A 72,089-nucleotide genomic window follows, 5' to 3' on the forward strand; every position below is an offset into this window, starting at 1 on the left:
AAGCTTACTGCTATTATTAGCGATAAACTGTATTGTTTGTTATCCCAAGTAATGTTTAAAGAGTTCGAATAATTTTTATTTAGTTTTCTTTTATTATATGCTACGAATATGAGATAGAGAGACAGAATAAAGTAGTATTAAAAAAACAATGTAAATAAAACCTATTCAATAGATCAATTGAAAGCTCAGCTCACACGAAAAGTTCCATCATGTTTCGTTATTTTGTTCAAGGGGCCAGTGAGCACTATCTGTTTATCGCCCAATAACATTGGGTTTAAATATCACGTGACACGTATTACTCGGATATTTTCAAACATACTTTATATGATGAACATGTATAATAAAACGATAATTTTTATTTATTTGCCAAACTGTTCTTTATTTAACCGATTTTGTAATTTTATAGCGCTCTTACTCTCCAATATAACAACTAGTGAAAACAAAAAAAATCTAAACATATTTTTGAAAAGTAATAATTTTAAGTTTAAACTTTTATGAAACACAAATCTTTTTAAATTTTATTCTCTAGTTTTAAAAATTTAGGCTATAAAATAACATTTTTTTACCAAAGTTTAATATCAAAATTTAATTAACGTTAAAATAGTTTTAATATTAAAGATAAAATTGTTATAATACATGTGTGTGTTTTTTTCTTATAGAAAAGCCACATCGGGCTATCTGCTCAGTCCACCGAGGGGAATCGAACCCTAATTTCAGCGTTGTAAATCCGGAGACATACCGTTGTACAAACGGGGGGCTATTATAATATAATATACAGATATCACAGATATCAGATATTACATTTGAAAAATATTTTTCTTACATAGTCCTAAATAACTTTAATATTGCTTTGGAGCTATTCACAGTATACTTAAGGTACATCTAAAGAGGGCCCGGCATGGCCAGGTGATGAAGGCGCTCGAATTGTAATCTGAGGGTCACGGGTTCAAATCTCCGTTACGCTAAACATGCTCGCCATTTCAGCCGTGGGGGCGTTATAATGTTACGGCCAATCTCACTATTCGTTGGTAAAAAAAAAATAACCCAAGAGTCTTAAACTGCTAAATTAGGGACGGCTAGCGTAAATAGCCCTCATGTTGCCTTGCACGAAATTATAAAACAAACAAACATCTAAAAAGTGTATTCAAAGTACGTATCAGACATATATGACATTTTATGCGTTTTATATAAATTTTAAATCTAAATGTATTAGTTTTACAAAAAAGTGTTACTTTTATTTCTTTTCTGGTTTCTATGCTGAACTGTAACCTGTGACGCTACGAAACCGGTTAAATAAAAATTTTGATAAAAAATAACGGTTTGGTATGAAAAGAGACTTACTTACATGTATCTTTATCAGACATGTTCGGTTAACCGTCATTACGTGTGTATTGCTCATATTATTTCTTTATTTTTCACATCAAAAATTAATTAATTTTTTTTTTAAAACTCTCCATCTGAATAACTTATTAACTACATTATATCATTTCTATCACGTATTTCTCCCTTTCTTCTGTTTCTTAATTAAACCAAAAGTTGTCTTTCAATCAGCAACAACAGTTATCTAAGCCTATAACACATTTATACGAAACTTTGTAAATACGGTTGACTCAAGCGGGGGGCCGTTGTTAGGATACAGTTGTTGACTAAGTCTCTCATGTCAGGCAACGAGAATAACGTCTGCAGGTACAAAACACCACCATGTCTGAAAAAATAAAACAAAAAGAATCGAGTTGGTTCATCTATTTATCTTTCCGACACAGTTTAGTAGGTTAATATTTATATTGATGTGTTTCTGAGTAACTTAGAACTAACTATCTTAGTAACTCTTACCAAGTCTGTTTATATGTATATAGATATATTTATATAGCTAGATAGGATCCGCACTTTTAAAAGTGCCTGGGTTATTGGATTGTTTGTTTGTTTGTTTTGGAATTTCGCACAAAGCTACTCGAGGGCTATCTGTGCTAGCCGTCCCTAATTTAGCAGTGTAAGACTAGAGGGAAGGCAGCTAGTCATCACCACCCACCGCCAACTCTTGGACTACTCTTTTACCAACGAAAAGTGGGATTGACCGTCACATTATAACGCCACCACGGCTGGGAGGGCGAGCATGTTTGGCGCGATTCGGGCGCGAACCCGCGACCCTCAGATTATGAAGAGCACGCCTTAACACGCTAGGCCATGCCAGGCCTGGGTTATTGGATATCGTATTCTTTTAGTTAAATTATATCTTGAACCTACGTACATTCTTGTCATGAATATATAGAGGAGACAAACAAAACACGTGGTCCTTATTGAAAATGTTGTATCTCTTATTAAATAACAGAAACATATGTGAGACTAAATGTTTTTAGAATGTACTCGGCGAGATATGATCATTCATACATAATCTCAAAACCTAATTTTAACACTGGCTTTCACGATTTTAGTTACATTTTCTAATAAAAAGTGTTGTGCACGTGCTGTAGTTTATTATATCTTCTTATTACAGTTACTCTACAAAATGAACAAACACGTTTCTTTGTAATTGTGGAATAGTGAAAAGATGCCTTATAAATAAGAAAATTGATGTTATGGAATGGTCAGGTCAATCACTTGATATCAAACCAACTTAAAATTTATAGGCTGAGTTAAACCGATTATCGAAAGATCTCAAGCCAAACAAGGAAGATGAACTATTTGAAGTACTCAAAGAAGGATGGCAGTCAATAACTCAGGAATATCTGAACAAATTTTTTGAAAGCATGTCATGTCGATATGAAACAGTACTGATACCCATAGGAATGCTGACTAAATATTAATTTGTGAAACTGGTTTGTGTTATTTTGAGTTTCGTTTTTATGTTAGAAGATCTAAGAAACTACAACACTTTTATGAGAAAATGTAACTAAAATAATGAAAACTTCAGGTATTTACAAAAGCCAGTGTTAAAGTCAATATTTAAAATCATATTCGAACAGATCCCATTGACTGAGTTTTAAAAACTTATAGTTTTACATATTTTTCTGTTATCTAATAAAAGATATAATAAATTAAAAACATTTTCAAGGGGCACCCTTTTTTTGTCCACTCCCTGTATATATATTAATAGCTTGTATAGTTTAGCGTCTAAGGATATTTTGACTACGATGGTACTTGACATCGGATTGATTGGTGGATAACTATTTGTTTATGGTGTATGAATTATAGTCTCAATTCCTTACCAACGTACAATTCATGAATTCACTTTAAAAACTGCAATTTACATATTTATTTATTTCTAGGCAAACAATCTGAGCAGAAATGGCTATACTATTGGTCAGTTTAATAACAGTTTAGCTGAAAGTTACTTCAGGGTATTTTGCTTCCAGGCACGACATTATTTGATTTTATACAGATTATTTCACGCTAAGAAAAAAACAACAGTTTATAGATAGAAACTGTCGCTAGTTTTCAAAATAAAAATCGTCAGGTTTGTGCAGATATCATTGATATTCAACTTTTAAAAATGCGATCAAATATTGTATAAAACATAAATACCATTTTTGCAGCTAGATATCAAACGAACAGCGACAGCTGTTTACTAAGATAAACGTGGTTACTGATTTACAGAGAAGATACACAATTATAAATGTAATAGCTGCCAGGGGACAGTTAGACACTGTAGTTTTCGAAATCAATGCCCTTAGAACCTTATTGACTCGTGTCATATTTGGGAAAAGTTTTCATTTTGTTTCTAAATTAGTATTTATTACAAAACAAACTGGTATAACATTTAGTAATGTCTCTTTAAAGGCGCCTTTTTATTCTCTTTACAAGATATCAAATGCACACAAGACAGTATCTGCGTGTGATAATTTGATATTAGGTACTTCACACTAAGTGACCATTCAATATACAAAGTATAGTGCACTAAGTTTAATAAACATCAAACTTTATTGAGTACAGAAAAATAGCTGCTGTCGTTCTAACGTGATTGATGAGAACGTAAACGTTATAATTTCCAAATAGTACTTGCATGTTTAACATTTCAGACGTATATGTCATTTCGTAAGTTAATAAGTTCGTCACTAGACGGCAGGTGTGTAGCTTGAGTAGTTCTACTTCCGGTCTCATGAGGTTGTCAACAATGGTAGGAAGTTGGTTAGTCTAGAATGTTTCAATAAAAATACATTAATGAACGGTTTACAAACAGCTTAACTCAGTACAGTAGCGACACATATCTATAATCAAGTAAACTGACGGTTATAGTGTTGCTACAGCAAACCAAACAAATTTATTAACTTAAAGTGGCGTACACGCAGTTACAACAAAAATTTAATATATAATATATACATGTAATAAAAAGATAGGGTAACAGTATTATGGTAGCGTTAACGTTTTTTTTTTTATAACAAACAAATGAGTAAGAATTACATACAATATGCATACTAATACTTTTATATGAATAAATTAAGCTGTGCTTTAACCGGGATAATTGAAAACAACTTATAGCTACATTTTTTTTAATATTTTGGGGTCATTTTTATATTCACTTACACTCTTTTATTTATTTATTATTCCTCGCACGTTTCCAGAGATTGTAGCAAAACATTTGTCTGTCACTTTCTTTTGCTATATCCTGAGATTCCGGTCTTGGCATTTTCAACCAAAATGGTACCTTATGTAATAAATAGGCTAAACGGTCTGGTCGAGACTCCGAGAGCATTAGGTTAGAAATACCCTCCATCAAGACAGATACTCTTAATCAGATAGTGGGATTGACTGTCACAATTATAACGGCCTCACAACTGAAATGCTACATAACGCGACTCGAGTAGTGAGCCTTCGAATCTGCAAACTGGCACACTTATTTTAGACTACACCTGGTCCCAAATTGTGTGCAAAACACGTGCATATTTCATACATATTTCCATACAAGTACAGAAGCTATGACAATATTTCCTTACTAACTGATGCTTACACTGATAGCGTGAAATAATACTATTATTACTATCCTTATATAGAATGCTTCATGGTAACAGATGGCTATATTTTTTATTTTACGGATCTTGGATAAATCCTTTAAACAAATAGAACGTCAATAGGTTGTTTATCCCCTAACACAAATAACTGGTGGAAACAAATAAGTGATTAGTCCTTACCAGAACAATAGAGTTGATTTCGAAGTCTGCGAAGTTGGCAAGCCCACGAGCTATTGATATAAGAAGTTCAACTCGATCCACAACGGCGTTTTCTGACAGTTTAACCAGTCCAATCAAATACGGTTGGAGTACACCCTAGATTAAGTACCCCGAGGTTAAAAAAATCAACAACGTTACACCTGTTTTACTACCAGAATTATCATATAAACTTAGCTTTCTATATGTGTATGTAAATAAACCGTATTAAGACAACGCCCCAAATACCGATATGTAATACGAAATACTTCTTTGTTTGGGTTCTAAACGAAGTCTGGACTCTAGATAATGTGTTAGTGTGAAAGTGAAAAAAGTCAACCGCGTCTTCTTTTTTTTTTTTTTATTTTACTAAGGCCGCATTATATTGTTTGTTTTGAATTTTGCACAAAGCTAAACGAGGGCTACCTACGCTAGCCGTCCTTAATTTAGCAGTATAAGACTAGAGAGAAGACAGATAGTCATCACCACCCACCGCCAACTCTTGGGCTACACTTTTACTGACGAATAGTGGGATTGGTCGTGATATTATAACGCCCCCACGGCTGAAAAGGCGAGCATGTTTGGTGTGACGGCAATTTGAACCCGCGACCCTCAGATTTCGATTCGAGTGCCTCAACTACCTGGACATGCCAGGCCACTGCATTATATAAATATATAGCCCAGTTATATACAATGATCTGGGAACAAATAGAATACTATTCACCGTAGTTAAATAAATTAAGATTCAATGCATACCAGATATTATGAAAGTCAGAAACTGGTAGTTTCGATATGAACACCACATTATTTAGTCAATCTCTTTATTCGGTTAAAAGAACCAGAAAAAGCCGATGTGGTGGCGGGTGCTTCTATTTGGCTAACCCTCTTGTGGTTACTAGCTTGTAATTAAAGAGTTATGTACCTTAAACATCTGTATAACCACACGCAATGTTCTTAAAGAAGAAACCAGCCCGATTTGAACAAACAAAACAAGTACATGTTTCCTTCTTCGAACTTGAATTCCATTGGTGGACTCAGCAGACAGCCCGATGTGCCTTTGCTATAAGAAAACACACACACACTCGAACTTTAAATCATGGCCAGATGGTTAGGGCGCTCGACTCGCAATCTCTGGGTGGCGGATTCGAATCCCCGTCACACCAAACATGTTCGCTCTTTCAGCCGCGGGGGCGTTATAATGTAACATTCAATCTCATTATTCGTTAATAAAAGAGTAGCCCAAAAGTTGGAGGTAGGTGATGATGACTAGCTGCCGTCCCTATAGTCCTACACTACTAAATTAGGAACGACTAGCGCAGATAGCTCTCGTGTAACTTTACACGAAATTATAAAACAAACGAATTTTAAATACATAAATATTTGTGAGTTCCGGTGGCTAATGGACAAAATAACATATTATTTCTAATTAATGATTCATTTTCTTTTATGCGCCATCAGAAGCAGTAACAATTACATGAGGGCGAACTCTATCAAAAAGCATCTTCGTGTATAACGTTCAAGTACATCACTCCTTAACTATAAACTACTAACCACAGAAATGGCAGTCATTTAAGAGCACCCGCCGCAACATCTGCTTTGTCTGTCTCTTTGAACCGAATATAAGGTTTCACTGTCATTTTCTTAACTCGCCAACAGCGGAAAGTGCGGAGTAAGCTCAGACGACATAACGGCTCGAACATAGGACCTTTCGATACATAGCACCAGCCCACCAAGATTTAAGTGTCTCTCAGTTTACACAAATATAATGCTACTCCCAAAAATTTAGTTAGCAAGGGTTAAATGAATACAGCAAGAGCGAAGGTTCAAAGACCTTTCTCTGTACAGATCTGTGTACCTATATATATATATTTAGTTTATATAAATGTGCTTGTATTGCGCAGATAGTGAAGAAGAATACAGAGGGTTGAACTTATACGAGCTTTATCATGCCATGGAGGGCTACCAGAACACATTTAAGTTAAAATATCTGTATACTCACGTATGATGTTTTTAGAGGTAAATTAATCCGATTTGGAAAACGACGTCTTGTACAACTCAGTTTTTAATTTCCTTTTTCAAACTAAATACAAAAAGATTTATCATCCTAGCTGAGTTTGGGTTGCTACTAAACAAAATAATTTATGATTTCTAATTTAATGGTTCATTTTGTTTTATATGCCATTAGAAACAGTAACGATTACATGAACATTAAACTCTGTTGAACAGCATTTACGGTGGAAATAATAAAACCTTAATGGCTTCAGTGATGTGAAAGAAAATGATACTTTGAAAAAACAAAAGAAAAATAAAGCTGGTAATCACAGTTTAACTCTACATAATGTTGACCAATGATAAGACCGTTACGTTTGTATTTTAAAGTTACACTAATTAATTAGTTCTTTTTCTTGCTACCTTAATATTTTCAGCTCAGTTTTACAAATTATCAAGGTAGCTTACGCAAACGTGTTAATGAAAAAGGCTTTTAGAATTGCTCAACGTGCCACAACTATTCCAGTTTAATCTGCGCTGTTTCGTTCTTTTCATTTTATACAAATAAAAAAAATCCTGCATAATTAGTTCTAGCTGATTGGCGTTCAGTTGCGTACCTATGTTTGTTTTCACAGACTAGTGGTACATGCATGTCTGTTAACATAATAGCGGTGCCTAAGTAGATAGTAGTGACTAATTACTCAATTATCCTGCATATTGAACCCATAGCTCAGTAGTACTAGATAAAAGTTTAAAATCACAACATGTTTATTTTCGCTGATAGAATACCAAGTTTTCGTTTTCGGTCCTAAACTGAAAATCATTCCTTTCATGGTTTGTAGTGGGTACCAGTACCAGTGGTTCTTGACGTCCGTTACCGGTACTTAGCCGTCAGAACTGGTTTCTAGTATATCATATGTTGAGAATAATTACTGTTATCACATGTCTCATTTTCGGAGTTTTAACAACATGCATCCTCTGGTATTTCGATTTCCCTTTTCACAGAATTATAAATATTTAATGCGATAGTTTTTAGGTTATTTTTCAATCGATAAACGAATCTCACCGTAAAAATCAGCAATAGCACAAAATGTAGAAAATTGGTAATACCTACATTCTGGAAAAGAACGTGAACGTGCCAACCTGACTGAGTTCAAGTTAGTTAAGTGCGTACGTGAGTAACCCTTAGCATGCGAGCAGGTTAAACCACATCATGATGTTTTAGTGAGTAACATTCAAGTTTAATTAAACTATTTAATTATCATCGAACATGAACAAACTTTGCATCAACTAATAGATAATAAATCATATGTTAAAGTTGTATAATTTTAAGTTTTAATTGTACAAGGAAATATTTAAAAACAACCTCAAATTCTCCTAGTGTGTGAATTTGGATGTTTGATCTTGAGTGGTCTACTCTTTTGAACTTTTGTCACACCCCCAGAAAACCACGAAATGTAAAGTAAAATATTCTCTATAATTTTGTTATCAATATTCTGAATTTATATTTTCATATTTTTTAATCTTATGGGACTAAAGAGCAATCAATGAAAATTCTGAAACCACTTTTCACGCTTACCTCTGACATACTATAATTTACAATTTGCTCTTAGATTTTTTTCCAGGCCGACTACCATTAGATTTGTGACCAACAGAAAGCTTAAATGTGTCTCTTTCATTGCCAAAGTCGTCATACCACGTGGGTTTACACATAACTGACAAATTAGGTTGATGTAAAAAAAAATTCTCACCAGAATACAAAGCTCAAATCGCATGATTAGAAATGCCGGTACATTGACTTCCTTCAATGTGTACAATAAAGATAAAACATTGTGGAAAGTGTTAAAGACGTGCACACAAAGCCTCTGAACTGAATTAAGAAGACGACACATTATGCCCCAGGAACCCTGGCCTTAAGTCTCTTCTCCGACTAAGAGACTGATAAAGAATCAATCAAAAATTGAATGTCTTATTGAAAAATACGTTTGTAACTTTGCTACCATTACAAGAATAATTTTATTTATTTCATATAAATCTGTTATTTTGTCATTTTTCATCTATAACATTTCTCTACAGTTCGTTCTTTCATAAAATATTTGCCCGGCCATTCAACAATAAAAATATAACTGCCATTATTTCATATTTATTATAAATATTAGAATTAGTATATTAAATGTTATTTACCCACACGAATTGTTCAAACTGTAGTTAATAAATGGTGTTGAGTTACACTTGACTTATTTATTAGATTCAATTTTGAGGACTTCCTAGAAAATTTGCCTTGGGCTTCCCTGGTCCTCAGTAGTTTTCTCTTTGTTCTGTTGTTCATGTTGCAAAAATGAACTTAGAGTTACAAATATATATATATAGCCAAGAACTAAACCATGCACAAACTTTCATTGTAGATATGGCAAACTGAAATACCTTCTATTGTTATTTTAAATTTCTTTAATGTCTAGACACCAGAGCAATCAATGTTTACGACGCAATCACCAACGGTTGTAAATGCAGCAAAGGTAAATGACTATCGAAAGTGGGTGGTTATTTGAATAATATCTGTTTATATATCCTAAAGATTCCTACCCAAGATATACTATTGCATATCAAAATTCAATAATATGCTCAGGGACAGGAAGATGACAATCAAATAAAATGTAGGATACGCTGAAACGATAATATTTCAATAAGCCAGTGACTTTGTTGGCAGCTAAGTTCGTAGACAAGAAAATATGTGATAGACTGTTGTAATAAGATCCACTTGAAAAACTCGGGACTTGAAAATATGATGATATTCGTTATTCTTGTTTATTCTGTAAAACTTACTAGAACACGTAGAAATGAAGTGTACTAAAAACAAATTCTGCATGTGATAGATAAATAACTAAACTAAATACGTATAATTTTAGGTTACTCGAATATTAAACTATCTTACAGTATTATAATATGTATCAAAACCCAAGAGCAAATGTACTAATTAACTGTTTTAGCTATAAAACAAAAAAGGGCAACACCTGTGTATACGTTTATTATAATCTTATGTACTACATACTTTTTTACATTGTTTTAACAACTTATTAAAACTATTAGAATACACTATCAGTTGTCACAGATAACAACCTTAAAACTCCTCTGATGTCAATTACAGTTAAAAATACGAATCTCTGCTATTCCAAATCATTTTGATGTTGTGTTACACACGTGCATAAGGTTAAATGTAAATTACGTCAGTATGGTACATCATGGTGTGTGGTTAGCGTGTTTTTCTTATAGCAAAGCCACATCGGGCTATCTACAAAGTCCACCAAGGAGTATCGAACCGCTGATTTTAGCGTTATAAATCCGTAGACTTACTGCTGCACCAACGGGGGACGTATAGCATGCACTCAACGTATTTATAAAACCAGTTTGGAGTACATAGCCTCAGAGTATTATTTCGTGAACTCTTCTTCCGGCCAGAAGATAAAGGACTGGTCTTTTAACACCTGTCTACAGTAACTAATATAAAATACATGATTCTGACAGCGCGACAGTTAGTAACGGAATGTGGAGATTCTCGTGTGGATCTGATATCGTTTTCGATTCCTCACTTCCTACTTCCAGTACAATCTGTCTGGATGCCAGAAATAATCAATAAATGAGACTTGTTTTTGCGCACTTGTTTTTCTTTTCTTCCCCAGTGTCTAGACCAACGTCAGGGGTGAAATATAGATTCCGCCTTTTTCCAGCCGTTGGGCTAATGGAATGGGATTAGAAACAGGAGACACTAACCTGAAACCTGAAAGGTTACCTATAGAAACAAGAGAAGGAAGTTGTACGTTGTTTATCAGAATGAACGAAGATAAATCTCATGTAAGGAATCTGGCGAGAAACAAAACAATACCGAAATAAACTTGTCTAAATATTTCTTTCTTTATCTATGAACACTTTTATATATTTTTTGTAACAGTAAATGCCTTAGAAATTCTTTTTTTTTATGTCTATGGTAAATTGCCTAACAGTTTGAGATTAAACTAAGAAACTAAAATTATTGGAAAGCCCACGGTCCATATACATGCTTTTAACTTCTATTTCGTTAATGTTTATAATGTAAAAGTAACCTATATTTATTTGATAATGCAAACTTTGAAACACATCCAAGCAAACGTAAAGAATAGGCTAATATTTCTTCTTTAATTCTGTTACCAGGTAAACTCGGCTTTCCTTTAGAAGAAGAAGTTATCTGAACGTTAGTTTCTCAACACGGCAAAGTTTTACGTCTGTAAACAAATATAAGCAGCCGAGTAAAACGTTGAATCTTACTTTTCAACTCAGAAAACTTAGTTACTTACTTGATCTGAAGCACTTATAGCAAGATTACCAACTATATTGACAGTATTTAGGAGTATTTGGTCATCCTGTTCATATCCTGATTTTAGCAAGAATAGAATCGGTCTGCCAGCTGCCTGTTCTTCCTGTACGGAACATTATGTAGTTTAAATTAGTTTTTCTGCCTTGCTTCCAGTACCCATCTGTTTATTTATTTATAAATCTATCTATAATGAAATAACCACTAAAATAATTTCTTAGTTGTCTTTGTTACTAATTTAATAGTTTTTATGGTAAAAGTATTTGATGCAATATATTCGCATAACGGCTGCTCCACTATACAGCTATAATCCTGTTCAGAAAATCACATCACACTATATTCAATGAATACAATGTTATTATCTGCTGTTGGACGTTAGCAGAAAATAGAATACAAACATTAAAGATACTATTTGGTGAAAAATGAAATAAATGAAATTTATACGTAAAAACAAATATCTGTAATAGTATAATGAATTACAATACGTTTTATGTATTAATATAACCGAGATCCGTACCCGAATAACAAGATGTCTTAACTCTTCGCTACTCAAAGATAACGTTTCCAAGGTTTTCAGAATAACATTCTGCATCTAAAACACGGGAAAGATTATAAAAGATACTTTCATGTATTCAATACAAGATGCACTAATTGTTTTTGTAGGCACATTTATGTTAGTTATATACAGCTATATATCCAACATACACGTACTTTTCACTTATATGAAATAGTTTCAACGTTTCGCAACGTAACGTGTACTTGTTATATTAGTCATACTTACACATTCTTTGTTTGTTTTTGTGATTTGTGTTTTTTTAATTTTGCGCAAAACTACATAAGGGCTATTTGCGCTAACCGTCCTCAATTTAGCAACTAGTCAACACAACCCTGCGCCAATTGTAAAACTACTCCTTTACCAACTAATAGTAGGATTGACCTAACTGTATAACGCAACCACGGATGATTGTTGTTGTTTTTTTTATTTCGGGAAAAGCTACACGAGAGCTATCTGCGCTAGCTGTCCCTTATTTAACAGTGTAAGACTAGAGGGAAGGCAGCAAGTCATCACCACTCACAGCCAATACTTGGGTAACTCTTTAACCAACGAACAGTGGGATTAACCGTCACATTATAACGCCCTCATGGCTCAAAGAGCAAGCATGTTTGATTAACGGGGATTCGAGCACGTAACCCTCAGATTACGATTCAAGCGCTTTAACCACCGAGACCTTCCTTTTTTTTTGTATTGTATTTAGTTGGCGAGTAATTCATTATAAAGTATTCTGAAGACAACGTACGTTGTCTCGTATATAGAAATATTTACATATTGCAAGCTTTTTATTTTGTATTTTTTAGTGATTTTATTATCAATCCTTTTACAGACACTATTATTACCAGTTGGCCCCTAAAGAAGAAAGGTCCACTTTTTGAGAACGTTCGGGTTATAGGGTTTTAATTCATTTCTATTCATTTAGCAATATTTGTCTTAAATGAAATTCGTTTTTATTCTTGTTCACACAAATTAAGTAAAAATCTAAAACACTGGAGACAGCTATTGTAAAGTAAATTACTTCTTCTATTGATACAAATAATTTTTTCTATATAATTGTATGTATTGTTTTGTTTGAAATTAAGCACAAAGTTACACAATGAGCTAAGTGTGCTTTATGTATCACGAGTATAGAAACCTGGTTTCTAGTAGAGTGAGTCCGCAGGCATACCACTGTGCCACTGGAGAGTAAATGTTTAGTTTGAATTTCGCGCAAAGCTCTACACGAGGGCTAGCTGCTTTAGCCGTCTCTAATTTAACAGGTTAAGACTAGAGGGAAAACAGCCAGTCATCACCACCCACCTTTTGGACTACTCTTTTACCAACGAATAGTGGGATTGACCGTTACATTATAACAACCCACGGCTGAAAAGGCGAGAATGTTTGGTGTAAAGGGGAATCGAACCTGCGACTCTTGGATTACGAGTCGAGTGCCTTAACCACCTGGCCATGTCGGGCCTTTTACAAGAGTAATTTTTTTTCAAGTCAGTGATAACATAAATTGATATTTCATAATAGAGTTTGTTTGCTGTAACTAAGTCATAAATTTATCATAAGTAACAACAGCAAAGCAAATAATGAAAGTAAACTAACGCAATTATTGAGAGAATGTTTTATTTACAGAAGTAAGCAGGTTTACTATCATTTCATGAGATTTACGGACAAAATATATACGGATTTGATATAGAAATTAACTGGTAATTATCATAAATTAGTCTTACAGGATGCTATTTAATAATTAGTAGCCAGGCAAGGAATCCAGTAAACCCCAGATTTGTGCTATGAACTTCAGGTCTGGACTTTGTGACGGCCACTTCGTTCGCCAGAGATCTACCGAGTTTTCTCTGCCAGTTAACCTGAACATTTCTTAAGAATATACTTCGGATTACGAAATATTAAATTCTGCTCAATCATCTTCTTGTTAGAGGGCTTAATATGATGGGCTAATGTACTATAGCATTTATGATGATCCAAAATTCCATTAGTTTTGTGAAGATGGCCAACGACATTCACAAACATTGTACTCCAAGTTATCATAGAGCCATCCACTGATTACATAAGACAGTACTTGTGTAACCACTCATTGAATCCTCAGTAAACACATACTCACTGGTTGGAACCAAACTGTTCAAATTTAGGACTGTCTGTCCAAAGTGTCTTCTGTCACTTTTCTAGGGACCAGGATACAAGTTCTTTGGTAGAAGCTAGTTTATTTGATAAGTTATCTCTATGTAGTGAGAAGTTCCTTGCTATTTCTAAGACTAATTCTTTAAACTTTATTCGTATATAACTTATTAATCTCATCAGCGAAGTTTTTCGCAGTTTATTTCGGTTTTTACAGGGAATTTATTTTTCTAAAGTTAACTTTTTTTCACTGGCTATTTTTCTACGTCCTTTGTCTCGTATTGTTGTAGTGGGTTTCCTTGTACTTGTCTTATGTGTACTTCCCAGTGCTTGGTGAACAGCCGAGGTCTTTTGTAATTTTTTTCTTTAGCTCCAGCCAGCATCATGTAAATATTTAACTTTGACTCTGTTTAAATATCTTAATGGCAACATTACACTATATTAGCTATAGTGAACTATTTTGGAAAAAAAAAAATCTTTCTTATATACCTGAAGCTCTCTAAATTTAAAAATGTCCTATATTTTATTAGTGGTGGCTGACACAGAAAACGATAAAAAATCATATGTGGCAATTTTTCACTGCTTGGTATTAAGATTAGGTATCTTAAACAACTTTCAAAATGCACTGACTTAATCATTTACGGATATGTTTTGCCTTTCTCTTGAAGTTTTAGATAAATGAAATGCGTAGTCGTGGATAATAAAGTGAAAAGACCAGTAATTTACCAATTTGATGCTTTTCCATCTTTTAAAACTACACTTGTTTTATTTCACAGGCACAACAAACTAAAAATACAGAAGTAATGAAAAGTTATAACAAACACAGCTGTATTTAGATGATTATCGCGCGTAAAATACAAATTTTCCTTGGAATCTAACAATGCAAAATATTTTGCTTGTCCTTGTTCTGCCATCTAGTATGTGTTACGTTAATAAATCAGATGCTAAAAATACAAAATATTGAACGTGTACAGTGTTTCACCAACAAATCAATATTCGATATGGACTCAACTGTATTTTTTTTTAAATGATCGTCATTTCCGTGTTGTATTAATTTTTCAAGCCTTTTTTGTTTTTGTTTTAAGCGCTCGAAACATTCTTTCCTTCGTCTTATTTTCAGATCTCTACAAACACCGCTGAAGTCTTGAAACGCTCAACCAAGTGGGTCTAGCGTCAAACGTGTATGTATCTAATTAAAAGCTCCATCCCTGTTAGTCCAAAATCCTTCACATACGTGAGACATGTAATCCTATTTCATGAAGTGAAGCGAAAGGAAACAGCAGTTTCTGATCGCCCCTAAATATCTCTCAGACCTCTTCAGGGCCTGAAGAATACATTAACCTAAATAATGACCATGAATTGGATTGGATTTCTTTTTTTAAATTACCGCGTTGACGTTAAAACTGTGATAAATCAAAATAATTGTTAAAACTAAGCTATTGAAAATCTAAATAAAGGAATTTTGCCATGAAAATCGTACATCGTAGTAATTAGTACAAATTAGGCTTAACTGCTATTAATGTACAAGAATGAGGTTTGTCATATCGTAGAAAACAATGATTATAAACTGTACAAACAAAAGTAAAACAAAAACCATTTGTGGTCCATGCATCAGACAGACACACACTTTTCACGTCACTAATGTAGCTTTAAAATGGGCCAAGAATGGACAAAACATAACCATTTAATATGAAAATTCTTTGACAAACATAATATTTTAACTTTTATCTTTAACAAATTGACTCTTAAGTTTCTTAGCACATCCTAAATATATTTAGATAGTTGCTTTTCTCAACTGGTTCTAAAGAAAACAAAGCTTTATTTCGTAGTGTATGATCTAGCTATTTCCGTTTCCCTCCAGTATTTTGATCATACGAACTACTATAAGGTTTAATTGTTTAATGTAATACACATTATAACTTACCTCATTGTTTTTCACCTTAAAGGTCATGAACAGTCTCGAAAGAACTGAAGGACTACTCTGTGAAAAGATAATATTGTATTAGTAAAAACAACGATAACAAAAAAAAAAAAAAATCTAATATTCAGTTCATTGTACAACTCCTCCATTCGCCATTTTTGCCAAACATTAAAATGTGTTTGATAGCGTATTAAAGCTTCGTATAATTTGTCATTGGGATACCATTGTAAGACCCATTAAATGTGATTTTTTTTCTTTTGCTTGTCTTTTAACAAAATCATATTGCGCTATCTGTTGTTTCCACAGCGAGAAATAGAACCCTAAATTTTAGCGTTAGAAATCCACACCGTTACCTCTGTCCCACCGAAAGACGTTATTGGTGGCATGCTTATGTTATAATACAATTACTCAGTTGGATTGGATTAACATATACCATAATTTATGGAAGAAAGCAAAGTTTTAGAACATGAAGAAGTGTTTGATACGTTCAGAAAAAAATTATACTTGTTGTTCACTCAGAATTGCTCTGATTTTTTTAACTGTTTGAAGGTGTTATCTTATTGGTTAATACTAGTTATTCCTTTGTCACTTCTCACACCTTATTTTTCTTTTTCTTCAGTCTATATATGATATGAAATTGTTTTGGTTCCAAGTTCATAAATGATGATACCACTAATCTGATACCATACCTTCACACAATATTTATGTTTTGTCCATCTGGAGATTTCAAGCTCCAGGTTTATCTGTAACATACCGATAACTCATTGTATGATAGGAATATCAAATGAACACAGAACATAGTATATATTATTAAAATTGTATATATGTCACTATAGAGAAGTAACTCTTAAACCTTTTTCAATACTAGAATATTACCAACTACCACGTGCTTCATATTTCGCCACAATTAAAAAAGTTGCGTAACGAAACAGCTGATTTACTCAGAATAATTCAACAAATAAAGAAGCCAATACAAGAGGTTAAATTATATATAAAATAGAATGGTTAAAAGCAATTAATTAATATAGGAAATAATATTTTTCTTCCAAAAATTGAACACTGATGAATAATGATTTAAAATTAAACAAAACAACAGAAATGTTTTATTTCTAAGATAGTTTATTAACCAAACAAAAAGCAACAGCGAACCTCAATAAATACAACATACCTATTTCAAAATATATTATCATTAATATTATTACATGATATGCATTTGATTTGCAATAAAAATTATATACACAAGGTTTTAAGATTATTTTTTACTTTCCAGAAAGTTCTTTTATAACTTTAAGTTTTCTGTTTCTTTCTTAAATTATTCGATTCGACTAAAAATAATTGAAACTGTAAGAATCAAGTTACGGTTAAACGTTTTAACAGAGCTCTGCCTGGCCAGGTGGTTAAGGCACTCGACTCGTAATCCGAGGGTCGCGGGTTTGAATTCTCGTCACACCAAACATGCTCGCCCTTTCAGCCGTGGGGTCATTATAATGTAACGGACAATCCCACTATTCGTTGATAAAAGAGTAGCTCAAGAGTTGTTGGTAGGTGGTGATAACTAGCTGCCTTCCCTCTAGTCTTACACTGTTAAATTAGGGACGGCTAGCGCAGATAGCCCTTGTGTAGCTTTGAGCAAAATTAAAAAACCAAAAACAAACAACGTTTTAACATCAAATGAAACTCATAATCATTGACTAGTAACTCCACCCTTTGTTTCACTCTTTCTTTGCATATTTCCTCGTATAAATAATGAATTCCTGGTATTTGTTTCTCTTAAAATTTACAACCTACTTTTTATCATACATATATAAATATATCGATCTCAAATGAAAAAGTTATATAAAAAGTGAAATACATTTGAGTGTTCTGTGAAATGTATAAAAATCGTTAACTTCTCATAATATTTTAAGTGTAAACTTTTAAATGCATTAACTTAAAAAACACATTATTATGAAGTTAGTTTGACGGAGTGTATTTTCGCAGCTCACTTATAAATAAAGCTGTGGAATTACACCAGATTATGTCAATCCTTATTCTTTTGAATTAAACACAAAGCTACAAAATGAGTTATCTGTGCTCTGCCCACCACGGGTATAGAACCCCGGTTTTTAGCGTTGTAAGTCCGTAGACATACCGCTGAACCACTGGGTGGGACATGTCAATCTTTTTCATAAATCTTCGAATTCTGAAATATAGCCTCAACTGTCCGGAACAATTGAATTAAATTTTAATTAATTAAATACTTGGCTATTTCAAACTAGTATCACATCATGAAAAGTTGTATTTATTTTATATCAAATTCATTTAAGAAAAAATGAAGTGTGAAATTTAAACCCGTAAATATGTAACCTATCACTAGATGTCGCCACTTACTTATGAGAACAAAGTTTACCTGTTTACCTGTGTGATAAGTGTTTGAGCCTCTGGCATATCAACCAGAAGAGACAGAGCACGTGCTGCCAGAAGCGCCAGGACACCAGGTGTATTCAACAATCTGACAAATGTATCCAAAGCGCCCTCTTTTAAAGCTTAAAAATACAAAATGCATCATTATAACATGTCATTGAATGAATATATATACTTCCTTCTCCTAGTCTATTCAAGTTAAGCTACGAGTATATTAAATTTTTACCTTTACGTAAGAGTCACCTTATTTTACAATTTTAAAGCATAAAGATGGACATCCAAACATGCACTGTAATATTCTTCTCAATTTGTAATTCAGAAATATACAATAAAAATCCGAAATATGTGTAATTCTTAAGTATTCGTGCTCAACTTCGAGATATAACACGTGAATAGAGTGAATAAACACCCAAACTTTTAGTTTGTTTTCTTCAGCTGTTTCAACCATACATTCTAAGTAATGTCGTGTACACAGCCAAACAAACGTGTATAAAAATATACATTCTTATAATCAGTAAAACTTGTAAAACTCTTTGTTCTTGTTGTTGTTTCCGATTTGTCACAAAATGGGATCTATTTCTTTAAAGAATATGTGGTAACCGGTTGAAATACAGTATTTATTATAATTACTCGATATTTATGTTTACTAAGTAGGGAAGAGGCGCTGTTGATTTGAAATATTTGATAATAATTATAATAGTTAGTTCAGTGTATTCATTTCAAATTAAATTAATTAATTATATTTTATTATCCGAAACTGACGGAAAAAAAAATTAATCCAATATTTTTTTGGAGATGGAAGTGTTTCATCGACTTTCCTCTTCTAAAAGGCTTAGTTAAACTTAAAACCAACGTGTACAATTCCTTCAGCCCAGTATATGTAAAGCTTATGGTATTTATGTGAGAACCCATGTGGTGACTAATAAGATATGCCCTCAGTTTACGCTTTGAACGGTATGTGGTATTCTTGTGTGTACTAATCTCCCTTCGAATAATTATATGTAAAAGAAGTCTAAAATATATGTAAACTAAATTCTAACCAAGTTTAGAGTAAGAAAAATACTAGAAGTAATATAACTTATAGTGTGTGTGTGTTTTTCGTATAGCAAAGCCACAAAGGTCTATCTGCTCAGCCCACCGAGGGGAATCGAACCGCTGATTTTAGCGTTGTAAATCCGGAGACATACCGCTGTACTAGCGGGGGGCATCACTTATCGTAGAAACTCTTAAACTCTGTATCAAAATGTATAAGCATATAAGACAAAAGACTCTTTCGTGGTCTTTCAAGAAGCCTGAGAACTTGGTAAAATGATTCTAACGAACTTCCTACTTTTAGATTTTTATTTATTAAAGTTGGAACTTAAATTCTACTTAATTGAGAGAGAAAGAACTTCATCTTGCCAGACAGTTAACAACAGTGAGTCTAACTTTGAGCTTAAACACAACAAAAGAAGTTTGAAAGTATCGCCTCTCCTGCCAGTGGAAAGACCACTGAACTCCTTTCTTTGCATTTCGTGTTTCGTTTTACAATAATCTTTCACGTGAGAAAGCGCACGTAATACTACAGCGGGATGACCCAGAACACAGCTTAATAGGAAACAACAACAAGATGACCTTGGTCACTTTACTTGGTCAATAGACTACTTTTAAATCTACATGTATTTGCACACGTTGTTTTGTTGGTTTTTTTTTTAGATAGACTTTAAAAGCTCATTTTACTAAATAAAAGCGATATAAGACATTGCTGTTATTTGCAATTAAGCACAAACCTACACAATGGGCTAACTGTGCTCTGTCCGTCACGAGTATCGAAACCCGGCTTCTAGCGTTGAAAATCGAAAACATATCACTGTGCCCCTAGGGGGTATTATATGTCTCCATAATACAAGGCCCGGCATGGCCAGGTGGTTAAGGCACTCGACTCACAATCCGAGGGTCGTGGGTTTGAATCCCCGTCACACCAAACATGCTCGCCCCTTTCAGCCGTGGGGGCGTTATAATGTTACGATTAATCCCACTATTCGTTGGTAAAAGAGTAGCCCAAGAGCTGACAGTGGGTGGTGATGACTAGCTGCATCTCCTCTAGTCTTACACTACTAAATTAGGGACGGCTAGTGCAGATAGCCCTCGAGTAGCTTTGCGCGGAATTCAAAATCAAACCATAATACAAATCATTCGTTTCTGATGCTTTGTGAGTAACTTTAGATATAATGCACGTAACATTTAGTTGTACAAAATGCTATTAGGCAGACCCGATGCTTGCTACTCTGTCATTTTTTACTCCCAATTACGTAACAAAATAACTACGTATCTTTAGCAATCTATACCCTTTTTCTCATTTTGTTTTCTTTTTTCACTACCGAGATTTACTTGTATCGTAAATCAGATATTTTAGGAAAGCGCGTGCAGCTGAAATGGAAGAATTCATAATATTTGTCACGGGGAAAGATCATATTCATTACCAAATTATTTTGCCTGGAACTTTCACACAATAGTGGGAAAAATGAATTATGATACAACGTCTTTGTGATATTGAAAACAAAATGTTGGTATTTTATCTAAATAGCTATCTTGCGTTAATGCTTTGGCTGAAACAACTATTTTAGAACCAGTTCAAGGTTAAGCGTTTTTTGATCAATATTGTTGATTTTTCACACGACTTTAGATTCTAAGACCGCACACTTTCTGAAGGATATTTACGAGTGTTATCTATATTAAGAAGTTAGAGATCAAACTTCTTTTTTTACCTTTCATTTTATAATCAGAGTTGTGGAAAAACAGAAGTAAACTTCCCAAACAGTCCGCTAAGGTATCCTCCTGGTTCGGAGTCACGGAAGATAAGATGCTGAATAGAAACAAAGCAATTAGTCACGTTTTGCACACACAAAATTACATGTAAATAGATAAAATGTAAAAATCACTTCGATATTTACAACAATCAAAGTTCAAAACTTCAGTGTATGAGAGAAATAACATCGGAAGCTAGACGTATAATTCCGGGTTTTCTCATTCGTCTTTTGCCGTTTATATAACATATACTTTTGCTATTCTAAAATATGTTGTTTCTCATACAACTTTTGTATAGTTAATTAGAAGTGCTCCTCCACCAGTGGCACAGCAGAATGTATTTGGACTCACAACGCTAGAAACTGGTTTCCGATACTCGTGGTGGGCAGAGCACACATAGCCCATTTATATAGCTTTGTGATTAACGTTAAACAAAGGTCATTAGAAGCGTTTAAAAACAGTTATTTGTCCTTACCGAGAATGATCTAGTAGTTAATCCATCCAAGGGTTAGAGGTTTGTGTCCCGTTCTGCCAAAAAAATATTGTACTCCATATTTTGAGACTGTGGGTGCATTATAAAGGTAATGGTCAAATCCCAATATTCGATTAAAGTAGTTAAAGTTCGTAGGCGAGCAGCGGGGTACCCTTTACTAAAGTCATGGATGACAAATTAGGCCCTTTCTTTAATTGTTTACTGTCTTTTGTTATTGCTGTTCTATATGCTTCATTTTGAAAAAGGTTCTTCCCTTTAATTACCGGCGCTTCACTGATTTGCTCTTAGTATTGAGATTATATTTAGGAGGCTATTACGAAATTCATGTCGTTAGCCTAAAAACATACAATATGTGGAAGATTGTGATAACAAAATACAAGAATGCATGAAATATTTTATTTGTACGTAACATTTATCAAATTAACTACCGATAAAAAAACAAAAACAAAGTTTAGTGTACGCGTCAGGTGTTCTCTTCACATGTACGTATTAGTTTCTAGCCCAGTTTGGAACTTACCCAACTGTGTTACTAGGCGCACTTTTAGTGGTCTGCAACTGACATGTGTTATTAATCACATTTTGAAATATGTACAAAAATCGTGACATGCGCATTTTGACTCCACCTCACTCGTAAAATTATATCATTCACACAACAAGCCTTCACAGTCACTTTGTGGGCCATTCTGCTTTTGAAACTTACATTATCGATAACGTGAGATCTAACTAGCCAGTACTGTTTACGTTACATTACGTCAGACTTACTGCAGCAAGGCTTTAATAGCTCCGATCTCCATCATAAAATCGTGTAGTTCTATGTGGTGCGATATTCTATGAAGACTTTTCGCCACGGTTTTCTACAAAGTAAAAATGGATGTTTTCAGTTAAGTATAATAAAACAATAACTAATGACGTTAGGTTTGGTCGACAAAAACTGGAAGTTGAAACATAGAATCACAACATTTTTTATTTCCAAATAAAATGACTAGAGTAACTGTTTCACTCTTTATATATACAGGGTGGCCCATAAGTCCGTACCCATCCATATATCTTATGTATCCAGTGTATTTTTGTGCTGACCCTCATTCTCGCTGCGCTCATGTACCCATGTACTTGTCACAATACGCTCTTCAAGTGTAAATGGGCTTACATCGGCCATATTTCTCTAAAAAAAGAGAAAAAAAATTATAATACATGCGTAATTAAATATAACATAATAGCATATGGATGGGTAGGGACTTACGGGCCACCCTGTATATATATAGTTTTACATCAACACATAAAATATATCGCATATTTTTAATACATTAAAATTATAAGATGTCGCTTGCACATCAACAGGACTAACTCTACCCTAATATTAATCCGTAGCTACTTGACCGATGAAGGTAGAGTCACTGTTTCTGTATTGTGTGATAATTAGATAACTGATAAAGATAGGGTCACTGGGTTTGTTCGGTGTGACAATTAAACAACTAATGAAATTCACTCTGTCTCCTTGATACAACCTTCAGCTAGAACGTTTTCTAATTAACACTGTAGATTATAGGCCAATGTTAGACCAGTTAATGCTAAACAGAAGTAATGTATTGATTAAGTTATTTGTTAATTAGTATAGTAACCACAACTATGGCTGTTGTATACCCGAAGAACCTGATATTAGACGAAGCGTCTTGTCGACACTGAAAGTAGCAGAGGTTGATATTTAACTCCATACTTCACTAAAAAGTTGTTATTAATAACTACTTGAGTGTCATGCATATTAAATTAATTTATGAGAGTGATCCAACTGTCAATCCACAGGCCGCATCGAGTTCCACGACTGACATTATTGGCCTACGTACGTGTTATAAATCACACGTTAATGTTCAAGTATAACCATTATTATTATTTTAATTACATTACAAATTTCAATAGGAAAGCACCATTATAGTTAGACAAATAAGTAATAAATTATGGCCTTTCGATTATTCCGTCTCCTAGTTCCACCCTCTATACGTAAAAGGCTTAACCACCCTACTTGTAATGACACTTAACTTTAACACCAATGATAATGCACTCACCTTAATTTTGTTATCCCCTTGTGAAGTCAGGGATATGAGGATATGGACTCCACCGGCCTCGATCATCTGGCACAAAAATGAAAAATCGATTTTATTATATCAACAAATTGTAAAAGTTGAGTATTAAATAAGCTACAAATGGCAGAAATGGGTTAGTTCTGCGCGTAGCATCTCAATGATTTTCAAGTTTTGTATTGTTTATCTGTCTTACCTTTCCCATTTCTGCCGGAGTTTCCATCATATCAGCAAGCCCCTTAGCGGCATCTTGTCTGTGAGACTATTTGGCAAAATAATAATAACAATTATTTTTTAAAATTAAAATTTTTTACAAAAATCCTACCATAATTATTTTTACGTAACTACTACAAAGAAAGAGACATTTGTGCTATTTGATAAACTTGTAAGTTCGGTAATCGTACGAGATAAACGATAAAGATCAAATTATAAGGTAACTAGATATCTAATAAAGATAGTCACTGGGTGTGTGGTAGTTTTAACGGTAATTAGATATCTGATAAAAGAATGTTTACTGTGTTTGATCTGCGCAGTAACAAGTTAACTGGCAATAGTAGGATGGCTATATTTGGTTCATGGGATAAATAGATATCTGTTAAAGGGAGAGTCACATTGTTCGGTGTATGTAGCAACTAGACAAATAACACTGCACAACAATTTTTTTTTTAAAGTTTTGCTTCCTGAAAAGTTTTTGCTGATTGTGACAGGTACCTAGTGAGTATGCACAAATATAGTTTTGGTTTTCCTTCATTACGTAAGAACTCTGAGAAATAGACAGTTAACTGTTTACCGGCAATAATGTATTTAATTGCATTTATGTTTCTAATAGGCTATTAAGTTCAACATAATTAAAAGTGTCTTGCTCCTGATTTTCGTTGGTGTTCAATGTCCGGTGCGTCACGTTGCAGTGTCCAACAGTAGTCAGCAAGGATTCACGGATTCCACTTGCCCTGTAGCAAAACTGAAGATTTCGATAAAACGGTACATGATGGGCAAATTTGGATGTGATTTTCGTGATCAGCAATCAAAAATCTATAAAGAACACCCAACAATGTTCAAGAAGCAAAAACTTTGTTGTGCAATGTATTGAAGAGAGGTCTCCTTTACATGTCCGGAATCGTAATAGAAAGTCCCTTTACTTAGCAAGAGGAATTTTGTCTAAGTCCACCTATATAAGTATATAGAAATGTTTATTTAAGAAATATAACTCCTGTGTACAAAACATTTGTAGTGTCATAATTTTAACAGCCATTACAGAGAAATAAATACTTATAGTATTTAATTAATTTGCACAGTTTCACAATAGATCTCTTGCTATACTCTAGATAAATCCATTTTCAGTTATGTTTTTCTTTTATGAACTAAACGTTTGTTTGTTTTGAGAGCTGTAAAGAACAATTTTAAAGATAATTCTTACCACATACTGAGAACGAGATAATCCAACAAGTTCGGCTGTTGAACGACAAAGGTCACATACACGTTGTGACTCATCCAATCCGAAATGAGGTAAAGGAATCTATAAAAACAAAACAAAATAAGTGAAACGTAAAACTTATAAGAAATATTTGTACGTATAGATAATTTTAAAAATAATTAAAATACTGTTAACTATACTAGTATCAGCCGTGGAGTACATACCTTTTGTCTAATTTATCAACGAAATGATTTTCGACACTTACGTCATCACAACTTATTTTTAGGAACATCTTTATTTCCCAGTATTGGATTAATACTTGAGTATGTGAGCCGTTTTGAACTTAGATGAGAGAAGAGAAATTACACATTTTTACGACTATGATCACGTTTATTAGAAACCCTATATAATCTCTGCTTTAGTGTTAAAGTGTGATATTAACCACATGTGAGATTGGAATTCTGTACCACCAAACACAATGGATATTTCACATTTGAAACTTTCATATAGCAGCGTACCAATTTCAAGTTTCGCATACGTAATGAAATATTGCCGTTTTTACTGTGTATCTAAGCATAAGATTCTTAAGTTGAGAAATAGAGTTAAGGTTGCCAGTATTTCTTATAGCAAGTTAACTGACAATAGGAGGATGGCTATGTTTGGTTCATGGGATAACTAGATGTCTGTTAAAGGGAGAGTCACATTGTTCGGTCTATGTAGCAACTGGATAAATAATAAAGACAGAATCGTAAGTGTAGCGAAATAACACGATTTATTAATATGAAAAATTTTTCGGATGTTTTATATCGAGATATAAAGTTAAAGCTTTTAATACTTCTAACAACACACTCTTTGTTAATCTAAGAAAAAATACCCGATTTACGTATTTGTATTTTTGTATTTACATTTTCACTTATTTACACGGCTTAAGACATTATTAATGAAGCTGTATGTTCTATTCTTCTACAAATACAATATCACGCTTCAAAGACTCGTAATAAAAGATAGAGCATTAGCATTCGACAAAATAAATATCTGTTGTTGGAATTTCAAAACATAGAAAAACATCATCAATACAGCACATTACCTCCTGACCAGCAAAACTTTACTTTTATGGTTTACTTGTGTACAAAACATGTTATTTGTGTAACTTAAACTTCAACTCTTTTTCTCTGTCTCTATAAGTATACACACACACACACACACACACACATTTATTCAAAGCATCACCAGACATGAATTATCTTTTATTTTTATGTTTTTTGTTTCGTTGGTAGCTCTTTCGCAGCTTTAAGGTTGTTCTTTAACCAGGCTACTAATACATAAACAACAACATACTTAACAAAGTCGATATAAATATATACATATATAAGTGTGTGTGTGTGTGTGTGTGTGTGTGTATAGAAACGTCTCCATCCCAACAGAAGTATTTTTAAAATAATAAGTAATGCGATATATCATATAAAGTCTATAGATCATCAAAACTTCTGAATAACAGAATGTGGTTTAAAAGGCATAACAAATCATCAGTTAGATTCAAAATACTTTCAAACTTGTTTATAAAACTATCACACGATAATATTTTTTGTCGATTATGACAAAACTAAAACATGAAGTGAGTTATTGTAGTAAGTATTGAAGCTTAAGATAAAGTCGAAAAACAAAACAAAAACGTTTTAATCATGTTGGCGGATTCTGACTTACGTTTTCAGTAGCAGGCTTAGGTTGGTTCATTTTTAAACACCTCCAGTGGCACGGCGGCATGCCTAGCGACTTTCAATACTAACAATCGTATTTCGATACCTAGGGTGGGCACAACACGGCTAGCCCAGTGTGTGACTTTGTGTTTAATTATAAATAATCGTTCTCAGTTTGTTTTGATTGGTCGACGTAATTTGCATCACACACGCACTGCACCTTTTAGCATATAAAACAGTTTAAAATACTGAAAGAAAAAATATTTTAGTTTAAAAGATAATAGCTCCATTTGTATTTCTAAGAATATTAATATTGTTAATATATTCTAAATTATACAGTTGGCTCCTTAAGCTCTTATACTAAATAGAACACTATTAAGTATTTTTACTATTTCGTTAACAACAAGGTAAACGGTTCAAGTTTTTTAGGCTGTCTGAAAGCTACAATAACATTAATATTACTTGTTCTTCTTCTTATGGTATTAAACAAACTTCGGTGGGGTGGGTACTATGAGAAATAACACAAACATACAAACTTTCACACAGTTTATTTATAACATAATATATCATTACAGCATTTATTATTACCCTCTTCAGAGGTTTTTGTGACCTATGCAAATTCGTTATGTATATACTTAAAACATTTTACCCTGTACGATGGTTCGGGTGACTCTGTTGGAAGAGGTAGTAGTAAAATAGTGGCGGTAGGTGTGCTTTCTGTTATCTGCTTTCAACACCCGCTTTACATGCTGTTCATTAATTGAAGATTGTTGGCCACAGAAGGGTCTTACAGGTCGAAATTGTAAGGTAGCGGGTCAAAGTAGGAAGTGAGTATAAATCAAGGAACGGTTCTTTATGTCAACCTTATGATGACTGTTGGAGAAGAAACGTCATTTGAGTTTACGTATTATTACAATAGTGACGGCTATGTTTTTTCATTACATTCCTCCATAGAGAGTGCTGGCATACTTTCTGAGGTACTTATAAAACGTTTGTGTGCCATCTCCCACACTATGTGTATGTTGTTACAGAAAATGTAATAGTTTGTATATGTGTGTGTTTAAGGAAATGGCGTCATCTATCACTTAAATCAAAGATAATATATGTTCAACGACATCAATAGTCAGAATAGATGGGGCTATGAAAGCCCATTATCATAGCCCTTGGTTCAAACTATCATTCCACAAAGTTTACTTGGAATTGGCCGAGCGAGCTAGGAGTAGCTAGATAATAAACAGACAGACACACATATTTTTGTGCTCTGTGTATAGGTATAGAGGACGTAATCAAGATTGTATATCATTTAATATCAACATGTAAGCAAAAAGGAAAATTGGAGTATTCTGAATACATATATATCAAATAGGTTTGAGAAGTTCACACACACACATATACAACTATATATCACATTTTGGACATACAATCACTTCCAGTCATGATACGGAGCGCCATGAGAAGAGCTAATTTCATCGTTTCCTAGGTAACTTCAATAGCATTACCAGAAGGTGTCTGTCAGATGTGCAGGATACCATGACAGATTTCGTATAGCAATTCACTCCTTTCTAAGTTCTAGTAAGATAAAAACACCAAATCAGATATGTGTGTTCATTGATGCAGTAATGAAGTAAATGAGGAGATGAAAAGCGACATGGTCTAGAAAGTATACACAAAACTCATATCACTACGTAAATGCTCTAAGAGAAAAGGTCCTCCGTGATATACTGCATACTTACAATACTCGAAATCTGGTTTCGATAGCCATGGAAGGCAAAGCACAAATAGTATGCTGTGAAGCTTTGTACTAGATGCCTCGAACTGTCGTTACATTTCTCCATTTTTCTTGAATAGTCTATGAGTATCCGTTTTTAATATTCCGATAAATGTATACAATTTATTTATAAATGGTAAATATATCATTCATGTACTTAAATATCTTTTCAACCCAATTGAACCCAATAGATGGCGTTACATAAAAACTGATAAACACGCAGCAACTTGTAAATACGTATATACTGTAATTTTTCGAATTTAAGACGCATCTTTTTTCACATTTGTGGTGCGTCTTAAACTAGAGGACATATTAAATTCGAAGTAATACGGTACTTTCTATAGATGTGAAAAGTGGACAAACAAAAGTAATAAAAAATTATAAATTTTAAAATGAAGTAGAAATCCTACTACAAAAAGTGACGAAACGATAATTGAAATCAGAATAACAAATTTATATATTTTAATCACTACTCTGATAACTTTATACCCTGATTTGTAAGTGAAAGTGTGGATTACATTCTATACATATGGGATTACGGCCTTAATTCTCGTAAAAGTTAAGTTATCATGGATATGGCTATAGTGAAAGTTTATAGTTAGAAAGTTTATGAGTGCATTATTTAGTTATATATCTCACAATACCAAGCAAAGTAAGAATTGTAAATTGTTTCAAAATCTGTTCAAGGGATATCTTTTTACTTCCTTGTGTACTTTGTATTGCAGTACTAATTTGTTTTGGATACAAATAACCAACGATTCCTTTAAAATTTAATTCATTTTTCTTATTTATACTTCTTCCACCCTTTTAAAGGAAGCAGAAGAAGATCGACTAGGTATCAACTAGTGAAAAGTTTTAAAACTACATCTACTGTCGAATAAATCATGAGCTTATCAAGTTCATTATCTTAATATGATAAACATCTCTAATTACAGTTTTACTACTAACGAAACATTTTTACTAAGAAAAGGTTTACCTTATTATCCCATCAGTAAGCCTGACTATTTACAAATAGAATAAAATATAAATGATTTTATTAGATGAATGAGATTCAAACAGCTTTTATACGCATGGCAAAATCAAACTCACACAATAATGATATCACTTAAAGAAGTAAATCAAGTTTTAGACCAACAACTGGTACATGTGTTGAACTGGATACATAACGTAACCAGATAAAAGTTATATTTGATTTCAACTCAGTATAAATATTAATCTGAATTACAATTATATAATCGTTAAAAAGTCGATGAATGGAAAAAATAGTTTTAATATTCAATGGTTATGGAACATTTGCAAAACAATTCAACTTATATGAACTTTGAGAACAATGATTATCATGATGGTCTTTAACAAATCATTAAACCTTCTGTTCATAAATACGGTAGATAAAGTAATAAATTAATAATACGTTTTTAGTTAATTTTATTTGGATTACAAATGTATTTTATGTTTTATCAAACTACATAAAACCAAGAATTCATTAACCCTTGTTTTAATTTAAATAATAATTATGTACAAGTTGCTCAACCTTTTTCTTGCCTAAATAGACCTGTTGGAAGACGTGTTGTACTCATTCCATTAATTGTTTTATAGTGGAACTGTTAGAACCTTCTACTGTTAAAATAAAGAGTGACTCTGTTACGAATATGAGCTACATACAAATGGATGGTCAAGATGAATAAAACTGTGTTTTTTGCCAGTACATATAGTAGAAATGGACAAAGTAATCAGTGCATTAATATAAAACCAAATCCCGCTGTTTGAAAGAAAATGAAAAGATAGTGGAAATTTTGTTAGAGGAAAACAATTAATTGTAAGATTAAGTTTTTATTTCTTGTGTAATATATTTGTTTTTCGTATTTTACTTTACGAAAACTAGAATGTTATCAAACTAAAACAAGAAACCTTTTAGTCTGATGCTAATAAATGTATTGTTATTACCTTATTCTTACAACATTTGGCACAGAAGATCTTCCCACAATTACGACAGTGATGTTTTCGTTTCAGCTGAGTGAATCGAGTTTCACACAAGTTACATGAGGTGGCGCAGCTATCTGGCTCCCAGCTGTAATAAAAATACATGTACATCTAAGTTCCTGGATGTATAGATATGCAAACTTTGTACCATAGGTGTATGTTTGCATATCAACAGATAAGTTTTATCATATTTTTTGAAAAGAATAAACTCCTTTACTAAACTCACGAGTCCCTCTATGAATATTTGAGGCCATTTTAAACCAAGCTTTACTAACTTAGATTGCGAGTTCATACTACAAATACTCATGTGATTATGTCATATTATTACATATGTAGTTATTCATAACCACGTTCACTTATTATGTCGGTTTCTAGCACTTTGTTGCGTCGTTAAAAATTAACACACATTGAAATCTATATAAACGATAATATTTCATAATGGCTGTATCTTCCGTGAAGGTCATTATGTAGTTGAAAATAAATACGGTACAGAATTACGTCAAAGTAAACAAGTTTGATAGAAATCTTGAATCAATACGAAGACCTTTTAGAAAATGTTTCAGAACTGGCAACTTACCTAGGTTTAGTGAAATAAAAGGTAGTTGAGGAGAAAGTTTCATATTTTCCATTATTCCCTGTGAGTTTTGGAACTCTGATTATCTGTCCTTCTATTTGAACTTCTGAATTACCGTCCACACCAAACATGCTGACTTGTTTATAGTTCAAATGTTGAAAGAAGTGGGCGTTCCCACTAGATGTCGCTGCAGTAATCATTTTTCCAAAAAATATTAATTTTTACAAATTTCTTTTATATATGTGTTGTTTCTTTAGAGCAAAGCTATGCAATTGTCTATCAGCGCTTTGTACACCTAGGGGAATCTAACCCTGAATTATAGTGAGGTAAGTGCTGACGTATCCAGCAACCTTCTTGTAAGCAGGAAAAAAACATGAATAACACAAGACTTAATTAACACACAAACATATTTAGTAAATTATATATAATAATACGATTGTGGTTATATAGTGTTATTTTCTACTTGATATTATGCTAATGCACAAATCTTAATCAACAGTTGTTCAAATCGATATAATAGAAAAAGTCGAGATAAAATAGGTCCTAGCTGCGTACAGTTTTTGTTTAATTAATTTTTCAAGTGCGTTTTCCATATTCAGAAGCGTACAGTGGAAAAAAAAGCCACTAGATGGAAGTACTATCCCCAAAGTATTAAATATTTATATATGGAATTTTTTTATATGAAATAAAATGTGAAAATACCTCTTTAGAATTTCGCGCAAATCTGCACGAGGGCTATCTTCGCTATCCGTACCTAATTCAGCAGTGTAAAAGTAGAGGAAAGGCAGCTAGTCATCACCATCCACCCCCAGCTCTTGGGCTGCTCTTTTACCAACAATTAAGGGTATTGACCACAAGATCATAACGCCCCCATAAATGAAAGGAGATTCGAACCCGCCACCCTCTGATTAACTGTCGAGTGCCCTAACCATCTGGCCAGTAGGATTCTGGTTACTTGTGTTTAAAGTTGTAATCACTTTTTCGTTAATAACCTTAGGATCCAGAATTAAGTCAACCTGATTCCATAGCGTATCGGAAATATGTTTGACGGTATCACTCCAACTTATTTTTGAATCTCTAGTCTTAATTACAACTTCAGCTAAAATCATATCAATAAAAAACTTTATTCCTGAGATAACATATAGCTTTGTTTGCCATAAGTGGGCTGTTACATATTACGATTTCAAACAGCTTAAACTGGGTTAAATTTGAATTTAGAAGTTAATCAAACGTCAAGATGTATCAAATTTACCATACTTGCCAATAAGATTGATACACACAATTTTCTTTTTTAACACAAATATGGTTTAATATACGAACAATGATACAATTTATAATAACGGTTATTACAAACTATAATTTATATAATAAAGGTTTTCAAACTTGCAAACAATAATGAGTCTTCTAACCGACTCAGAGCTTTCTTGATATCCTGTCGAGGGTTCACGATGAGCGAATTAATTTTGCACTGATATAGGCATTATTTACTTAACGGGGAGCTAGCTAGCTCTTAGCTGATCACATGTGAGTTTTTCACCACTGGAGTTATATAATTTCTTCATAAAGAATATTAACGTTCAATGTTATTCCGCTGAAGTTAAGAGGCTTATAATGTTCGAAATTTATAAACGTCCCTTATCAAGTATCTATAGTTTCCCGATTAATAAGCGTTAATCATAGTTATAACTGTCGAGGTTTATAGTTTACTAAGTGTCCAGTAAACGCACAATATATACTCTCTCTTCGAGTTGCATTAGTTACCTTTTGTAAGCTTGAGAGGAGAGTTTCTAGAAATTTCACCTTAGGCAGCAATACTGGCAATCACTAGTATTTACAAACACACGTAGTACGTTGTTGATTCTAACATTAGAGAATCTTCTTCAACTTCAGAGAATAGGCAGGAATTTCGCAATACAAATCTAACATGCATTTCTAAATATGTATTTACTTAAAACAAACATCGATATTAAAATAAATATATAATAATAAATCCTTTACAGCTGGCATTTGTCTTTATATTTTGAATGTTCTGGCAGAGTTCTATTTTATTTTATCTTCTTTATATATTGTACACAATTTGAAACATGTTCAAACTTTTGACACTTGAAATGCTGAAGTAAAGGTGTAAATATTCTGTATTATTCTACATTAAAATGTAAATATTAGACACTTGGTCTATTTTAATTTAATGATTTATATTTGCTTTATTAATCAAGAATATGTTAGTGGTTATTGTTTCTTCGCCTGTTTCTCTGCTTTTAATTCTCTTCAATTTGCAACAATCCGCCCCTTGGCTTTAAAATTCATCCATTATATCTCCTAGCGTTATGATATAGTTTACGCTTTATACCACTATAATTAAGGTGTTTACGTTGATACTGGCATCATTGAATAGCTCTTTAGGCCGAGATTCTAATAATTTTCTACACGTTTATTTTTGTCATCTGTTTTGATAAGGATATCTTTATTTTTAGCCTTTTTGATTATTTTGATTTTTAGGTCTGAGAAAAAATAATCCTTGATTTACTTTTACGTCGTTTAAATCTTTATTAATATTTTCTGTGATTATTGGATATAAATTTACATTTTATTTCATTTTGCATTTTTCATTCTTTTATTCTGTTTTTTTTTTGATAATTTGGTTTGTTTGTTTTGAGTTTCGCGCAAAGCTCCTCGAGGGCTATCTGCGCTCGCAGCCGCTAATTTAGCACTGTAAGAGTAGAGGGATGATACCTAGTCATCACCACCCACCGCAAACTTTTGGGCTACTCTTTTACCAACGAATAGTGGGATTGTCCGTGGGGAGTTATATTATGACTGTCAATCCCACTATTAGTTGGTAAAAGAGTAGCCCAAGAGTTGGCGATGGGTAGTGATGACTAGCTACCTTCCCTCTCGACTTACACTGCTAAATTAGGGATGGCTAGCGCAGGTAGGCCTCGTGTAGCTTTGTGCAAAATTCAAAACAAACTATTAACATGATTAACACTTCAACTTTATGTAGAACTGTTTTTCAGGGTCGCCGAAAAGGTTTTTAAGATCACTGCTCTTGTAATGTGTTGAAGGCATAGAAAGATAACTTGATAAGTGACTGGTCTCCAAAACTTCCTGCATTTTTCATAAAATCGATAAATGAATAAATATTTCAAAGAAAATGACAACATTTTCGTATCATGATATTAAAATCAAGTCAAACCATTTGAGGAGTAGGTGTTTAAAAACTGTCATCTAGCGAAAATTAATTATCAGTTTCTGACACAATCCTTCGTTGTAAAATTTTTACCGTAAGGGATGTTTCTCCCATCCATAACAGTTTGACCTAGAAACGTTGTTGAATATTCTAAGACCCAACAAGTGAAAAGTTCCAGGTATCGTACCAAGAAATATGCCAAGCTTTTTAGGGCTGTAGGGTCCTCTTTCGTAATCTTAGTATTTACTTTACAAATAATGTTGGCTTGGGCTGGGGCTGGAACTTGATGCTGTGCGAAACGCATTTAAAACAATACAATCATAACTCTAGATGTTGCATCGTCGATTGACCATGATTTTTTTACGAATCATACATATAAGTATATATATATATATATACACACTAAGTAACTCGACCTTGACTATACTTCATTATATGAGCATATACAAGTCGTCTATATAAATTGTCATTGACCTTCTGTTATACTAAATAATATCAGATTTCGCACATTTTCATTTTAAATGTTGTTTTCGATTTTATCATCGCAGGGATGTTCATATATGTTCGTCTTGTGTTTGCTTTCTATGGTATTATCTTCACAAACAGTCACAGTGGACTATACATTGATGCACTACACGATCGATTATCGATTAGTGTCCTTACTTTGTTGACAGCATCGATGAAGAGGAATGCACAAGTAACAAACATGTCAGATAAAAATATTTAACTAAGAACTTCTTGAGAAATGTTTTTGTGAGTCTACGTGGAGCAAAATAAACATTTTTGCCATTTCTTATTTATGCATTTGTTACTCTAACGAGGTCTGTTTACATTGTGGCCACCGTACGGATCGAACCCCATATTTTAGTGGCTTTAGCCTCATGCATATCGCTGAGCCATCAAGAGGCGCATTAATAAGGAAACAAATACCATTAAAGAATGGGGAGAGGGGTGAAATACATCTACATGTTCAGTATTTTCTAATTATTTCCTCAACTTCTGACCAATGAATGATGGTATTCATCCACTGATGATGGAATAACATCTTTGGTGCAGAGTTTTGATCACTCGTCTTACAGATTGCCAATAGAGCGACCTAACACATTTTACCAATAAGGTTGAATAAAGGCACGGTATGGCCAGGTGGTTAAGATACTCGACTCGTAATCCAAGGGTCGCGGGTTCGAATACCCATCGCACCAAACATGTTTGTACTTTCAGCCGTGGAGACGTTATTATGTAACGGACAATCCCACTATTCGTTGGTAAAAGAGTAGCCCAAGAGCTGACGGTGGGTGGTGATGACTAGTTGCCTTCCCTCTAGTCTTACACTGCTAAATTAGGAACAACTAGCGCAGAAAGACCTCGAGTAGCTTGCGCGATATTCAAAACAAACCAAACTAAGATTGGATAAAACAGCTCCAACAACTGCATAAAGTGGCCTTCATTTTATTCATGACAACTGATGTTTAAAACAAATGCTGCATTTAATTCGCTTAACTCATACATAAATAGCCAACTTCTGCCCGCGAAGGTATTTTGTCTGGCCCCTGTTTTTGGTTAGTCGTATTCTGTTTTGGCAAAACCTAAACAGGAAACAAAACCATAACAAAGTAAAACAGTCCTGTTATGGTTCTGAGAACTTTCTTCAAAATTTAACTCAACTGTTTATTCAAAAACCATAGAATTAACTTAAAGTTTTATAACTTAGATATTCTGAACTTACTTTATCCGGTTATATAGTTTCGGTCTCCAAGCTACAGTTTAGATAAAAAAATTTAAAAAGTCCACGAGCGAAAAAAAGCTATCCATCCTTGATTTAAATACTCTCGGAAGGAATCAGGAAGGCTGTGCTCTATGTGAAAGATGTACATTAATTAGGACAATGGAGTAAAAGAAAGGGGGCCGTCTTAACCCTAGTCACTCACCGTAAAGCAACCATATCTTATAAAAATGGTGAACTTGACTTATATTTCTTCTATGGTATATTCGGCTGTATATAATTCCTCATTGTTTGAAACCAACTTACCTTTCTTCAAAGTTGTTCAAAATCAAACAAAAACGAAGTCGCTCTATGATCATTCATTCACCACTTGTGCACGTCCGCCATTGTGTTTATTCACGAGGTCACGTGAACAATAATTACACATGATTCACTCTAAATAGCAAAGTGTCATAACGTATAATAAGTAACAGTTGCTATTTATTCAGAAGATCTTTTTTTTTCTCATTTTCCGCTTTAAGTACCAACCCATGTCTATATCTGACGAATCTGCTTTTGTAGAGGATTGAATGATTGATTGTTAGTAACTAAGCACAAAAGTACACAATAGGCTCTCTGTACACAGGTATCGAAACCACATATTTAAGGTAATAATCCTTCAGACTTATTGACGATTCATTGGGAAAAAGAATAATATTAACAACAAGAACACTATAAATATATATAACCGCTGTGCCACTGGGGGCGCTTTTCCAGAGGAGTGTATGTTTTTCTTATAGCAAAGCCACAATGGGCTATCTGCTGAGCTCACCGAGGGGAATTGAACTCCTGATTTTAGCGTTTAAATCCGTAGACTTACCGTTGTACTAGCGAAGGGCTTTCCAGAGAAATCAGAACAAACAGAAGAAGCTGGAGTTGATTAGTTGTCAATGATAGTATATATAGCATACTATGAAAACCAGCTTACTACCAAACAACCTGGAAGCAAATGTAATATAAAATAAGATATATCTACTGTTTCATTTTTCCTGTGAAATGATCGTTTGTAATTTTATTATATCGTGGGCCTATTTACACATTTTCCAAGGTGAGAAATCCTTTCAACATTACAGTAAAACTAAAAACGATCATTCATCTCCTCAGTAAAAATCAATAACACAGTTTAATTTAACATGCAATTTCTATCTTAGGAAGGCATTTATTGACTTATTAAAAGTTATGTAAATGAATGATAAATAATGAGATAGTGCGTATCATCTCTTCCTGATCGCCCAATAGGAGAGATGAATTTTAATCTCACTGAAAAGTAATAGATCCCCTTTTAAATTGTTTTTCGATTTAGTTTTATTTTATCCTAGGATTATTTTAAGAATAATTATATTTTCAACAACAAAGATTTAAGATATCTATTTTATGTATTTATAGGTCACGTGACTGTCAGTTTTGTATAATGTTAACCTGATTTGCATCACAAACTAATTTTTTTCCCAGACAAGTCCTAACTAAGTTCACGAAAAGCTGTGTGTTATGTTTGGTATGACAAAGATTCGAATCCACGTTTCTCAGATTACGAGTCGAGCGCCCCAACCACCTGGCCATGCCGGGCCTATAACGTTATAAAACCAAAATGGCTAGCATTTTTGTAATGAAACACGAGTGAGTAATCCATTTTTGTCTACTTTTTTTTTTTTGGTAGGGCTTCCAAAAGGTTTATTGTCAGAACTACTTTGAAATCCCCTCATCCTTTGAGATTTAATCATACACGAGTTTAATGATTTGTTTTCATCCAGCCCATAAAATCACATCTTGTTCAAATCATGATATACTAAATACTTCATTACTTTATTTGCACATTTGACAAAAAAAGGTCTCGAAATTTAAAAAAAAAATTGTATCGGCTATCCATTTAAATTTGCAAACCCACTTGAGAGATTTTACATAATGTCACATAATACATACAACTAGAAATATTGTGAATTTCTAATAAATGCTACTTAAAGCAACTTGTGTTTTGGGGCAATACTCAAAGTGCGCCGTTTTGGTACAAACAGAGTATGTGTTAATATATACGAAACATCTAGATATATTTATGTAATCTGAGGATGACGGGTTAGAATTCCCGTCTCACCAAACATGCTCGCCCTTTCAGCCGTGGGGACGTTATAATGTGATGGTCAATCCTACTATTCGTTGGTAAAAGAGTAGCCCAAGAGTTTTGGGTGTGGGTGGTGATGACTAGCTGACTTTCCTCTAGTCTTACACTGCTAAATTAGGGACGGCTAGCGCAGATAGCCCTCGTGTAGCTTTGCGCGAAATTCAAAACAAACAAACAAACCTTTTCATACTAACATAGAGAAAGACGTCATTATTATTATACTTTCATCATACGATTGTGTTTTCTTCACACAAGGTTCTAACGGTTGTACATGTTGAAAAGTTTGTTTAATTTATTCACAGAGTTTCAGTAGGTTTTAACTGGTATCATCAGGTGAGATACCAGAACTGGGGCTAATGGAATAACTTCACCTGTTGATGCACATGGTGAAACTCTGTGAATAAAATAAACTTTTTATCATCTAAAATCAATAAACATTTGTGTTTATTTTAAAACCACAGTTATTTTTAATATTGAATTTATTCTGTTTTAGATTTTGTGTATTTTTAATTTTTCTAGTTAGATACTATCTGAAATGTGTTCGTGTATATTTCAACCTGCGTGCGTCGTGCGGTTATCATTCGCTTTTTACCCACAATTCCGTTCACTTATCAACTACACGCCGAACAACTGACAAACATTTAGTGCGGCCGCGAAAGAGCTCCGAACTGTTTTAGGGCTTTGCTGCAGGTGTTGCTAGAGGCGAAGAATCTATACAAACACAAAAATGTATAGGTAATATCGCCGAATCGATATAGAGGTTTTACTGACACCTTGCCTTGTCTCTCATATACTTTAAAGGTTTTTATTTCGATTAACGCTTTGAGAAAAACGGTTGAAGCGTCAACTTGGCCAATTCATTTACATTCTGTTGATTCTATCACCTTGTAATGTCAGGTTTAGCGCAGGCGCGACAGGTACACAACAGGTGGTGAGCAGGCTGGTCACACAGGAGGTAGAATTGTAGCTGACAATGCGACAGGAGGAGTCAAGTGTCCAAGAGACATCACATGGACAAGCGGGACAGTTAACCCTGCAAGAAATGAACACAACTGACCACAGTCCAGTAAAAACGGCTTCGAGCAATGAAAGTAAGTTAAATGATTCTGTTGGTCGAGTGTACTATCATCACCTTTGTGTCCCATTAAAGTTTCTGTATATACCACTATTCAGAGTATTTAAAAGTACTGACAAAGAATTTGTTTTTTTATTCTCCTGTTTAGATTACCGTGTATAAAAAATATAGTCGTAATTAGACAATCCACTGGCGTTACCCAGAGAAATATACAGTGATTCGTCTTTTCTTTTTGTTCAAGTGAATATTCTAAGTAAAAATTAAGTTCGTTATTCTAGTAGAACGTAAAGTTCACCAGATAAAATTCTTACAGACATAAAAATGTAGCTTTCCCATGAGCGAAATCCTAAAGCAAATTAAAAAAAAAAAAACGATTATGTAATTGTAGTAAAAGTCAGGTTATCAAATCATTGTATAATTTTTTTTAATCCGCCGGAAGCTATTCTGCGCTAGCCGTTTGATATTTAGAAGTGATAGAGAAAACGATTAGTGAAAACCACCCACCGCTAAACCATGGACTACTATCAACAGATAAAAATTGAAATTAGACGTACCATTACAACACCCATACACTTGAAAAGGGAAGCGTGATCAGTTATGGGACTCAAACTCTTGAAGCGCAGATTGCCACCTTGAGTGCCCTTGCCACCAGACCATGCCAGGTCCAGTTTGTTGTTAATATGAAAAATATATATATATTTGCTGTCATTGTTCTCGCATGAATATGTTAAAATGAAACCTAACACTGGGATGTTCAAATCTATTTGTCACATCAATACTAATTATGACAAAAACTACAAGTTTCATCCTGGATAGAGTTGGTTCTTTCACTAAATCTTGTAAGAAGGTTCAAGACTTATTTAAGCCTATTTAATAATTTTTCTTACTATGCAGCAAGTTAACGAAGTTACCGATATTTAAGATGTATCTGAAGTATTCAACATGTATCAAAAATATTTCGAAGTATATTTTTTGCAAGTATAAATGAAGTCTGTATCAAATTACACTGATATGAACGTTACTAATGTTTTCGTAATTATTTAAATATATCTTGAATGTATTTCAATCTAGATAAGTTTCCGTGAATACACAGACTTCTATTACATTTAAGTTGAATAAACCAGAGTAAATACAAATTCAAATCTAAATAACACTTTTCTAGATCAGTAAAACGTCTCTGATATAAACCAGAGTAAATACACATTCAAATCTATATAATATTTTCCTAGATCAGTAAAGCGTCTCTGATATAAATCAGAGTAAATACAAATTCAAATATAAGCAGCATTTTCCTAGATCAGTAAAACGTCTCTGATATAAATCAGAGTAAATACAAATTCAAATCTAAATAACACTTTTCTAGATCAGTAAAACGTCTCTGATATAACCTGGAGTAAATACACATTCAAATCTAAATAACACTTTCCTAGATCAGTAAAACGTCTTTGTCATAAACCAGAGTAAATAGACATTCAAATCTAAGCAACATTTTCCTAGATCAGTAAAACGTCTCTGATATAAACCAGAGTAAATACAAATTCAAATCTAAATAACACTTTTTTAGATCAGTAAAACGTCTCTGATATAAACCAGGGTAAATACACATTCAAATCTATATAACACTTTCCTAAATCAGTAAAACGTCTCTGATATAAATCAGAGTAAATACAAATTCATATCTAGATAACACTTCCCTATTTCAATAAAATTTCCCTGATATAAACCATTTTAACTTTACACGACATGGAAAATTATATGAGTAAATTCAAAGCTAAATAAAACTTCTATAGTTTATTTAAAGCTTTATGGATTAGGCACTTTGGAGTTGTTGCTGTATTCTTGCATACTGGATGTTTGTTTACATTGAGGTATTTTCTTTTATTGACTCTGTTACTTAACCAGGCTTCAAATTCTATAGTTACGTATGATAATTCAATAAACTCTTGACGTAATAAGGAACTTGAAGCTGTTATAATTTATCGAGAGTAGGTGTTAGCAGTGTTACGTTTGTTGTTATTATACCTGCATTAGTGACGTACCATATACACAAAATTAGTGTATAAGTCCCTGTCAAAGAAGCGCTGATTGGTCAAATAAAACAAACGTGAATCTAAACTGAGCAGTTTTCAAACTGTGTAAATTAGTTTCAAAAAACAGTTACCTAGCACAATGAGAAAAAATAAAGAACAAATAACTATAATATGTAGTATTGAACACAATACTGACTGACATGGTCAGGTGGCTAAGGCACTTGACTCGTAATCTGAGCATCGCGGGCTCGAATCTCCATTCCACCAAGCATGCTTGCCCTTTCAGCCGTGGGGGGCGTTGTAATGTTACAGTCAATCCCACTATTAGTTGTTAAAAGAGTCGCCCACGAGTTGGCGGTGGGTAGTGATAACTAGCTGCCTTCCCTCTAGTCTTACACTGCAAAATTATGGACCGCTAGCGCAGATAGCCTTCGTGTAGCTTTGCGAGATATTCAAATCAAACAAAAAAAACATAATCAGAAAAAAAGTGTAGATATATACCCTCTATAGTGCTTTCCTTCAAACAAAACAACATGCAATCGATACTTAAGCCCGTGACAATGAACTTGATGAAAGTACGTTTACTTCTGATTGTACGTAAGAGTAATGACCTTGATGCAGCTCTAAGAAATTAAATAAATTTTGATCTAAAGATGATTTTTGTTTGTTTTTTAATTTCGCGCAAAGCTGCACGAGGGATATCTGTGCTAGCTATCCTTAATTTACCAGTGTAAGACTAGAGGAAAAGCAGCTAGTCATCACTACCCACCGCCAACTCTTGGGCTACTCTTTTACAAATGAATAGGGGGATCAAACGTCATATTATAACGTCCATAGAGCTGAAACGACGAGAAGGTGTGGTGGGACGGGGATTCGAACCCGCAACTCTCAGATGACGAGTCGAGCACCCCTAACCATCGAACCATGTCGGGCCGGTAAAACCGGACCTAATATGAAGAATTTTGTTTTAAACATAAAACTTGTGGCCTTAATTTCATTCTAAATATAATATCAGTGAAATATATCAAAATTAAATTTATAAATAGCCTTGAAGTAAGTGAAAATTCGTTGCCCTTAATATCGGAGTAAACGTAACACCTTAGAATATATATATATGTTATAGCTGCAAACTGGTGTAAAATTGCTTGTCATAAATATGTTTCCGAAAAGATGAAATTTAATGCGTTTCATGCTAAAAAAAATCTTAACTCCTAGGAATATTTCGTTTATAATGTTATGTAAAAAACTGTTCACCTTGTTTCTCCGTGGAACAACGGTAAATTTATGAGCTAACAATTTAAAATCAGGGGTCCTGTTCCTCGCGGTAGACATACACCAGATAGCTCAATGGTTTACTCTAAAACAAACAAACAAAAAAACATTCTATCCTCTTCGAGAAATACCTTGTCTCATTCAAATGACGACAACTTTAAGCAGGGTCTAAAAAGAAAAGCGGTCTTAAAAACTAATAGCTTTAATTTCAACCTCAAAGTTTCTGCCTTGACCTTAGATAGAATGCGTATCTTTTGGATCCGACCATTGAAAGAATTTGGAATAATCACAAACAAATTTCGCATCCGTTTTACCTATAATACGCTTTCTTCCATTTTTCAGGTTTTTTAAACATATATTGTTTTTACATGTGCTCTTGTTACTGTTTTCTAGTAAGCTCACAACCCTGAACATTAGGTGAAAATACAACAACAATTTTATGTCCATATAGAAATATTGTGGCTAAGAGCTATAAACGAAAACGTTACATTTTAATTATAATTCTGTAATTACCCTGAATACAGTGGTAGATTACGCAGGCATGTAATGATTTTATTGTCTTGAAAGTTTTTATATGTTCTACTGTAATTACTGTAAGATGAATCCAAAAATATCCATTTTTCTCCATCACGCACAAATTTTTCACAAAACGTCATATATACTTTTACATCGGTGAATCATTTTCATTAAAATTGTGTCACATTTTGTTATGTTATGCTTAACATGTTGACAACTACTGGCTATAGATTTCTCTAGACCAATCGTGACGTAAGAGTCTTATCGATCGTTCTAGAACCCACGAGAAACATGTCACTATTAAATAAGTGGTTAATAGGCCACATGGCGAATCATTTCTAGAAAATATTTGTTTGTGCGTGAACTCTGACATTTTTTTTGTCAATATTGTTTTTTTCGTTGCTATGACAACACGATGTTTAAATGATCCAAACATATTCTGGTAAATTTGTTCTAAAGAAACATTACAGAATTTGTCAAAAACTCGTATTACACGTATTTTAGAATAACATTGGGGAACTAAGGCAAATTATAGGCTCGCATAATGTTTGCACCACTTGTGTCGAAGACTTGATAAAATGGACTAAAGGTAAAAAATAGTCTTTGTCTTTTGGAAGTTCTCTTGTCTGGCGTGAGTTCAGAAACCATGGAGATGTCTACTGTTTTTTCTCATGTAACATGAAAGGCTACAATATTGAAAATAAAGAGGAAATTTCTTATCCGAACCTTAAATCAGCTATAGGATCTGTTGCTCGTGGACCTGGTGTACCTGTACCTACTCCACCAGAGACTCTTGATACAGTTTTATCTTATTCGGGATCTGATGTAAATAGAAAATATGATTAAAACTGTTTTCAACTTGAATTTTTTGGTGAACCACAACTTTATACACAAGTATAACTTAATGATTTGATGAGAGCTTTGGGTATTTCAAAGGATTCTTCAGGAATTTGGGGCTAAGAACTTATTTTCTCTGGGGACATAAGTTTACCGGTGCATAAGGCGTGAAAAAGAGTTTATACCAAACATTTTGCGAGAAGGTTCACTGGTTTATTGCAACAACATTGCTGAATTAACACCAATACTAGAAGGTGCAGTCTATGAACCAAATGAATGGCAATTGCTCATTGATGTTTAAAAGGTGATCTTCTTCACAATGGTAAAATATATACAACTGTTCCCATTGCTTTCAGTTGAAAGAAATTTGCCAAAATCTCTAACTTCTTAATAAGATAAAATACAAGGAACATGGTTTGCTACATTTTAAAGGCTTAAAAGTCCTTGTTATGTTGTTTTTATGTGCATGGGACAGCAGAGCACGAAATCAGCACTCGATAAAGAAAAAATGACCATGCAGTGTCATCCTGATACCAGTATCGAAAAATATTCAATGTGAAGTTTGCTTGACACAAGGAAATTCCTATTACCTTTATTTCACAAAAAATTGGGCTTGATGGAGCAGTTTGTAAAAGCCTTGGACAAAAATGGCAGCTGTTTCAAGTGTCTATGAAGACGACTTCCAGCTCTTTCAGAGCAGAAACTTAAAGAAGGGAGTTTATTGGGCCTCAGATTAGAATGGACTTAGGATAAACAGTTCGAAAGGACAATGAGAAAAGCTGTAAAAGAAGTGTGTATTGCCTTTAAAAGTGTTATTGACAAATTCGTATTAAACAATGAGGACACAAATTATGAAAATATTATAAATAACATGTTTATAAATTCATGATGTTATAAAAACACGTAGATTCAAAAAGTTCTGATAGAAATACATAAAAACCCTGTAACTCGAGCACTTTCAAAAGGTGGACCTTTCTTCTTCAGGAGTAAATTGGGAATGATGATGTAATGTTTGATAAAGTCGTAGTTAGGTCACAATATGAGGTTGAAAGCTCATTTCTTTCACTCACTTATTGACTATTTCCCTGAAGATATCGGTGCCTTCAGCGAAAAACATGGGGAAAAGTTTCATCAAGACATCAGAGAAATAAAGAGGTGTCGGAGAAGGTGGAACATTAGCATGATATCTGGTTACTGCTGGACAATAAGACTAGATACTCCAGATACAATACATGAAAGAAAGACCACAACACATAGTTTAGAGACTAAAAGATGTAGATTTCACACACAAAAGATCAGGATGTATATTCGTTTGATATCAATGTGCTTCAGTTTGTCTACATTTTTGTTAACAAACATAATAATACAGAAATGTTCATTCTGGTAAACGAAACAATAATTTGATCTAAGTAAAATGTTTTTTTTTCTTTCCGATTTGTACAAAATCCTTACGTGATATAAAAAATAATAATATTATTTTCGAAATCTGCATTGCTGAATTATAGACTATTTGTTATTAAAACCAAAACAACTTTTATGAAATTTAAGTTCCCAGGTCTGTGTTATCAGCCAAAGTGTACAGGCTATATATGAACTAATTAGTGTAACTAGTATGTTATTGAAGATGAATTGGAAATTAACTGATAAATGACTAGACCTAGGTGAAAAAAAGAAACTTTGTGTCATTGAACAAGTGCTACTATAATGAACTTTAAGTTTTACGAAACTAAGCATTAAAACAAATTATTTTTTTAAGCTTCCTTGAATCATGTCTTGAACAAATTAAATGACAGTAGCTGTAATACAATTTTTTTACGAAACTAAGCGTCTAAATAAATTAACTTATTTGATAGTAAGTTTCCTGTTCTCCACTGGAGGATTTACAACGCTAAAATCAGGGATTCGATTTCCCTCCGTGAACATACAGATAGCTTGATGTGGCTTTGCTATAAGAAAAACACACTCACTAAGCTTACTTCAATCATGACTGGACAAATTAAATTATAATAGCTGTAATAACTATAAGTTTTCTTAAATCGTCATACCAAGGGTCAGATGTGTCCCAGTGGCTATCATGCCCGGATTGTAAATCTAAGAATATTTTATTCGTCACCCGTTGTCGCAAAAAAAATCCTATCAACATTTTAGGACCCATGAGTGCTTTTACAAGAGGGACGACCAGCTCCTACTATTCGATCAGACAAGAACATCTCAGAGTTAGCGAGGGGTTACTACTGAGTAGTACTTTGCTTGTAATCTCTCCACTCACAACTAGGAATGACTAGTGAGTGAAATTTTTGCGATAGTACATTAAATATGAAAGTTGTGATTAAAAATGAGATTGATGGCTAATATTCAATAAACATAACCTAAATAAAGATATAAGAAAGACAATTAACTTCAGACTATTTTTGTTTAGCATTCTTCTGTTGGTTTGTTGTTGTTTTTTAAAGCAATAAATTATTTTTCATCAAGTTTCGGGTATATAAATAAGTCCACGAGTCGACAAAACAAAAACATTCGAAATGGTTCGCGCAACTAGAAGTTAGTATCGAGAGTAATAACGTAGAACTTGCTGAATGTGTACCATATTTTTTAAAATTTTTAAACTTCTGGCCCGGCACGGCTAGGTGGTTAAGGCACTCTACTCGTAATCCGAGGGTCGCGGGTTGGAATCCCCGTCACATCAAACATGCCCGCCCTTTCGACCGTGGGCATATATATTTTAAACCATTCGATTGTTCATACCTACATGTGAGTTCAATTTAAATTTTAATTCAATTTTACGGAGCATTGTTTAACAAATCGTTATTACTGATATTAATGTTTCATGCTTTAAGCACCGTGTTTATGATTTATCTGGACAAACTGTAGGAAGTAACACCACAAAATTAACAATAGCTCATCCGCAAATAGCTGAACATAAATAAGCTCGCAGGGAAATAGCGACCGTCGTGGTTTCCTTGAGAATCAAATATTTCTTCTTGAAGATCACTCTTCCACTAGAGCATCTAAATGTATTACTTATGATCAGGTCCGGCATGGCCAAGTGGGTGAAGGCGTTCGAGTCGCAATCCGAGTGTAACAGGTTCGAATCCCCGTCGCACCAAACATGTTCGATATTTCAGCCGTGGGAGCGTTATAATGTTACGGTCAAACCCATTATTCGTTGGTAAAAGAGTAGACCAAGAGTTGGCGATGGATGGTGATGACTAGCTGCCTTCCCTCTAGTCTTACACTTCTAAATTAGGGACGGCTAGCGCAGATAGCCCTCGTGTAGCTTTGCGCAAAATTCTTTTATATATTCAGTTTTTTGAAGAAGATGTGAAATAAAATGTTTCGTTCTTGTAACGCAATGGTCGTATTTTAGTTTTATTAAAATCCACCAAATTTAAACGCGTTGTCTTATAGCAAAGCCACATTGGGCTATCTGCTGAGTCCACCAAGGGTGTGTAAAGGTCGTCGCTGTATTTAATTAGTATCTATAGCTAGTGTGGTTAGAAATACTCAAGAGAATGAAAATTACCAACTAAAAGTACGAGACTTTGATCAGAATTTATGACTGTTTCAAGCTAACTTTGACCTTTGGACCTTATAATATCTACACGCTGTACACGCAAATGAAATGTTATGCGCCAGAAATTATTGTTTGTATTATTCATGTTTTCTAGCCTTGAATGACTCTGACCTTTGATAATTAACCTGTTTCCTTTCTGACTGTTTAATCATAATCATCACATTGAACTCGTGCCTTTTAATTTTTGATCAGACGGAATAATGAAACGTTCCAAACTACAGCAGTGTGGTCTATTTTGTTTAAATAACATTATGTAACAAAGGTTTTACTTTTTCTTATTCCTGGGCAGAAAGGGTTATTCCCCAATTGCTTATGCCTAAAGTAAATGGAGAAGACCTATTTTTCTCTTCAAACTTTGCTTTTGTGACGTGGGAGCGTATTAACGAAAACATGACGGGAGACTGTATTTTGGGGCTGGTACGTGAAAGTGATTTATATTACAGTCGCAAATCTCGAAAAACTATTCACTTCTAAACATTTTTATATAACTTTAGTATAAATACATGTAAATCTTGATTCATATGTTGTTTTATTCGGACCTTATGTAAATAAAAATGTGAACATTTCCCGTTTTTACATAGAAAATAGGTTAATTTCTAAATTTCATTACCCAGGTCACAAAAACAATGTTTGATGGGAATAATGGCCAATTTCTATACTTTTACAACATAAGCAATTAAGAAATAACACATACTATCCAGGAACAAAATTTATGTTACATAGTGTAATTGACGATTAACGAAACAAATTCTCTATTTTTGTATGAAACTACCATGTCATATAATAATTTCGGTTTGTGTCCATCGTCTATGATTTGTAGGCGTTTGCTTTCACTTGCATCATTGTCAGAATAAATTTCAAAAGTTTCCGACATAATTTTTTTGTTGTTGGAATGAAGCGCAAAGCTACACAATGAGCATCTATGCTCTGTCCACCATGGGTATCGAAACTCGGTTTCTAGCGGTGTTAGTCCGCAGACATGCAGCTGTGCTTCTGGAGGAAAGCTACGTTAGAGAGTGAGTTATTTGTATCGTCTTAAACATGTAAATATAATTCGATGAACTTCTGGTCAAAACTAGCCACTCATATAGATAATAACGAAATTAAAAAAAAAAAGATTAATTTATGTAATTTATTAAAGTAGCATAATTTAGAGTGTGAAAAGTCATAAAACAAAAATGTAAATGATTAAACTACATAGATTTATTTATTAGGTGCTTTTTTGCTTTTCGGCCATAATTCCAATGATATCTTGTGAGGTTCGGTCTCTGTGTCGCCATAAATAATTTCATGTTGATCATGAATAGAATATCATTTGATTAGGTAGTTACAAAGAGAGAGAAATAAAGTTCTTGCTTTACATTTTTCTCATGCCCTAAACCTGTAATTTTAATAATAGGGATATTATTTGAGTACAATCCAGCAGTTTATATTGGTTTGTAAACATTTATATTTACCACCTGTTTAGCCTAACACACTAATTTTGTAAAGAGTTGGAATTCAGGTTGCTGGTGGATTCCTCTGATCCTCAGATATACATTTCTCATACATTAACTTGTTTCTCTGTTGAATTTCGTACAAAGATAGCTGTCTCTAGTTTCTGAATAATAGATTAAATGGAAAGCAGCTAATAAACACCGCCCGCCAGCAACTCCTGAATACGCTTGTCAGACCGTCTGTTGATCTGCATTTACGGACCCACAAAACTACAGTATTTCACATTAGTCCTCCATTGGCTCAGCAGTAAGTTTCAGAGCTCATAGTAATAAAATATGGGACTCGATCCCCATGATAAACATAGCACAAATAGTTTGTTGTTTTATGCTAAAACAGGCAAACATTTCACATGTATGTTTAAAAACCAATCCGCTACATCGTGTCTAGAAATCTTCAAAGTTCTACGAGTCTGACAATTCAAAACTTAAACTGACACTAAAACATCAAACTTCGTCACCACCTCTTCCTCTCGTGGTGGAAACTGTTCAAGTGTGTTTCTCATATTAATGTATGATTATGTTTGATATTGAAAATTATCTTTACCTCAAAACGTCTACAGCAGAAATGAAAGTGATTTATTTCTATATCTTGGATAGTATAACTGCAAGACATCAGTGTTGGTATCTATTTTTACATGAAGTAAAATAATGCTGAAAAGTTTTGGTAACTTCCTTTCTAATTTGGCAGTAAGTTTCAATGGTATGTACTGGTATCAAGGAAGGCTTTTCGATATTAATATAAATATTGCTAAGATTCAAATACTGAATATGTTTGGCGTTCGATTGACGAAACAAAGTAGTTATGGCATTCGTCCGAGACCTTCGTAATTACTCACTCTATGCATTTACAACACAAAGTGTTCGAATACAACTCTGTACACGAAATGTTGTTTGACTTCTCCGGTTTGTATGTTTATAACTTGTTAGTTTGTTGTGGTATTATATGAAACTGTATGTTAACCTGAGTAATATTATTGTTATTTTTGTCTATTCTACATTGTCCTACTGTAATGGCATCCAATCTTAGATTGTTGTTACTCAGTTGTAAGTTTGTGTGAAACTGTATATTAACCTGATTATACTTGTTTTAATTTATCCTATGTTGTTTTACTATAAGAGCACTAAATCCTAGAATATTCTTACTCGGTTGTAAGTTTGTGTGAAACTATTTATTCGATCTTCTTTTTTAAATAAATTTAAAAATAAAATATCTATTTCCATGAAACAGAACGAACAAATTTTAGTATGTACCGTTTTTGCAATGTCACTGACTGATCCTCACGTGAGATTTTAATTTCCACTCAAATGTTTTCCTGATTCGCTCTGAGTGAGCTCCCTCTGGAGAAATAATTACACGAGATCAACTGTAGGATCAGAAATATTAAATAATAACCTTTGCGCCTTCTGTAGTACATTTTATATTCTGACAGCACTGATGTTATAAGAAAAGCCTTGAACATATTCAAAAGACAAAATCATAAATATCATGTGTTAAACACACTATAGATATTATAAGACAGGGTGTGTTGTTGTTTTTTATTTGTTGAATTTTGCGCAAAGCTACACAAAGACAACCAGTGCTATCTGTTCTTAATTTTTACGTTATAGTCTAGAGGGAAAGCATCCAGACAACAACACCCCCAGTCAGTTCTTGGGCTATTCTTTACTAATGAATGGTTGAACTGCCAATCACTTATAATGCTCCCAACAACTGTTCGGTGACAGTTTCGATCCCGAGACCTATGGTCTGTGAATCGAGCGTTCTAACCATGCCAAACCCATGATGTTGTGGTCGTCTTATTAAAGATAGATAGATAGATAAGTTTACCCTAAAACAATCTTGTATATGCCATTTTTAACAGTTCAACTTGTCATTTACCAAACGTGTTTAAGTTTGCGTGAGCTTTATCAAATAACCAACCATATTTAATTTTAAAATACACCAATAGTTCTTTTAACGCCTTACGTATCATATTGAACAGTTCCTTTGTACCTATCATAGTATCGTGATAATAAACTTATCAGTTATCTTTCCTGTGCGTATGAAATTAGTTTCACCACATCGAACCTTGTGCCTATCCAGTGTTTAAACAAAGTGGTTAAACTTTGTTTTCCTGATAAGGACGAGCTCAATATTCAAGCCAAACAAGATAAAAATTCTGCTAATTAAAATATATATATATTTTTGTTCTTAAGTCACTAAATGCATACACCTCTTAAACATTTCTATTAACAATCTGTCAGCGTTTTGAACTCGTTACGTTGCAGTCGAGTGTCTCTTACGTTCTTAATAAAAATACGTCTATTGTTTTTAACAAATGATCATTTTTATTTAGATATCTCAAATTTGTATCTGAAATCGGAAATTTGTTTTAGCTCCGGTTGAAGACAAAATGATTCACGATTTAATTATCTCAGTTTTCGAAAGTACTTGTGGACCGGCGTGGTCAGGTGGGTTAAGGCGTTTGGCTGGTAATCTGAGGGGCGCGGGTTCGAATCCCTGTCGCAAACATGCTCGCCCGTGGGGGCGTTATAAAGTGACGGCCAATCCCACTATTCGTTGATAACGGAGTAAGTAGCCTAACAGTTGGCGGTTGGTTCTGATGACGTACTGTCTTGCACTGCTAAATTAAGGACGGCCAGCGCAGATAGCCCTCGTGTAGCTTTGCGCGAAATTCAAACAATCTATCGTTTTATACATTTACAGGAATGTTTAATATAATAATAAAAATGCATTTGCTCACACTGTATAGTTAATTTCGAATAATGGCCACCCAATGGCTTTAATTTAGAGCTGTTTGTTTTTTGAAATTCGCGCAAAGCTACATAAGGGCTATTTGCGCTGGCCGTCCCAAATTTAGCAGTCTAAGACTAGAGGGAAGGCATTCTAGTCATCATCGCCAACTCTTAGGCTACTCTTTTACCAACGCATAGTGGGATTGACTGTCACATTATAACGCCCCCTCTGCCGAAAAGGTGAGCATGTTTGACGTGATGGGGATTCGAACCCGCGACCCTCAGATTACGAGTCGAGTGCCTTAACCGTCTGATCATGCCTTGCTGGTTCATTTGTAGATAATATTCTTTATCATCAACCTAGCTGAACAGGTGAAAAACTGATATATCTCGAAAATGTCCACTTTCAGTTGTTCATTATATTATTCAGTATTAAAAAATATGACCCATTACAAATTATACCACCACAAGGTGAAAAGAACTCTACTGCTAAACCTATCTAGAAAGCCTAAGACCGTAAATATTTTTTTGATTCCAAAATTGAAAAAGCATAGAATTAGATAGTTAATTAATAAGTTCATGTTATGTTATTCGGTTTTTCGGATACAAATGTATACACATATTGTTGTTTAGCTTCTCCAGTATGGAGCAAGGGAGCACAAATCAACTCTGGATGAATTCCAAGATCTTCAGAAAACTCCCTGAAATTTTTATTATGACTTAACTTTTAACTAGATTCACTGTAAACATGGTTGTTATATAATGAAAACATTAACCTCTTAAGGAAACTATCCATACAGAAATACCGCAACAACTGTATAACATTCTCAATATAGCATGTTTTGTATTTACAGTGGAACACTTACATCAGTTGTTATAACTGTTGTGGCTTCGAACCATAGACAACCTTTTAAATCTGAGAAACTGTTTTTATAGTGTAATATTTTGCTGTTTTTTACATATGCGTATATATTTTAATCGTACAGTAAAATTCGCCATGAAAACTTGTTACTACACTGAATTATGTAGATGTTTAATGTTATTTACATACAACCTTTTCACCACATGCTTTTCATTTGAGTTATGAAGCCATCATATGTTCTGCAAGTGCGAAGCTAATTCAGCTACATTCCGCCAGGCTAAAATCCTAAGTACTAGAAGCCATATTTTTATACACGAAGAAAAAAAAATGAAGTTGATAAGTGAAGGAATTCTGTTTAAAAATAAAAATCTAACAAATCTAAATATACAGCATACACTTAAAAAACCCTTAACAGATCTGCTCTTCGTGGTTTAGATTTATATACTGATTTAGTTTGGATCAAATGTAAAATAAACATTAATTCAAATACGTAAACAATAGAAGTCTAACGTTTAAACTCGAGAGAACGTTGAAATACGTAGTTGTTATATATTTAAAAACAAGTTCAGTTGTTTGTTTGTTTTAAATTCGCACAAAGCTACTCGGGGGCAATCTGTGCTAGCTGTCCCTAATTTAGCAGTGTAAGACTAGAGGGAAGGCACCTAGTCATCACCACCCACCGCCGACTCTTGGGCTACTCTTTTACCAACGAATAGTGGGATTAACCGTCACATTACAACGTCCCCAGGGCTGAAAGGGCGAGCATGTTTGGCACGACGGGGATGCGAACCTGCGACCCTCAGCTTACGAGTCGCACGCCTTAACACGCTTGGCCATGCCGGGCCTAGTAAGTTCAGAGTCCTACAGACAAACAACATACACAACTCAGTTCCCCAATAAAACGATTTTGTGAGAAACATTTTAGAGTAATGGCGTTGTAATAAAGTAAGGACTAAAATCAGTAAAAACAGTGCTGTGCTCTTTAAAATGTCTACGTAATTTCAGTTCACTCCATGCGGACCGTGTGTTTCCGATATTACGAATTATAGTATAGCACATTTTAATTCGTTAAACCTGAGGAAAGCTGTGCTATTCTGCATATAGCGTATCCGATTTTTTGAATATGATGAGGTAGTGCTGTTGACAAATGCGTATGTAATTATCGCTTTGTGTGGGTGGAGAATGGAGTGGGCGTTTCTGTTTCATATTCCATCACCAAGGTGACTTTTTGTATCTTATGAAAATGTTTATAATCTACATTAATAAAAAAAGTCATTTCCTATCATGTGCTGTTGATTCTAACTGGAACAGGGTTGGGGGCTCTCTAATATCCATCCCTAACGGTGTGTACCACGTTCAACTTCCCTAAAAATAGTAAAAGCAATCTGTTGAACCTTCTAAATGTGATACTGTAAAAGGCAAAAATATTCAATTATTTAAGATAATAGTTTTAACTATCTATTTGTAAGACTGAATACTTAAAACAAAATACAGTTTATTTAATTGTTGGCTACGAAATCATTACTTTCTTGTGTTTATTTTCCATGACTGAAATAATGAACTACAAAAAGTGTACATCAATTCTTAAGTATTTCCTGTTCTGTATACCACAGCATTAAAACCTGTAGAAAGAGTTTTTAAAAAAGGCCGGGAGGAGGCTGGTAGTTAGAGTGTCGAGCTGTTTATCGAAAATCCAAAGCTCGCGCTTTCACGCTGATTAAGACACTGGAAGAAAATCCCATTACACAGTTTAAAGATGGAAAAAATCTTTATGGTTGTCGCTACTTTTGACTGACTACTTGGCTTTTTGTCAGTAGTTTAAAATTAGGAACAACTATACTACGTAGAATCTTTGATCTGCCCGTTTGACCCATGTGCGTTTAAGATGTCGTTTAGGTTGAAAATACCAATAGAAATTGAGAAAGGAGGTGTAATTTATGGTAGAATTCATATAAGGCTAAGTTATATATGTAGTTATTTTCACATTTGATTAATAATTAAACACTACCATTCTCTTTAGTTTTTCGGTAATAATTAAAACACTTTTTTCCCCATTATTCAGTGTTCGAAGGTCACTAAAATACGGGTTGTCCAATTGATTCCGTAAGTAACCAAGAAGTATTTTTTATTACTTTAGCTTCAATTTTCATATATATTTATTGTATAGATGTGTGTTATAAAGTAATTTTGCATTTTACTTAATTTTTTTTATTAAACATTTTAGTATTTTCAACTGTGCCTTTAAAACCAGAATTTCCCCAGTTTTGGCTACCACTTTCTCAGCCCCTGTAGAGTCTTAGAAGCTGCTTTTTTCTTATGATGAACCTGATCCAGTTTTATCTCTATGCTGCAGTAAACATAGCTTGCTGGAACAAAATTTAATACTTAACGAGTAGAAAGTCCGTTTCAGAAGCGTCGGAACAGGGAGTGCTATTCCACCTCACCTCTTTTGCAGACTTTATTTATATAGCAACTGTAAATTACACTATTATATTAATTTTTTGGGTGCAAGTCCCCAGACCCTCCGAGATTGAGCTGCCTTTAGCAATAAAGATTATTTTTTAATGTATCATTGTAAAATTTGCACGTCTAGCCAAGCACCCCACTTGGCAAGTTCTTCCTACTTCGCTGCATTTAACATGCTAAAATAAATATGGAACACAATAACTGAAAAGTATATTGTGCTTCACGTTTAGTTTTAATAATAATGTTCTGCCCACATTTTACTTGTTGCTACGTTTTTCTTTAGTCATATAATGGTTGTCCCAAGTGTCCTTTTCTTGGAATTCGTGTTGTCGTCGTGATTAAGTTGAGAACGTAACGTTAATCGGAATTATATAATAAGATAACATACTTTACAAGTACTTGCTGTTGTCTGCTCCTTTTCTTCAATTAGAAGTTGATCCTTTTCTCACCAAACATGTTGAGTGTAATTTTATTCCCTAAATATTTCTCATAAATGAAAAAAAACGTTTATATTATTGCAAATGTCTTAAACTACGTTATCTGAAGGTATGAATATTATAGTCCTAATTGAAGAAACTAACATAAAAAACTAAGCAAAAACTTAATGCCATTTACACACTTTATGAAATCAAGTTTAAACTACTTTCCCTTTACTGAATGTTACTGCTACACAAAGAATAGACTCTACATTTATATTTTATGTACCTTTACTAAAAATGTGTTCCAGTTAACACTGTTTTTTTTTAAAGTCAGAGACATTTTATTTCCGTAATTTATCATCAACAATTTACACCTTAAGATTCATTCTACGTAGAAGCAAACAAAACAACAGCCTGTATGAATATGATGCAGAATAAGCTTATAAAACAGTATAATTGTTAGAAGAATATCGCACATTCTGAGCTATTGATATGCTATAAAAATGATGGTTAAACTTTAGTATTCGAACAGATAAGAGAGTATTACAAAAGGTAGTGACGAGTTCCGTTGACTAACTGTCTTCTCTCTAGTTTATCAATACAGAATTAACCCTCCTCAACTGTAATGTGTTTTAGTTACAAACTTTCTAGAATTCGCGAAAGAACTTTTGTCTTTACGTTTACCAAGCCAAGCATGGCCAAGTGGTTAGGGCACTCGACTCGCAATCTGCGGGTTACGGGTTCGAATTCCTGTCACACCAAACATGTTCGCCCTTTCAGCATTGGATGAGTTATAATGTGACAGTCAATCCCACTATTCGTTGGTAAACGAGTAGTCCAAGAGTTGGCGGTGGGTGGTGATTAGTACCTGTCTTACACTGGCAAATTAGGGACGATTAGTGAGTTCAGATAGCCCTCGCGTAGCTTTGCGCGAAATTCTAAAACAAACTCTACGATTACTTACTTATCCATAAGTAGCCCGTTCGCGATTTTTGTTTCTATAGTAAAGCAATTGACAATCATTTACCGTAAATCTGACGTAGATTAAAAGGAATAGATATTAAAATTTATCATGTATTGCATGATAGCACGTTAATAAAGATAAGAATTTCTGTCTCTTCAGTCGCATATCATGTAGCGAGCTGTATAAAAACGTCTCAGTAAGTAGGTAGTTTTAAAGCAAGATGTTACTTCTTGTCTTTTAAAACAACCATTTATCCTTCTTCAACCTTGAAAACAACCATCTATCTTTAGTTTTGAGCTTGAAACACATTTTGGATTAAGGGCACTTAAGAAAAAGCTTTATATTATATCTCACTCTCTTTTTTGGTTGTTTGTTTAGTAGTAGTCCAAAGGTGTTAGTTCTCCAACACAGCTGTTCCTTGTTCGATATAGCATGTGATAGTTACGTCAACAACGGACACGTGCCGCACCTCTACATCCGGACTGTGTCGGAAAATAGCATCGAGATACTACGCCATGATTATCAGCATATTTAGGAGTGTGAACTTTGCATGCTGACCAATCCCGGTTATAGTTTCTTTGCTATGGTCTAGCTTGACAAATCAAATCATGTCATATGTGTATATATAACAAAACTTAAATACCTTTTTCCCAACCTTTCTTTTTTTATAATTTTTATTGAATCACAGGCTACTTTCTAAATGGGACCGGCATGGCCAGATGGGTTTAGGCATTCGACTCATAATCTTAGGGTCGCGGATTCGAATCCCGGTCGCACCAAAGATACTCGCCCTTTCAGCCGTGAGGGTGTTATAATATTACGGACAATCCCACTATTCGTTGGTAAAAGAGTAGCCCAAAAGCTAGCGGTGGGTGGTGATGACTAGCTGCCTTCCCTCTAGTCTTACACTGCATAAATAACTTTACATAAATAACTATTTTGAAACTATTTGTTACAGTGATACAAAAATAAATAAGAAAGAAAAATTTTAAGCAAAGTTTGTAAGGTTTACATTTCAACAACAATTGCATTACGTCATAGTTTTGTCTCTGCATTATGCATCAATTGTCCTCTCGTTTTGCTTATTTACTCTTGGAATCAGATGTACGTCACTGTGAAAAACGTTTTTGTCTAATTAAGATGTTTAATTGAGCTGGAAGAAAAGCCAGGCATTTTTTTCTTCTAACTACTAACACTGTGTGGCGCTACTATAGGTTAACCCAACTTAGTAAGAAAGCTAACTACAGTTATTGTAACAATTAGAAATGAGGGGAAAAACTCGTGCTTCGCGTACGAAATATTTTGTTTGTCATGTTGTGTATTTGGATGCACAAATTTAATAAAATGTAAATTCAGTGCTGTGTATTTAGTCATTAAAACAGTTAAGTGACTACTCCGTAAGAAGATAAACGAGTAGAGTTCGAAACGAACTTGATGTCTCGGTAACGGTGAGGGTATGCTTAAGTGGGTTAACCTCTTCCACAACACGTGGTACCCATAAAACATCTCTAGAACGGAGGGAACTCTGAGCCAAATAGTCAAAAGTGTCAAACAGAGGCAAATATTAAAGGTTAACAGAGTATACCGGTACTCTAGATGTTTATAAAAAAAAAATGGATAAATTCATACACGCAAAACCTTAACACATAAGTGTGCTTTCTCAGATGGGGCTTTGAGGCATGACAGATCCATTCCCCCAAATATATTTCCATTTTCAACGCATCCACCATCTACGTCCACCCTTTACGTATGGTCATCGTCGTTTCCGTACCCCTCGATTTCGGTATAGTTTTAAAAGACGTAACTCCCCCCCCCCCACACATGTTACTTTTTAATTATATAGATATTCTGTATGTGTACAACTTATCGGGAACTACAATTATTCAAAAAGGATATTTTTAATTTACGTAGAATATTACGAATATATGTTTTGTTGGAAAATCTATTTGACACATTTATTTTACATAAATAAAAATTCCTAAAACATTAATTATAGATACGTGAGTTGTCATAAAGATTTTTTTTCGCTTATTGATGCTGATAACGTAGTATTTAAGAAAGAAAAAATGAAATAATAGTTTTAAAATGTAAATTCTTTTCATAATTTTTGAAGCTTTAAGAAACTATTATGTGTATATAATTCTATGATCTTTAGTCCTGATAAAAAAAATCATCATTTTAAGCTTTAATTTCTAGCTTTATAGGTGGCGTCAGCATATTATTGACTCTGAATTGTTTTCATGGAGAAATAAGTAGAATTATAGCTGCTTGCATGTTAACACCTATTGTTCATTTAAATTTGTCTTATATAGATAGTACTACAACGGGACGAAGAGGGAGGACAAAAGATTATTTTCCATATTTATGTGTTTTAAATTTCTATACGTCACGAAAACGTACACATAAAAATTAACATTAGGGTTAAGAAATTGATACATACTTCAATTCAAGTAGTAATATCCTTATTATTGTAAGGTCCGTGTTAGTTTTGGCAGATACAGCAAATAAATTAAAGGTAAGTTTATGTCCCTTGATATTCCAAACTTAGTGTAGGAAAAAGAGCATCTACAATGATGTAGAAGTTAGTGAGGGCAAGTAAACCAAATCACTTATGGTTGATTTTTGGTGTTAAAAATCTTTCAGAAATTCTCCATTCTCATCTAATTTTAAGCTTTATTAAAATTACAAATCAGACAGTTTTTAATGGCATTGTTATAAAAGCAAGCTAAATAACCAGGCGTATAATAAATGGTTTTGCTTCTAATGAATAATGGGCTGCATAAAAATATGAAAACGATCCAACGATCGAGCTTTGATGTATCACTGAACAGTATTAGAGCATTATAACCACAGCAATCAGTCCCCGCTACCCTGTTAAGGTTTGTTTGTTTTAAATATCGTGCAAATTTACACGAGGGATATCTGTGCTAGCCGTCCCTAATTTAGCAGTGTAAGACTAGGAGGAAAACAACTAGTCATCAACACCCACCGCTAATTTTTGAGCTACTCTTTTACCAACGAATAGTGGGATTCACCTTCACATTATAACGCCTATGACTGAATAGTGACGTCTATAACTTGGCTGTCTCTGAATTTCTACGGTTGGAACTACCAAATACCAAAACACCTTTAAAAAAGAAAGCACTTGAAGCTTACTTAATCTAATTTATAAAAGGAAATTCCCTGGTATCTAATGTTACCTGAAACAGTTTAAGAAAAAATATGGTCATAAGAAATTTTTTACTTTTACCGTTATTGAGCTATTTGTACTTGATTATAAATATTGTTACTCTTTTGGATAGAAGTGTAGCAAGGTTTTGTACGAAAGTTTTGGTCTCATAATAAAATGACGATAGATTTCTCTTCTTTTATAACCAACTTGTAAGCCATTCTAAAAAAAAAATAAACTTTTGTTTTCAACGATAGTAACATTTATCCATCTTGCTATAAAAGTTCGTTTCTCTGTAGCCTGGCTTTTCTATACAGGGTGGAGAAGAGATTGTTTTTGACAGTTCCTAAGAGATTTCATGGATACTTTTGAACGTCAAACACTCATTGGATCAACTGTAAAAGACAGAAATGCAGTGGTACTCTAATCAAGCTTAACTGCTCTCTTTTATAAGTCCGTATTGATTTTCACTCAGTAGCTCTAAGTTCTGTAATTAATTTTGAATTCATATCTATTAAACGTAAGAGTAAAATAATCTCTGACCCTTTTTTTTCCTGCTTGCGGTCCTCGTGCATTACGTTTTTCCATCTTCTGGTTTATAGCTTAGTACCTCGTCACTTTAAAAGACCATAAAAGTTCCGACGTTTCTCTTTGTTTTCCCTTAAGATTGTCTGCTGTCATTTACAACTGAAGACTCAAAACATGGCGAACTCTCTGCTTCTTTCACGTCAATTTCCTCTCCGACTTTAAAGTCGTTTTTTGTTGTTGTTTTTTGTAATGAAGAGTAACTAAGGAAATTTAATGTAAAATCAAGTTCCAGTGTGCTGTATAAATTTAATGTAAAATCAAGTTCCAGTGTGCTGTATAAATTTAATGTAAAATCAAGTTCCAGTGTGCTGTATAAATTTAATGTAAAATCAAGGTCCAGTGTGCTGTATAAATTTAATGTAAAATCAAGTTCCAGTGTGCTGTATAAATTTAATGTAAAATCAAGTTCCAGTGTGCTGTATAAATTTAATGTAAAATCAAGTTCCAGTGTGCTGTATAAATTTAATGTAAAATCAAGTTCCAGTGTGCTGTATAAATTTAATGTAAAATCAAGGTCCAGTGTGCTGTATAAATTTAATGTAAAATCAAGGTCCAGTGTGCTGTATAAATTTAATGTAAAATCAAGGTCCAGTGTGCTGTATAAATTTAATGTAAAATCAAGTTCCAGTGTGCTGTATAAATTTAATGTAAAATCAAGGTCCAGTGTGCTGTATAAATTTAATGTAAAATCAAGGTCCAGTGTGCTGTATAAATTTAATGTAAAATCAAGGTCCAGTGTGCTGTATAAATTTAATATAAAATCAAGTTCCAGTGTGCTGTATAAATTTAATGTAAAATCAAGTTCCAGTGTTTTGTATAAATTTAATGTAAAATCAAGGTCCAGTGTGCTGTATAAAATTAATGTAAAATCAAGGTCCAGTGTGATGTATAAATTTATTGTAAAGAAGAAAGATTAGTTGGAAAGCTTAATAGTTACGTGACTTACCTCGTAACATTTGAAACTGTTTACCAGTCCAAATGGTTAAAAATTACAGGGATTTTAAAGCAAAGTCGTTCCCAATTTTTAACTGATAGTATACAGGGAATAGAGAGAATGCAGCTAATCAACAGCACCCGATGCTGAATCCTGGGCTACTTTTGTATAACTGAATAGTAGGATTTGACTGTCACTCTTTAACGCACTCAATACTCCGAAGTGTAAAGCGCGTTTTCCGTCATAAGTGTTTGTATCCACAGGCTGGCACACTAACCATAGGACACGCCTAGTCCAAAGCTCAACTGAGAGAGAAAGTTAAAAGCAAAATAATTGAAGCCGACGCTAAATAAAATTAACGTTTAATACCGTGCGCAGCAGGGGTACCATTGCATCAGACGAACAGTTTGTGTGTCAAAGATAGTAGAAGATGGCTCACGTCCGTATTTTCGGCATTACGGTATAAATCCAGCATTACAGATCCTTTACCAATACTTTTATAACATAAATGTTTGTTGCTTTGGTTAGAATGACAACGATTTATTTCTATATAGTTTTCATGACTTATGAATAGTAATGAACTTGGTAACGTGGTTTAGAGCACTTTTTTATCAGTAGATGCTGCGTGTTCATATTTGAACAAATTTTCTGAAAGCATCACGTTAACCCTAAAACTACCGATTTGTTTATAAATTGTTCACTCTCAGTGGAGTCCACGTATCACACTGAATTGCGTTTTGGCTTTTTTTCCTTCATTACTCAGTGTAAAAAAACTGAGAGAAAATATTGGTCGAAGACACTACTTTTCTGCTTAAAATATATAAGAAACTGTAGAAGTATTTAGTAGGGTAAGTTGCAGTACTGATGGTTTAAATATATTGTGTGATTCATATGTTATTAAGAAATCTGCAACCAACAAAGACATCAACCTACACACAAGTTTGTGCATAAATAGTTTACAAAAATGTGTTTAAAAGTCGAAGCAGTAAACATGGAACTTCATAAGTACTTCTATAGTAAAGAAATTAAAATTACACAATACAAACTTTTGTAGACGTTATGTGTTGTATCATAATTTTAGAATGTTATCTATTGTTGCTTTATATTGCAACTTGCCGTTAGGGTAAAATATTATTAATTTTAAAAAATGAGTCATGGTAATCGAATCATGAATAGTGGGTGGTTACTTTATTAGAATTCGTAATTAATCTGGGATTGATCTGACTCTCACTAATAGTGGGTGGTTACTTTATTAGAATTCGTAATTAATCTGGGATTGATCTGACTCTCACTAATAGTGGGTGGTTACTTTATTAGAATTCGTAATTAATATGGGATTGATCTGACTCTCACTAATAGTGGGTGGTTACTTTATTAGAATTCGTAATTAATCTGGGATTGATCTGACTCTCACTAATAGTGGGTGGTTACTTTATTAGAATTCGTAATTAATCTGGGATTGATCTGACTCTCACTAATAGTGGGTGGTTACTTTATTAGAATTCGTAATTAATATGGGATTGATCTGACTCTCACTAATAGTGGGTGGTTACTTTATTAGAATTCGTAATTAATATGGGATTGATCTGACTCTCACTAATAGTGGGTGGTTACTTTATTAGAATTCGTAATTAATATGGGATTGATCTGACTCTCACTGCGATAATAGTCTGGACATGAAATGGCATGGTACCAGAAGAGGTTTTCTCGATTTTAGCACATTCGCCGAAAATCGTAGTCTTTTACTGGTTCTGTGTATTAAAGGATTGCAGTGGCGTATGCAACGTTCAACTTTTTAAATATGGTCAATTGTATCCAGATATTTTGATTTTGATAAGAGAGAAAGATTATTAAAACCACTATCGTACTCTTTGGATCACATTTAAACAATAAGAGCTTCATAATAGTACACTCTGGAGAGTGTATCGATACACTCTGGAGAGATAGCTTCTTTCTGAAGGAGCTAAACGATTCTCAGCTTCTGTCACAAAAGCGCTTCCCACACTATTGTACTACCTTGGAAAAGTACAAGCAGAGTCAAATCAGTGTTATTGTTTTACTACTTTTTTTTATCTGCCATTAATATAAACACATCTAAAATGTTGTTAATCAGATCATATCACGTACTTTCAATTAATCCATTGCCCACTTCTATACTTTAAACACCTCAGGAACTGTACTTTCTTGTTTATATCTGCGATACGCAGTTTTGGGGTTAGTTTTTAGCTGGCACTCGAAGTTCCTGCAATGTCTTTCACATGTAGTTGAATATTAAAATCCTTGGCACGCTATAGACTTCCAAACTTTGTTTATTATCGTTGATGAATTTTGATTACTGCTGAAAAAGTCAGAAAAATAACGCAGTACAATGTCGTACGTTACAAGTCTTCTATTGGTCAGTACTTGGTTTATCACCGACACGTCGTGGACGGTTTTGTTTTATTCTACTATCAGATTATCTTTGTTCAATTGTCATTGATTTTTAACGTCTGTCAAATAAACAACGCTCATGCATATAAAAGTAAAAAATATATGTGCTCTTCCCAACGTCTTGAAGAATAACCTTCATGTGTCTCCGTTTTTCTGCTGATATTCACCGAAAGCTATACAAGGACTATCTGTGCTACCCATCCGTTAATTTCAAATTATAACCTAGAGGATAGACAGCTAGTCAACAGCGCTATCGTTAATTCTTAGGCCTCTGTAATCAAGAGTGGGGCTCGATATCACCCATAATGCACCAGCAAAGTGCAACAACAGCACGACAACCAAAGATCCTAGAATCCACTGTCCGACAAGTTAACCACTAGGCCACGCCCAGCTTCCCGTATGTTCAGAGGAAAATATGTTAACCGATATTGTTTGACTATAACATGTTGACTGATGTGACAAATGCAATCATTAAGCCAAACAAGAGTATCCAAAGAGATGGCGTTGTACGCTCTTGAATATATCCCATCTGTATAGGACGTCAGTTTAAAATTAGAGGCGACTTAAAGCAGGTAGTATATGGCTGTCGTTTTTATAGCATACTCAAAACTCCAAAGTCTGTAGCGCATTTTTGAGGTAACGAGCCGTGAATTATGAACTCTCAAATTTACAACACAAGCATACTAACACTATTAGGTTACGCCCAGACTTTAACTGCTATTTAAATTACTTACTGCAAAACTAAACCTTTTATATCATTCACACTATATATATATATTAGTTGGTTATAACTTAAAAAACAAGCCGCAACTAAAATGAATTAAACAAAAAACATTGCTCTAAATGAAAAGGTCCCAGGGTACAAACTATATGTAGTTTGTTTGCTTATTGTTAAGTGCAAAGCCTTATAAGCTCTATCACTTGCTGCTAAGCCACTAGGAGGCATATATAAATAAAATCATATATGGGACATCTCACTGATATTGTTGTATCACAATTCTATAACGGACTATCTGTTCACCACAGAAAACCGAACCACGAATTTTAGAGTTTGTAAACTTACCGCTGTCTGACAAGGGTACTAACTACACATGTGGGGTATGTCATACATCGTTATCTTCTTTTGGCAATAATCACTCAACCCAGGGAGAAGCTGTTGTGTTTAGTTCTCTTTCTCTTATTTTTGTTTTGTTTTTTGAATTTCGCGCAAAGCTACATGAGGGCTATCTGCGCTAGCCGTCCCTAATTTTGCAATGTAAGACGAGACGGAAGACAGCTAGTAATTACCACCCACAGCCAACTCTTGGGCTACTCTTTTACCAACGAATAGTGGGATTGATCGTTACATAATAACACCCCCACGGATGAAAGGGCGTGCATATTTCGTACGACGGGGATTCGAGCCCGTGACCCTCGGATTACGAGTCGAACGCCTTAACCCCCTGGCTATTCTGGGCCTTTCCCTTATTGTAAATAAGAATATGAATAAAAAATTGTGTTACATTTATGTTCATTTTATTACTGCCTAAGAAATATTATACTGATTTTCTTAAATTGGATCTGTGTACTTGGCGATAATAATACCCTTTTTTTTTCAGTATTTTAGCACGTTTGTGCTAACGTTTGCGTTAAAAGCTCACTTTCATTGTCAGCGTTTTCATTCAAAATGTTGAAGAGAAAGAAGGCAAGTGTCTCATAAGTTCCAAGTTCGCTGAAGAAAAAGATGCAAATTTAGAACTCACTTTCTTGATAATGTGAACTATTATCTATTTCTCAGCAACATAGAACAAATTGAAATTTCCATGCGCCTTGTTTTTTCAACGATTTACAATAGACGTGTGTGTTAAATAGAGCATTTCGAAGTAAAATAAGTTTCTTCCAAAATGTGCTTGTTTTCATTCCATTTTCTTACGGTCCTCTCAGTAGTATTAGATGTTTATCCAATAACTAATTTACGATTATCGTGCTGACATAAACTCTGTATTCCAAGCAAAATAGGTTTTAAATTCTAATTAACATATTACGAGTATGAGGGCTACTAAGCTAAAATTAATGTAAGTATTTCTACGTATTATAATTTATCTCGGACGAATCTCCGATTTATTATGTTACGTACGTTATGCATTATTATTTCAAATAACCAAACACTTTAATTTAAAAGTTAATTAGATATTAATATGTATCAAATTTATTATATTTGGCAACAAGATTGATACACAAAGTTTTCTTTTTTTAATGCAAATATGTTTTATTATACAAACAACAATACAATTTATAATAACGGTTACTGCAACTAGTCATTACAGATATCGCTTTATATACAAGAGTTAACAAACTTGCAGACGATACTGAGACATATCTGGTCTGGAACATAATATTTTATCGCCGATCATAGGCCACGACGAGCAGTTTAATTTTGAATTGATATTGTTACACCTTGCTTAAGCTAGCTAGCTTGGTTGGCCTCACGTCGCTGACCTTTTACCGATGAAGATATTTAATGTCCTTCTAGAAATACTAAAGTCCGAAGTTCATTCAATAAAGTGGAACAGTTAGTAGTGTTCGAAATCTATAAACGTCACTGATCAAATTTTGTAGTTTTCCGATTAATAAACGTTAATCACAATTATAGCTTCCGAGACTTATAGTATATTGTCTGTAGCTGGCAAATAATAATAACAACTGTCTCTTGACGAGTTGGTTTATAGAGTTTAAGGCAAGCTTCTCGCACGTTCACCAATGTTCAAAACACGTAAACCGCATATTCTTGATTCTTGTTCTCGAGAATTCTCTACAAATTTAGAGAACAGGCGGAACTTGCGCAATAATACCAACTAATATACGTCACATGCATCAAACTCAAATAAACGTATATATTCAAATAAACATTTAATGGTAAATCTGTTACACTGTAACAATGTAAACAATTCTGGTAAATTCTTGAGAATAATAAATATTCAACTGCTCTTCTCAAACAAAACCCTGACTCGGCATGGCCAGATGGTTACGGTGCTCGACTCGTATCTGAGGGATTGCTATATCGATCCCTGTCACAACAAACATGCTTACCCTTTCAGCTGTGGGGACGTTCAAAAGTAACGGTCAATCCCAGTATTCGTTGGTAAAAGAGTAGCCCATGGAGTTGGCGGTGGGTAGTGACGGCTAGCTACCTTCTCTCTAACTTTACGTTGGTAAATTAAGGACGGCTAACATAGATAGCCCTCATGTAGCTTTGCGCGAAATTAAAAAAAAAATCAAAATTATTAAAAATTTGACCAACTGTCTTGTAAGGAATGATGAAGTTAATTACGTTAGCGAATAATTTTATATTTTTGCATTTTTACAATGCTCACTGTGGAGAATTGACCAAAAGCTGAGTGAAATCGCTTATTTTTAAGCACATTACATGAGTACCTACAGTATCAATTAGTGTGATTAATTGTAATACTGATAGAATGTCTGTTTAACGTTGCTTTTGTGTATGTATGGGCCAACGAGTCGGACAAGGAACAGTCTCCCTACCTTACAATACATAAGGTCATTTGGGCAAAATTAGAAGCAGAAAATATAACCTCAGCTAATAATATGATCTAGTCCTACATCCCATGTAACGTTACATAGAAACACCATTAATACCATGGGCCCTGGAGCTGAGTCCCCTCCAGCCTCTACCTAAATATGGCATTGCTCATCCAGGCAAAAATTGTTCAACTCCCTCTGAAAATTTCCCCGTACACCTATGCAATGTTGTTTGTTTGTAGTTAAGCAGAAAGCTACTCAATATACTATCTCTGCTCCCCCCCCCAAGGGTACTGAAACCCGGTTTCTAACGTTGTAACTACGCTGTGCCACTGGGGGACCAAAATTGTATGTAAACAACAACGACAAGAACTCACAAGAAATTTGGTGGAACTTACTTTACAAAAATGTGTTTATAAAAACGAATGGTACAAAAAAAACTTTTAATAAGTCTACTGTTAATCTAGCTCCATGTAGACTCTGGTAGAACCTTTCTCAAGTGCAACAAGACAACGATTTATTAAGGTCTTGCGCATTTCGGAACCTATCATAGGCTAATCAACATATAAAATGCAAAGTGTAAATATATTTGTTATTTTTAACTCTGTCAATAATGTAAGAAAACGTAATATTTAATCCCTTACAATAACAGATAGATACATTTGAGACTAAAGTTAGGAAGACACAAAAACAATAGGTATCTCTGAACCCGTTTCTAACACTTTCTGTTATCTTCCAATGTTATATGATTATCTTGTAAGTCAATATTAAAATAAAACGTTTTTTAATGACAGATTAGGTAAAAACATTACTAACCAACTAAAATTAATTTATTTACGTAACAGAGATACTGAAAATGATATATCTGATACGTCGAAACTGGTCCAGTAATTAACTATATATTTTATTTTCTATGACTTAATTTGTATTTAAAGCTGGTTTTCTTAATGTCATCTGTGAACATCCAAAAGTCCTTTATAATTTGATAACCTAATGACTTGTTAAGTCGTGTATGGGAGAAGCTGTTGATTTTCCCATTTATTATTTACATACATCTGTTAATAATATGATATAGTCATCATTGCTTACATAAATCAGTTAATAACATGATGTAGTCATCATTGTTTACATAATTCAGTTGATAATATGATGTAGTCGTCATTGTTTACATAATTCAGTTTATAATGTGATGTTATCACCATTGTTTACATAATTCAGTTGATAACATGATGTAGTCATAATTGTGTACATAATTCAGTTCATAATATGATGTAGTCACCATTGTTTACATAATTCAGTTGATAACATGATGTAGTCATAATTGTGTACATAAATCAGTTAATAATATGATGTAGTCACAATTGTTTACATAAATCAGTTAATAATATGATGTAGTCACCATTGTTTATATAAGTCACTTAATAATATGATATAGTCACTGAAGAAGCATTACGTCCTATGGTCAATTGACTATCATCTTATTTTGCTCGTAGCTTGTTCTGCTCATCAACATTGCAGGCAAATATATTGAATCTTCGCACTTAATTACATATTTTCAACATATCACATTTATATGCACTGTGCGTAAAATATTTCACATTTTCCGTCAAAATTTGTTCCCTAAAGCTGTCAGTGATATTGAATTACTTTAAACAAGACCCTCGAAGCTAGCCTTTAAAACATATTGTACTTTATAAGGGGTAATCTGTAGAAAATATACGTGTTTTTGTGTGTGTTTTCATTATGTGTAATACACTCAACTAAATGTAGCGCGTGAATGTTTTGTGATTATGTTGAATCGTGACTTTTCAGGTTTCAAAGGGTCAGTTGTGTTTTACCGACCGTGGAGAAGTAGTAATTGCGTATGTACAAATAACCTTTTCTTCGTGGCAGAGACTAATAGAACGAATTACCCATCGTGCAAGGGTAGGGACTGTATGATAAAGGGTTCCTTTTCCTCGTGAAAGAAACAAGAAGAGCGATTTAACCATCTCCACGATGTAGTGGTTTCGTATCCGCAGATAACATTTTCGTCGTAGCGGAAGCTATTAGAACGATTTACTTATCGTGCACCGGTTTGTTTTGAATTTCGCACAAAGCTACACGGAGGCTATCTGCGCTAGCCGTCTATAATTTAGCAGTGTAAGACCAAATGGAAGGCAGATAGCCATCACCACCCACCTCCAACTTTTGGGTTACTCTTTTACCAACGATTTTACCAAGTGGGATTGATCGTCACGTCATAACGCCCCCACGGCTGAAAGGGCGAGCATGTTTGGTGTGACGGGGATTCGAACCCGCGACCCTCAGATTAGGGGTAGAGTGCCTTATCCACCTAGCCATGCCGGATCACTTATCGTGTGATTGTGCACGTAAATATCACCTTTTCGTCGTGGCTTAGATACTAAATAACGTTATTAGAGACATTAATATCAGAGTCAATCTCGAAGACAAAAGTTAAGATGAACCACGACAACGCTGAAACTTGGAAATAGTCAAATAAAAGAGTTTCTCTAATATTTTGAAATCCGTATAATTTAGATATTCCTCATAGAATTAGTTAGTTAGTTAGTTATCACCATTAGATTCCATCTAGGAACATAGGGCCGCAATCGCTTGCGGATTCTTCAACAAGTATTTGAGTGAGTAGGTTGTTAGCCCACTGCACCGAGCCGTCCCTAATTTAGCAGTGTAAGACTAGAGGGAAGGCAGCTAGTCATTACCACCCACCACCAATTCTTGGGCTACTCTTTTACCAACGAATAGTGGGATTGACCGTCACATTATAACGCCCCCACGGCTGGGAGGGCGAGCATGTTTGGCGCGACGCGGGCGCGAACCCGCGACCCTCAAATTACGAGTCGCATGCCTTACGCACTAGGCCATGCCAGCCCTTCCTCATAGAGATGCGCTAAAAATTGATATGGAAGTAATATTGTTCATAAGTAAAAATGTTTTGTGTCAAAGTTTTCGGGAAATTGAATTCAAATAGGACTAGAAAACAGCTTCGAGCTAAACGTACAGTAAAACTGACACTTCTTTGCACCCTGTTATGATATAAAACAGAATCCTATATTTTTCATTAATTTTTTTTGTTTGTTTTGAGACGCGCATATCTTTACAACAATTGTTTTAAAATTATGGGTTTATCGTTTTAATTTTTTTGCAGATTTCTACATATGGTTAATTGTTGGTGGTTCTGTTGGCATCGCTTTGACTCTCGTCTCCATCATTACCACATGGTTGTATTTCAGGCAGAAGTCGAGGAAGCACAGGAAGTCAGTCGAAACGCCTTCTCTTTCAGTACAGGAAATAAGTCATCACAAAATGTAAGTCACGAACACTCATGTATGGCACAGCAGCATTAACAGATGGAATGTGTATTTTTATACATTCCACAATATTAAAACTAGCGATAACAATTACTTTGAACGTGAAGCGATAAAGCGTTACGCTAGACTGGCGCAGTAAAATATTCTTTGCTTCTTTGTTGGTAAGTCTAAAGCTACATAATGGGCTATCTGTGCTATGCCCGTTGGCGAAACTCACTTTTAGCGTGATAATCCCTTAAACCTATCGCTGAACCACTGAGGAGGTTATAATAAAAGAGTAAAGAATTTTGCAGGTTTATCGTTGTAAATTATATTGGTTACGTTTTGTTCGAGTTTAACAGTTACAAGTAGTAAAATTATCAACACCACTTAATTATAATACTATATCCACGAAATGAAAGGTTGGTAATTACACTAATAAAAGTATTATCAGAAATTTTATAGTTTCTAGTATATATGGCATTCATTTCGATGTAATTATATATTGTCAAACTTAGGTATAATGAATCTAAAGTATATCACAAGTGTCAGCGTCTGACAGTAGCATGCGGTCATGTTAATCAAACTGAGCTAATAATGGAAGAAATAGTTTCAAACGTAAACAAATCCTTGAAAATTGTTCTTTTGATTTGCGATTACCTCCCCCCCCCAATATTTTGATTAATTAACCATTCTGTACATGATTTTAGATACAGCAACGAGCCTCGTCCTTATTCATTGTGGCAGGATAAAGGAATTTATTACAATGTCCAAACTGAATTATTTCTCCTGAGAATGACAGTAAAATCTCACCATTAGGTCAAACAAGAGTAGCCCAAGAACTGGTGGTAGGACCCGTTGAATATCTAACTGGCTTTATTCTACAGGGGTCGATAGAAGATTTTTATTTAGAGGTAGGGTTTGCTATTTGATGCGGACTGTGACGTGCTTTCCCAATAAAAGTTTTCAACCATACGATCTGGTGTATTTCATAACTTATGGCCCTACAGTAACACAGCGATATGTTTGCGGACTCACACAGCTAAAAACCGAGTTTCGATACCCGTGGTTGGCAGAGCACAGATAACCCATTACGTAACTCTAGGCTTAATTCCAAACAAACCATAAGCTATAAATATGAGAGGAAGCGACACTGTGTATTCTTATTAACCTTTGTTACGCCTTGATTTTATTTTTACTTTCTAAAAAATGGCCTTTGCTAGCAACACTATCCACCCCCTTGAATCAATCTATCATTTCAAAATTAAAGACGACTTTGGGCAAATAGTACGTGCTTAGCTTCACGCAAAAACTCTAAAAAAAAAAAAACACTTTCTACTTCAAAAAACAAAGTATGAAGTATTTTTTGAAAAAAATATTGTTTTAAAATATATATATATCACTTTTTTACAGTAATATAGACCATTACCTTATATACAAACGAGATAATAAGGGTTTGATTTTCTCTTTATTAATTTGTTCAAAGTATCCGACTCGGATATAGTAATGACATGTTGATTAATTTGATTTGTTTTAGGTTTGGTTTGGTTTGTTTTCTA

General features: G+C 33.9%; 1 protein-coding gene and 1 pseudogene across 4 annotated transcripts in view; one reads left to right on the top strand and one right to left on the bottom strand.

Annotated features, from left to right (window-relative positions):
* Positions 1-352: 352 nt before the first annotated feature.
* Positions 353-31,425, bottom strand: LOC143255900 (uncharacterized). 3 transcript variants are annotated; one of them, XM_076512289.1, is made up of 14 exons: positions 31,265-31,425; positions 30,652-30,775; positions 25,246-25,344; positions 24,025-24,090; positions 23,814-23,879; positions 22,516-22,607; positions 21,221-21,318; positions 18,468-18,595; positions 16,074-16,130; positions 11,993-12,067; positions 11,459-11,581; positions 5,127-5,261; positions 4,001-4,131; positions 353-1,705 (listed from the first exon to the last, which is right to left on the bottom strand). In XM_076512289.1, exons 1-14 carry the CDS (start codon positions 31,390-31,392, stop codon positions 1,582-1,584), a joined length of 1,446 nt encoding a protein of 481 aa, XP_076368404.1. In that variant the 5' UTR covers positions 31,393-31,425; the 3' UTR covers positions 353-1,581. The 3 variants fall into 3 exon arrangements, with proteins under 3 accessions (XP_076368404.1, XP_076368405.1, XP_076368406.1); XM_076512290.1 differs by lacking the exons at positions 11,459-11,581; positions 11,993-12,067 and having other exon boundaries at positions 31,265-31,422; XM_076512291.1 differs by lacking the exons at positions 353-1,705; positions 4,001-4,131; positions 5,127-5,261 and adding an exon at positions 5,270-10,917 and having other exon boundaries at positions 31,265-31,423.
* A 7,547-nt stretch (positions 31,426-38,972) lies between these two features.
* Positions 38,973-72,089, top strand: part of LOC143255902 (synaptotagmin-15-like) — a 58,135-nt pseudogene continuing 25,018 nt past the window's right edge. The window contains exons 1-2 of the transcript XR_013030920.1: positions 38,973-39,420; positions 70,389-70,548. The product of XR_013030920.1 is annotated as a synaptotagmin-15-like (transcript). The remainder of the gene's footprint in view (positions 39,421-70,388; positions 70,549-72,089) is intronic.

The sequence above is a fragment of the Tachypleus tridentatus genome, chromosome 7, assembly GCF_004210375.1.
Source record: "Tachypleus tridentatus isolate NWPU-2018 chromosome 7, ASM421037v1, whole genome shotgun sequence".
Lineage (NCBI taxonomy): Eukaryota > Metazoa > Arthropoda > Merostomata > Xiphosura > Limulidae > Tachypleus > Tachypleus tridentatus.

Bases quoted from the DNA above. Each gene is read 5' to 3' on its own strand.
- LOC143255900 (XM_076512289.1), bottom strand. From the start codon at position 31,392: ATGTTTGGTGTGGACGGTAATTCAGAAGTTCAAATAGAAGGACAGATA. The intron at 5,262-11,458 runs GTAAGTAACTAA...TACTTAATCTAG, and splicing joins CTATAAGTGCTTCAGATCAA to GGTGTACTCCAACCGTATTT. The intron at 1,706-4,000 runs GCAAGTACTATT...TTATTTTTTCAG, and splicing joins ACGTCTGAAATGTTAAACAT to ACATGGTGGTGTTTTGTACC.